Source organism: Sparus aurata, chromosome 6, assembly GCF_900880675.1.
Source record: "Sparus aurata chromosome 6, fSpaAur1.1, whole genome shotgun sequence".
Taxonomy (NCBI): Eukaryota; Metazoa; Chordata; class Actinopteri; order Spariformes; family Sparidae; genus Sparus; species Sparus aurata.
In genome coordinates this window covers 30,766,824-30,830,510 of record NC_044192.1, presented here as the reverse complement: position 1 = coordinate 30,830,510, position 63,687 = coordinate 30,766,824, and the positions used below count along the sequence as shown (strand labels likewise).

Genomic DNA, 63,687 nt, shown 5'->3' with positions numbered 1-63,687 from the left:
AAGGCTAATCCGATTACTGTCTCCGTGCACTGCGGGATGTCATTTCAGTCACGTGCAATAATGTGCGTGCCTCAGGCTCAGGGCTCTGTTTTGATGCCTGTGTGATTTGCTGGGAGGGGGGGGTTGGCTAATAATTTATTTAGCTCAAAGGCATGAAGAGAACCACAAAGTTATTTCTCAAAATGGATGCTGACAGATGAACAGGCCTTAAAGGCCATAATATAGGGGGGAGTCTGCTCTAAAATGTCTAAAAACAAACCTCTCTTTAAGGCTACAGTCTAGTAAAGGACGTTCTCCCTCCAGCTCCGGTCAGCAGTCAGCATTACAGAACATCCGACAATGGAGGACACCTCTGTGGATTGCTGCTGCAGGGCTGCAGGCGGCTTGATAAATGGCAGTTAAGACAATTGCAGCTGTAAATCCCAAAAGTTATGAAGTAATCTCTGAGCTCTCCTCCCGTCGGTAGTAGTTGCGGATAAGAGCAGAATCCGGTGCGACTCCGGGCGTTAACTCCTCCAGAAGGTCCGGCTCTGCACCCGTCTTTCTCCTTTCTCCTCCAGAGCTGGAGCTGAGCTGCAGCTTAGCTACACCATCAGACTTACTCTTTTGTTTTGTTTTGAGACCCCTAGTGGCAGAAACTGCTTATTGTGTGTTAAAGCCGGTAGTTAAAGACAGTAGAAAAAGCAGGTTATTGATCTTGTAAGAAAATGTCCAATTTAGTTCAGCAGCAAACAAAATATGTGCATGTTTCGGGGCATAAAGTTGCTTATGGGTAGTGATCACAACCATTTGGTCCACAATCTTTTATTATAACTTTAAAGTCTCCTCACAGCCTTCAAGTTATAATAAAAGATTGTGGTCGTCATGTCAAAACCATGGTTAAGGTATGGTTAGGGTAAGGCAGCTAATACACTTGGATAACTTTAGTTACAGTGCAGTACACAAAAGCTAAATACAAGCAAATAAACTCAATATTCTGCTTGAATGTCAGCACTGGCACTTAATGTTTGCATTACCTGCAGACACAACCAATATTAACTTCATTCCAAAGATACTCGGTTTATCTATGCATTGCGAGCACTTAAACCAAATGAAGATGTTCCCTTTTCAGATTGTTTCATTGGAAGAGATATTTAGTGTCTGAAGTAATGGTATAACTACAGTATGCCCACAGATAATTACCTCTCTGCCATTTCCTTTAGCTGTATGGAGCAGCTCCACAGAGCTTCTTTCAAAGCTTTGCTTTGGTTTTACAGCTCACTACCTTTTAAAGCTCAGCCTCTCTCATAAATCTAATTTGCAGGAACAGCAACAGGCAAGTTCTCAGTGAAATATCTCTAATAACGCCAGTTTAGTCTACCCGCCCGGTACCAAAGTACACACAATGTTAACATGATAGAGCGTTTAACAGTCTAAGCAAGATGTTTCTCTCTAGAACTCCTGTGGACCGAAACATCTTTCTGTCCTAGACGACGTTTTTTTTTTTTTTTTAATAACACAAAGTAAAAATAAAGGTGAGAGTGTGAACGCAGCACTTATATGAAGGTGTCTTCACACTCTCATCCTTACCTGAGGAAGATCATCTTTGGTGGAACTTTTAAAAGCCTGTGTAAAAAAAGAGATCAATGTTAAAGACATTCACTGGAACCAGTCTCAGGTTCTGCCCCTCATCCAAGTACACTGTGTGATACAGACACTGGGCTTACTTGTTATCTATACAGCTAATTATTCATTCAGTCATATTCACAACATAGAAGAACTCTCTCTCCTCAACCAGCAACTACGTTTCTGTGCATCTGAACACCAGCATGAAAAAACAGAGACAAACTAAAGCAGAACTATGATGATTTCATTTTGAAGATGCTGTCAGTTCTTTTGTGTGCTCTAGTAGTTTTTTTAAAGTTTTTTTTGACTGGCTGTCATAAAATAAAAATTACTTTACTTGACAACAAGTCACACTGTGTTGAAAGTAGAATGTTCTTTTTGATCACTGGGTTATGCAGAAAGCTGTTAGAAGTCCTGGCACAGTTAACTAAACGTCTATTCGGATTTGACTTTAAGGGTTCTAATTAGTTGTTTTAATGACTTTTTAGAGTCAAGGAATGTAGGAAGAGAGCGTAACACCAAGTATATATATATATCGTCTTATCCTAGAAAGGTTGGTGTTTCATTTTCACTTATTTTCACATCTTTGAAGAGAGAAACACACGTCTCTGAGGGCCTGTGTCAAAGATCCGTTTTCTTAAAATAGCATTCACAAGATGATTACGCACTGAGTTTTAATGGAGACGTCTTCGGCTGTTGAATCCACATGATTGTATGAAGATAAGTCTCTAAAACAGCACAGCTGAATCTCATTACAACTTTTAACAAAATGCTCTCACACTTCAGCAGCCCAGCACCCTGCGAAAAGGAAAATTTCCAACATGGATCACATCTGCTGAATTTATTAGTCATCCTCATCTGATTATGAATGTTCCCGCTACTCGTCCACTGAGATGAATATGAATGAGGGAATCAGACACAGAACATTAACCGTCTTGGTGAAGGGCTTTTGCTGGAAACCTTCTAATAAAACCTCATATTCAAAATGGACATCTTTCGAGTTCTCCATTAAGTCTTTATTACCTCAATGGACGCAGAGGTGGAGGTCATGGAGTATTCACTCCTCTGGAGAAATGTCAATTTTTTTTGTTTCAAACACAAACAAGTGTTTTTTCTGATCCGTTGGTTTAGGCAAAGAACAGCTTGCTTAGGTTTGGAGAAAGATCCGGGTTAAGGTTAATGTAAGAAATTGTTCTAGGTTAGGAAAGCATTGTGATCATGGCTTAAAGACACTGACTGTTGAAATGAGAAGCGGTAGTAGTCTCCTTACTGTATTAAAGTCATGCTTTGTTGACCCATCCCACCACCCCAACATTTTCCCTCTGCTGGCTCTGTGGTTCTATAATAACGTCACACTGATTTCCTTAACCAAAAATTGCCAGAATAAATGTTGGCAATGTACCATTCTGCAAACCACAGATATTTTGAAAACACATTTCTTTACATTGCAGCTGAACATCTCTCTGTTCCAGTTTACATTTTGACAGCGCCGTGACTAAAAAGGACACAAAAAACACTTGGTTAAGATTGGGTAAAGATCATGTTTTGGCTTACAATAGCCGCTATCGTCGCCATGAACGTGGCTGGAGGTGTCCTATGGTCTCCCTAAAAACATGTGAAAAATGATAAGACGCTACGGCCCCTCATCAAAAATATGCAGTGGTTTCGCACACACAAATGATGCAACACAGTGATGAACTGCGGTCACTGATTTGTAACTCCACTACCATCTCCTCCACCTTCAGACACGAGAGTCAGGTCCTAAACAAGTCATGTGAACGCGATATGACTTTGATATTTTGTAGAAATGTCACTGCAGTACGTAGCCTATGACCTGTACAAATCTGAACGTATTAGTGATTTGTGGGAATGTCAAGTGCCAACATTTTATCGTGGTGCCTGAGCTGTCTTTACTCTTGATAACCAAGAGACATAAATTGTATGATCACTATAGGACTAACTTCAACATAAGCATTTGCTGAAACATCTAAGCAGGGCAGTATCTGATTGTATAAAAAAAGTATAACCTGCAACAGGATTTCAGGCCAACAGACAAAACTGGACATGGGTCATCAGGCTAGCCAGTGACCAATGAGAGAGCAGGACCCATATGTGCAAACCACTGCATGTACTGGGGTTGTTCATGTCAATGACAGGGTGGTGCCAGAAGTCGTGTGCTGAGCCACATTTTTTATTTGGAAAGTGGACATGAATTATGCTGCAGGAGTGGTTTGAGGGCTGTCTTTGGACATTTTCTAAGGTTTTACCTCAATCAAACCTTATAATGGCATTTAAATCAATCCAAACCATCCACCTCCTCGGTTTTTAAGGACGCTTACATGTGCCTTATATTAAAAACTTAAATATTTAGATTAAATAAAAAAAACTTTAAAAACAAAAAATGTAAGAATGAGTAGCAAAATTAATGAACGTAGAAAAACAAAAGAGGCCTACCTTACTTACAGAGGTAGTTCGACAGTTTCAGAAATACACCTATTTACAATATGTAAAAACAGTTGGTTAGTTTAGCTTAGCATAAAGACTTAAAGGGGGCAGCTAGCCTGGTTCTGTCTAAAGGTAACACAATTGACATCCTAGCACTGCCAAAGCTCAGTAATTTACATATGATTAATAATGTATGACAGCGAGAAAAAACTTTTGAAATCTAATTTTTGAAATGAGGATTTGGATGTGTTGGGATTTAGCAAATGCTATCACCCACCCCTGCCAGCTTACAAAGAAACCCCCCCCCCCCAATCCTTGGGAACAAACTCAGTGAACCACGGAAAGCAGTGACAGAGCCAAGTGAGTGTAAAGAGTGTGTAGTGAACAACACATGCCTTTGCTGAACACGCAAAAGCGTACGGCGTGCGTGCGTGCTCTCATGCACACATGTAACACACACAGCGGCAGGTACAGTAAGACCAGGCTCTGTTTTTTCTGTGAGGCCCCAGCTGACAGCTTATCCAATTACGGCAGCAGAAACACTGGTTACGAAGGAGTCAACTCTGAAATTGCCTGGTGTGATTCAATGTGGCCCACGCGACATGTGTAAAATTGACAGTGTGATTTCTGACTGGGCTCCCAGCAGAGATTACCTCCCACAGGACGCTGCTGTTTCAGAACCCTGGGCTGCGTGCCAGACGAGGAAGGTGAATGTTGTACAGCGGTGAAGTCTGTACAGGAATCTCCAGCGAAAGCCTCTTAATAAAGAGAGGATTGAGCCATATGAAAGCTGTTATGTTCGAGATTGTAAACTGCAGAGTTCGATGCATTCATTTAACTGAGAGTGATATGCTGAAGGTAGACTGTCCATTCAAGTTGTTTGAGAGAAACTAAAAGTATCCCGCAGCATGGATCTTTGGGTCAAACAGAAAAAAATAAATGTTTGTCAATTTACAAATGAACAATCAAATGTCACTATGTACCTGTTAAAGAGTCTACAGTGTTATTGGAATGTGCATAAACATACTACTCTTATTCAATTTGCAAGTTAAAACCAATGTTTATCAGTCAGAGGGAACACCTCAAATTGACCATTCACTAAGCCTCGCCGCCCGCAGCTACCATTGCTGAGTATGCTATGCCTTCCCCTGCACATGCTGGAATGTACCATCTTCTTCCTTCTCTGACCATCTCAGTCATTTTTTGAACAGCTGGTCTTTGATTGCAGACAGAGGTAGACGAAAAGCAGACTTCTCATTCTTAATTCAGCAGCTGTAGCTAGCTAACTAAATGAGCTAACATGAGCTCCGTGATTTGCACTTACTCTTATTTTGTGTCTGTCCTAACTGTTAAATGAGAATCAGTATGAGGACTTTAATGTTTGGCAAATGTAATGTAAGAGATGCTCGAGTGTAAACTCGCCTATTATGTGTTCATCAAAAAGGACTCAAATGCAAGAAACGTCCAGAAAGGAGAGTTTTTATGACATGAAGCTGACACCATAAAAAAACATAAGGCTAGCAAACAAAACAGGAATCCAAGAAGGCAGTTAAAAAAATAAAAAAAAAAAACTAGACAAATCACTACGAACTTAATTACACTGGGGCTAATTAACAAGGCAGGAAAAAGACAAAGACAAGAAGTGTGAAACAAGCTATGACACACAATAAGAAAACCTACAAAATAAAACAGGAGAAAACTAAATTGAAGCCCAAAACCAGGACAAGAGAAGAGAAACAGGACAACTGCTCTAAAATCTCACAGCAATGAAGAGCAGCTTCAATCCAGTGGAGGGTTTACCCCGAATTTCCACTGGATACGTGTCCGCTGCATTACAGCTCCGATCCAGTTTAGCTTCCGCCAATCCCCACCGGTTGCATTTTGAGTCCGCCACGGCACAGTACGGTAGACAGTTGGCGTCAGGAGGCCGTGGAGTTCCCGCGATAATCACATGATCACTCGCGACCGCAGTTATAGGTCTGTGTTATAAAACAACACGAAATGTTCCCGACTGAAGGATTAGCAGAAGAACTTGTGTTTGTCTCTTTTTTGAGATTTGTGTGCTGGTGTCAACACAGAGTGTTTTATTTTGAAATGTAACCGGATGTTATATTGTTGTTTCTGTGCTTGACTTCCTGTCTGCTCGGTGCTAAACTCAGCTGATTTGTTGCGTTGTGCTCCAACATCCGCCAGAAATAGAAGTCCTGTGTATCTGTTCCGGAGGGTTCCGGACTGCCGGAGCTGGGACGGAGCAGATACGCAGCGCAGCGGACCTGCTGGAAATTAACACATAGACTAAAGTGAAACTTATCAGCTCTACTGGAGTGGCGGAAACGTAACGCAGCAGACACGTATCCAGTGGAAATTGGCCGTTACTGTATAAAGGCTTTTTAGTAACCTGTAACACCATAAAATCATGTGATCAGTTAATGATAGATATCCAATTATTGGCCTTGGAAGTTGCTTCTGTAGATAGCGTGATCATTTAATGATTGCAGGTAATATTGGGGCACATAAACTGAGTTTAATCACTGACAAACTCTGCGTTTTGGCTTTATCAGACAGGAGAGACGAGTGACGTGGAAGCAAGCCAACGCAAGCAACTACACTTGAGAATAAAATAAAAACTGCAACCGCTGACTTTGAATAATTGTTAGTTGTTTTTATTAAACAGACTTGGGGACCCTGTTTGGGAGGCCTGTTATTCTTAGTCACAGTTAGTGAGTTATGGTTTGATGATCCCTGTTCGGAGGCGGATTTTCACATACCTAACGTTTCTGCTCTGCATCACAATTCTGTAATAATTATGGAGTTGGGAGAAAGTTATGAGAACAGACAAATGAGAACTTAGACTGTTATGAAACGACAATCTCAACCTGGCACATAAGAACACAGCAGCGCGGCTTCTGCAAGCCTCTCTAAAATGTATGAGTCGCTGTTCCACGGGGCCTAAACTCCTGTCTTCTTTGGTAATAAATAGCGAATGTGCTTTGCTGTGAAGTTGATGTGCGGCGGGCACAACATACTTGAAAAGGCACTCTTTTTTTTTTCCGCCTTTGTCAAAGTCGCAGTTGCCGTGCAGAATATTCATCAGTTTGCCTGAAATCTGACGCCCCTTTTGATGTGCCTGAAGCTTACACTGATTCGCTGTGAAGATGCTCCTCTCGTTAGAAATTCTTTAAACTCACAGCCTCCGAAAATCGCATTAGCCGAGCACGGCGGATCCCCTGGTGATGCAACCCCACACAGTTACTGTATAAGTACACCTACTGCGCACGGGGGGGGGATGAGCTATTTATCACTGCACACCCTCAGGAAAGAAGCAAGGAAGTGTGCTCAGGAAGTTGTTTTGCTCTCGTCTCGTCTATTTACCCTCTCAAGGTCAGGAGAGTCAGACACGCATATTGATGACGGAGAGATGATAGGCCGAGCCGTGCGTTGGATCTGCCCCTGAGCAAGGAGGTAATCAATGCAGGGAGGAAAACAAATTAGCTTGACAAAATGTGTAGCAATTGAAAGGCAATCAAAGCATGAAAAAAACCCTCCCCCAAACACTTGACCCCCCCCCCCCCACACACACACACACACACACACAGCCACACCCACTTGTAAAATGATCTCCTCAGGCATGAGGGTCACTCAAAGACATACATGAGACAGAGTTGCGGGTTTTTCCTGTTTTCGTCGGACAAACATGGGAAACAAAGTCCCAATAAATGTTCCAGCTTGCCATGTCAATAATGCATGAAGCCGGGTAAATAATTGATCACACACTTCATATACTTTCAGTTCTTCTCTGTGTTGAATAATTGAGGGGGGAATTGTTATCTTCTGGGGTACCTCGGGGTTCTCGCTTCCCTGCAGCCGCTGGAGATGTTTTACATTTCCAAGTGTCGGTTACAACAAGGAGCCCAGTGTTTGGAATTACAGGGCACCTCCCAGCTGGGCCGAGTTACATCACTGCTGCAGCCACAACAGACCGGATCTGTGAACAGGAGCGGATGAAATAAGGTAAGGTGACATGAGATGTTCAAATCATATGGGAAATATGGGACCTTTAAATTTAGTTTTACTCAGCAGCTTGATGACATTGTTTTATAATTTTATGGTTTTATTATGACATGGGATGCAATGTTTAAGTAAATATAATGGTTAATTTCAGATTCTTAATTTAATTCCTGATAGAACAGGTTTGAAAGGGCTCAAAAACCACATCAGTTTCGTCATGCTGACCTGTGCAGACACTCTGTTTTAGCTCCTGTCTCTTTAAGGGGACCCCTCCTGCTCCGATTGGTCATCTCACACACGTCTGAGCCAACACTGCTCATCGTGTCTCCAGGTCGGCTCTGTCGTGTTTTCAGCTTCCTGTTAGCTTCACTTCTGCCAAGAATACAGCCGTAAATTGTGTGAATGTGTGACATGGTAGCATAATGTGATGTCACAAAGTCACAGAATGAAAGGCGCGACTACTGACGAGGCGTTTCAGGCACAGTGGGAGAGAGGAGCTTTCACTGGCATGGAATTTAGGTTTTTTAACTTTGAAAACCTTTTATACACATGGAAAGGGAAAAAAGCATGATAGAAAAATAAAGAAATGTCTCTTTAATGTAAGCATTCATATTGTATCATTAAATAAAAGAGAGGATCATTCACAAACACACTAAGAAGCACAACATAAAAGAAGGGTCCATGTAAAGGTGAATCCTCTTCTAGTACATTTTGTATCTTCCCCAGATGACAGTGATTAATTGGCTCCTCCGTCTTCATTTTCACAGTTAGTTTGTCTTCTTCGTTCTGTCATGAGCTGAGAAAAAAGAAGACTTCTCAGCTGCTGTTAAGTTCACTGCTGAAGTGTTGATAATGTTAAAGTAGCAGTGAATACTAATCACCTCTGAGGGAACACCGAAAATCTTTGCTTGCTTCAAGTTCCCGACTGTAAGCCCGTTAATTGTTAAATGTCTGTCTGATCTGTCTGAGTGTCTGTATTTGGGTTTCTTCTTCCTGTTGCCCCAAGCCTGAACCGTGGCACGTGACACTCATGTTTTAAGGTGGTCATCAATTATTCATCTGTTTCAGTCTGGATGCCTGTTGGATGTTTCTGTAGATAATCTCTTATTTGTGGACATATCTGGGAAAAAATAATAATGTGTGATGTGTTATTTTTGTGTGTATTTATTCTGTTTTACGTGTAGTCCCAATGAGAGCAGGCCCCTCAGTGATTCTTCGAGATTTGAAAAAGGTTGAATAAATGAAGGTTATATTTTCTTTCATCATAGAGTGGAAAAAGGTAAAAACATGGTGACTGGCTGCACAAATCTCTCAGTTCAATCAGGAGAGACTCATCATTTATTTGAGTGAACAAGAAGATTTATTGCCATGAGTGCGAAGAGAGTGAGAAAGTCTAAGCAGTAAGACTCCATCGCGGCGAAGAATATGTTTGGAGGATAGGAAACCCCCCGGTGGAGTCTAGACACTGGTGGTGGTGATGGAGGACGAAGGATCCTGGAGATCTAATGACGGGGGAGATGATTCTGGGGAGTAGTACCTAGCCAATAGATGAACAGCTGGAGGTGGATGGGTCAGGCAAATGCATGAAATGACAAAGGACAGCAAGAGAGGAGAGTGGTTTTACGTTTGACAGCAGAGACGTGATTGGCTGATAGAGTTCGTGGCAGAATCTGGTTGGTTCAGTGGAGAGGGAGCACGTGGAGAAAGGCCCGTGTCAGGTGAATGGAGGGCGCAGGGAGAGAGGTGGGTGAAAGTCTTCCCGACTGATATGACGCTGAGCTCTGTTTGTTCAGCGCCTGCGTTTCACGTCCATCTTATCGTCTGTCTGTTTAAAACATATTTGTATTTCAGATTAGAAGTATATAAACACTAGCCAGGAAAGTTTCATCTCTCAGACTTTGCATGCTGGGAAGTCTGCTACATGCAGATCACGTAAACTAAAATCATTAATAGAATGTATAGGCACAACAGTTTTGCTCGTGGTATGAACACCAACTCCCCTAGTGCTCCAGTCATGAGTCAACAAACAGGACTGCTAGCTGCTCTTCTAACTTAGCTAACCAGCTAGCGACTGCTACAGTTAGCAGCAATCAGCAGTCACTCTGGTGATACATTGCCCTTTATTTGTTTGGAGTATAAATTCCACATGACCTTTCTTTTTGCTTTCTTTTCTTTCTCTACATATTGCACCTTTAATACGTTGCTTAAACTCCACGGAGTACATTCATTCAACTGATCGTTACAAGTCAAAATACTTAAGTTAAGAAGACTTGTCTTTAAGTAGTCTGGTAAAAGTAAAAAAAAAAGAAAAGGAGAATCTTTAAATGAATAAAACTTGCTTATGTGCAGTGAATGAGAAAAGATTAGCTAGATCCATCCGGCTTTTTATATTGTACTCAGTTCTGGGATGAATCACGATGATGCCTAGCTCGTAATCTGAATGGCTGTTATGTAGCTTGACAGGTAGGGGATGTATTGTGGTTATGGTTAAATACTGAAAATAACAGCATCAATCAGTGGCATCAGTTGGGACATAAGCTCAGCAAATATCTTAAACAAGCAAAATTGCACTCACTTCCATTACATTTGAGTGGCAGCAGGTGTTTCAGCAGAGAACATGTCAAAACCCAGAGCTGTCTGTGTGGGGAGGAAGCTTCACTTGGCGCGAGTTGCAAAGTGTGTCAACAGCAGTTGTTGTTTTGAGACTTGTCAACCAGAGTTTTCCATTTCTCACTGCTTTCACCTGGAAACTCAATTTAAAAATAGTTCCAACTCCGAATTAGAAAACCTGCAGTACTGCCCTGCGCGGCTGTTAAATACAGACGATTTGCTTCTTTGTAAGTCGTCTGGTTTGACGGACAGCGGCATTGACCGTAGATGACAAAGCTGTGACAAAGAGTGACCACAGGGTTAACCACAAGTTGATTTGACAGTTAGTTGTTTGTTTTTTGTGCATGTGCCGAACGAGCATCCCCAGATGAATAAAGCATTTGGAGCGTGTGTTCCTGTGTCAGTGTGAGTGTTCCTCTGTGGGAAGGCGACGGTGTGTTGCAGCGCTGGATTTTGAGATTAACAGGAGCTTCGGGGGAATGTTGCCAGGCGGCTGACAGGTTCTCACACACATATTTTTACAGTTCATTTCTGTTCTGCCTAAAGTTTTAATTAAAGGATGCTGCCTGTGAAATATTGCTCACGGTGGCGATATGGCTGCTATCTTACACTGCCATCAACCTTTATTGCACAGGTGTTACAAGTCTGCCTGTTGCCTCTGTCAGCCACTAAAAACAGTGAAGAGCTTTATGGAGCCATATTTGTCTACGATGTGATGCATTTAAAGCTGCCTGGCTCAAGTCCAAGTGTTTGACACTAAAAGCTCTTTATTCTGAGTCACATTCCTATTTAAAGAGAGACGTGAGTTTGTGTGTGTGAGTGTGTGTGCGTGTGTGTGCTTGGTGAAATGTCATCCTGATGATTCAGCAAGTGACAGTGTACGTATAATTTGTTGGCTCACCAATCACAAAGTAACACCTTAAGGTTCACAAAAATGCAAAGTCAATTTAATCACACTGGAGACTTGCCAGGCACGGAGAGTGATTCGTTCTGTTGTTCTGTGGTTTATGGTACAATAAAATACTTCTACAGGGATGGAATCCATTTTCATGGCTGTCCTAATCACACAGTTTATGATCGCCTGCTGTTGGCCACTTAGTCTGTGGAGTAGATACTGTAAATCTGAATGCTTTTTTTCATTAAAAAAACAAATGAAAACATCTGTTTTTTAAAAGGATTTACAGCGAGGATAAAGCTTATTAAATGTACTGTTATCATTTGTTTTTCTAAGCCAACTGAAACTACTCGAGTCTGTGCTAAAAGAAATTAAGAAACCTATTTAATGTTTTATGTTGACCAACTTGTTTTGATAAAACCAATAAATGTGAAAATACAACAAAATAGGCTAAGTAGGCTAGGCTAAGTAGGCTACTATAAAATGTATTTTTGTATACTATTACTATTTATACCAATATACTATTTTAATAACAAAGTCTTAAGTTAGCTTCCTTGCTAATGTCTTCTTTTCTACAAAGACACTTTGACACTTTGACACAACTAGCTGCCAAACTAATACCCACTGAAAATAAGTACACTATTAATGTCAGTTTGGGGTCTACATAGCTAATCAGCTAGCTAGCTGTCACACAAAAGCAGCTTAAAATGTACCTCCAATGTCAACAAAGGTTAGTTTAGATGCTAAATATTAAGTAACACAATACCTCTGCTACCTTATCTTAGCTTGTAAGTTCCTCCCACAAAATCCATTGAGCATTATTTTGCCTCACTGGTACTCTGCCAGGGCTAAACCTGCTGTCAATAAGACTCAGACACGTGAACAAGGATTGTTAATTAGGGCTCTTCTGTGTATATTTACCCTCATTACAAAAACCATAAAAACACTTGAATTGGATATTCTTTCAAGCTTGGTGGAAAATAGTCATTCTCGCCATCTGACCTCTGCTTTGGTGGGCTCAATGGGTTACTGGCTTTTGATTTGTATTAGATATCTGTTCATAATTAGAATTCAATAAATCAATTCAAATAGGCATATTCCAACGTTAACAAACATTCAGGATTATGGAGCATGTGACCCAGAATCTCGTGAATTGCAATATATTGAATTTCAATTTGCAAATTGTGCTCCACAAACCTGACATTTCTTGTTCTACTGCATTATGACTGTTTCTGCACATGAACCTGAAAATGGGAACACAGCTGTAGTGAAGCTCCTTTTCTCTCCAACAAAACTCACCGAAGAAGGAGGCTTATTGTATAAACTGTATCAATGAGCAAGGATCCATGCAGAGCTGAAATCAAACACACCAAACAAATGGCGATCTTTGTGTACTCTGTGATGTGTGTGCAGGTTGTCAATAATGACAGGCGGCTCTTGAAGTGCGCATACGGACTGCAGTGTTTGAAGTCACTGGATTGTTGGGTGGAATCTGTTAGTGCAGTGGATATCATTCAGTTCCCTTTTCGCAAATCTTTATCCTTCCTTTCTCCTGCAGTTTGACTGATATGAAAAAGGCCTTTTCAGTAAGTGCTGATTGCTCTGTTGGCTGTACTCTGCAAGACTCACATGAATTGTGTTAGTCATTTAGGATCCATACAACCGCAGAGTTTTCTTCTTTTTGATGTTAATGGCTTTTAAAATTGCCTGAGTGTACTCTAAAGAGATCTTTAATCTTTTCCAGGAATAAGGCCGTGTGGTCTGCTTGACAAACTATGCACCATTAGCAGCCACCATGAGGGAGCTTTTAGGACACATGCTGCTTCTGTCCCTCTGCGCTCATCAGCATCTTCCACTTACAGCAACAAGTTGCCATCATCTTGCCGCGAAGCTGAGCCAGAAACTAAGAGCCAGAATTTGTCTTCATTCGAGAAGGAAAATCAAAACAGAGGCTACCAGAGTGCACAGACAGCGTCTCCGTGCTCGTCTGTCTATTACCCATTTCCAGTAGGTGTCACCATGAGCAGATGATAGCTTGAATGATACATTTTAAGCTGCTACAGCTCTGCTGACTCCGGTTGAGTAAAGCCATTACGTGTTCTCTGGCTCTCGATATGTGCCGTTATGTTCAAGCTCACTCGCTGCCTTTTCTTGCTTCTGTTATGCATATATTAGCAGGTGACTACACAGACTTAATGGTAAATCGACAAAGCATCAGGACCTGTAAAATGACATACAGCTTAATTTACCTCACTGTGAGCTCATTTATCGAACAATGTTGAGTAATTAGCGTTAAGGCAGAGTAGATAGTGTTTGGTGATTTTTTAAAATAAGCTTACTGTACTAAACAGATTTCATTCAGTGTGAATTGAAAGCAATGAAAACACTGTGTGAGCCAGATATTTAAAATATATTACCTAATGAATACCAAAAGCACATAAAGCTTAATTAAGTGTGAAGCCACAGTGTAATTTGAGCTATGGTAGTAAATTTTCGACCTTTGGGAATCTTCCATTTATAGACACCTGTGTTCATGTGGGGACTGATGGGTGATTAAATACCACACAACCTCCCACACGGATATCAATTTTAACTCTATCCACAACTTACTGCACAAAATATCAATGCCGAGGACCCTCCTACACAGAGCAGAACATCTTGTTAGTGCGGAGGAGGGAGGTGCAGCATGCCCGGGTAGATGATGAGAACTTCAGTCCAACTCAGGACCAGGTATGACATTATTCATTGTGAGGGTAGGACGCTTTAAAAGTGTGGGTTGGAGAGTAGTTAGCTAACTGTCGTATACCAGAAATCCAGGCCTCAATGATTAGCTAATGTTAGCGTGTTTGTGAGTGTATGTGTGTAGAATTTCAGCGATTTCGGCTTTCTCTCAATAGGTTATGTAAATGGATTTGATAATTGGATAACTGGAGACCTTATTGATCCTACCCACACTGCTCTGCCTCTGTACTTGGCTAGTACTCATTGACTCCCCCTATTCGGCCTCTGGTCAGTTTACCCTGACATTCTTACCTGAACCCCCAACCAATCTCACTCTTCATGCCTAAACCCAAGGCGACCTATCAGAGGCAGGGTATGGTGGGTATTTTTAATTTTTTTTTTAAGATTTTTTGGAGGCATAGACACCTTTGTTTGATAGTGGATAGATCAGAAAGGGGAGAGATTGGGGGGGTTGACATGCAGTACAGGTCCTCCGGCCAGATTCAAACCGGGGTCCACTGCGTTCGTGGCATGCGCTCTCACAACTCAACTACCTCCGCGCCTTGATGGGTATTTTGCAAAAAGCAGAGCTGAGAGCTCAATGTCTGAGATTCAGTGGATGGCCATAGCTGTGCAACATGGAAGACGTTAACATCTAGTATTTTGTTACTCAACCCTGTGCTGTATAATGATAAATAAATGACCTTGTTCCTGAAAGATCAACATAACCATTCTGAATTGAGGAGGTGTTACCTTGGCATTTGTCTTGTAAAGGCTACTTAGCAAATGCATCCCTGGTCGTTCTGTTGGCCCTGTACTTAGGTCTGAACTAAAATGACAATTGAATGGATTGCCAAAAAACTTGGTACAGATATACCCGATCCCCAGAGGATAAATCCTGATGACTTTGTTGAGCTATACACTTTTCTCAGGTGCGACTATGAGGTTGACATTTCTGGTTCTGACTGAAATGTCTCAACAGCTATTTGTTTGTTTGACTTGTAATTAACTTTTCATCTGGCGCTACCAAGTCAAATGTTTTCATCCATGACTTTGGTTTACTACCAAATAACTCCAAAAGCAATAACATTCCCATCTACCATAGCTGTATTTTGTACTGTACTGGTAATAAGCAAGTGTTGGCATGCTAACTTAATTACAGTAAGATAGTGATGGATAGTGTAAGATAGTATCGTTTTGGTGCACAAGTAGTTAAAAAAAAAGTGCACTTTTGAATCAGCTGTGTTTCCTGTGAGTCAAGGGTTATATACAAGAAAATCCAATTTGTGTAATTGTGTGGCGAAAAGGGTGAAAAAAAGTATTTTTCATGTCAATGTGGCAGCTATTTTCCAGCCTGCTCCATCTTAACAACTTTAAACCAGTCAGCTAGCACACATTACTGTATGTTAAAAATGGCAGCACCAGTACAAAAATAGACATGTTCCTATACATTTCAAAACCTTAGACAAACGCGAGTCAAGTCGCCTTTTGATTATCTATTTGCGTCTTTTCAGTTCGGCACTGTCATCTATTTTGGGGATGAAGTTGATTTTGCCTTTCTGTTCTCCTCCAGCTTATGTCGGTCCCATCTCTGTTGCTCTCCTTTTATGAGAACTTTCAAAGCCGTCAGTGGGACACAAAGTGGAAGACATCATTTGAATTTCAAAGGCACTGACAGAACACATTGCCTGTATCAGCGGAGTAAAGGTCCTCTTGACAAGAAAGTGCCTTCAGAATTAATCATCCATGCTGAGAGTCCTCCTGGATGCTGCTTCCTCTGCCTGCAAGGCGAAAAGCCAAGGAGGTGGCTGGAGAGAGCAGGAAGTCAGAGCCAGACATGATAAAGGAGCTGAAACCCTCCCACCCTGTTAGCTGCCCTTTTTTTTTTTTTTTTTTTTGACAAGAACCAAATGTGTTTTTATGGGACACACAGCATGAGGTCATCTTGTTCTCAATTGTGCTCTTCACCCACATCAGTGTATTTCTTGTGCTTTGCAAAAAAAAAGCCAGATCTCAAACTGTGTCATTTTCAGTGCACCCCGGGGAGATGTAAAATGACCCATGAAAACACAAAGCTGGAGCTTCTCCCGAGCCTCCAGAGGTCTCGCTCTGGAGACATACGGCACCAGCGAACAGCGCACAGCTTCCAGCCGTCATTGCTATGAGCTAATTAGCCATCACTAATGTGAATTGGCTTCCATTTTTGCTCACTTTGATTTACAGTGCCTGTCCCCATTACATCACCATGGTGACAAAGCAGACTTTATGGACTGTTGTGAGCTCTGCCACTGAATGAGCCATAAAAAAAGCATATGCAGTCGTTAAATATGACAAGGGCCTGTTGGAGGAGAGCCCCACATAGACTGTTGGGGTTAGATGTTGTCTTCACCCGCCAGATCTACAGCTGCCAGTTTAGGCTTTGCTCCACAAGATGTGCAAACGGGTAAATGTTTTGTTTCAGGAGGCTTCAAACTTTATGATCATGCGGCTAAGCACTCTGGACAACAATGATTTTATTCCAGTGTGTCCTCTGGTAGTGACACAAAACAAGATGAATGCAGAGTTGATTCAAAGGTAAATGAACACTGTTCTCAATTTTTGGCAGTCGTGGAGAAAAAAGGGGTCTGGGTTTGATGTGTCATCTGACCGTGTCTAAAGGCAAATGTGTTTATGGCCACTTGGAATTGCCACACTCAAATGCAGAACTAAAAAGCCTGCCGTCAGATTCTCCTCCTGCCTGCATCCCACTGCCTTTCTGATTTCTCTCCAAGAATTTTTTTCAGTCTTTTGTGTCTAGTAGCTTCCACAAAATGAATCTTACAAATGGTCATAAGGGCGCACACTTTCAGGCAGTCATGATGTCGAGCTGGGAGGTAGACGCAATAATTGATGGGATTAGTTTAGTGAAGAATGAAGACAGCCTGAGAGAGAACTCAAATTCTGTGTTGCCAAATGCAATAATAATTACCCTATTTTTGCAATAATGTTGCCCTTTGTACAATGTAGAATACATTCCATTTACCACTTAATGCCCAGCAATGTAATTTAGTCATTATGTACTAACTACATACAGTAGTAATGCATAACATAAACTGTACCTGGATCTGCCTTTATCTGCTATAATCTCCTCTGAGAGCCACTGTAATCACCACTCACAATATCATATAAAGTGTTACTGTGTTAATAAGGTATATAGAACGAGAAACATAGAACACATATATAGAGTTTTTTCGGTACATGTTAGTGCTGTCATGATATCAGATTGGATGGCATAAATACAATGCCAACTGAAACAGCTACACTTGCATGGAGCACACTCCCCACTGTGACATCTACTCTGACTGCATTTGAGCAGTATCAGTTACGTAAACACAGAGTCCACCTCTCCTGACCTGCTCGTTTCTGTCGACTGCAACAGCTTGACCTGGGACGCTGTTGTAGAGACTGTCTCTGTAAAGACGTGGGCTCAACAGCCTTTACACTACATGTACAAGAAGATGCTGCCAGGATGGAGAGAGTTAAGAGTGCTCCACTGATTTAGCATTGCAATACTCATGGACATTTTTAAAATCCAGCTCACTCTGGGTCCACAAAAGGCTCTCTATGTTTTTTCGACCAAGCAGCTGTACTCCATAAGACCTATAAACAGACTCTGATGTCCCCTATAAAAATCATTGGCTTGTAGTTGGAGACCATGGCTGTCAACCATGGTGAACTTGTGGACGTATTGTGAAGTGTGACACCCGCCTCTGGCACTGATTCAGATACGGTGCCAACTCATTTTCGGCTCTGTCACAACCTGAAGCTGGAATCTGTCACGGGACCCACTGGGAGCCGGCTGAGAAGGCGTGGGCTGGGACCCACTGGAAGCCAGTGGGGAAGGGTGCGTCCGTCTGGGCGACAATGGAGAGTTGCTGGTGGCCTGAGAGCTGACGGTGAGTCGCTGGTGGCTGGCGGCCTGAGAGCCGACAGAGAGTCGCTGGCGGCTGGTCGGGGGCCCCGACAGAGGAACAGGAACCGGTGGCTGGAAGGACATGACACAGACAGAAGCAGAAGCAGGAACAGAAGTAATGAACGGACAAAGACAAGAGGGAAAGCAGAGACTAAGTACACAGACACTAACGATGAGACGAGGAACAGGTGAGGAGAGAGTGGAGGGAGGAGGCCAGGTGAGGTAACGAGGGGGGGGCGCACAGAGGAGAAGACACTGACAGAGAGAGACAAACTGCAACAGGGAATGCACAGGAGACGCTGAAAGGACAAGAGACACAAGAGGGCATGGAAATTCAAAACATAAGACATGAATCTAGACCTATGACAGAATGTAAGAAAGTTTGTCCTGAAATGTTATAATTGTTAGTTGTTATAAATGTTATGGTTTCTTAATGATTCATTGTTTTTTTAATAATTGGCACCACAAGGTCCTGACTATCATATTGTCACTGCAATGTCGTACTTATAGTGAGAAAAACTGTCAGACGAAGCCCCACAATTCATCAGAAATATGCTGGGGAAGAGGTTTCAAACTGTTGGACAGCTGAAACAAAGTGACGTCCTTTGTCATCCTGATATGAACCTGGAAACACGTATATGTCTTGCACCCTAGACAGAACCCCTCTACCACCCACTAACATCTAGCTTTTGTCTTTCATGTGAACGCGTACAATCGGCATTCACTCCCCCCGTAAAACGACTCTGCAGTAGTCACAGGTGATTTTTGCCCCTGCTCTGGTTGACTTGTGATGGAAACACAACAAACGTGATGCTACGTGATGTAGTGAAGACATTGATTGGCGTTGTAGCCAATAGCGTTGTGCAGAACCAGGTATCCCAGTGGACACAGCGGATAAGGTGATCAAAAGGCTGGGACCTAACGCAGCATCCAAGGCTGAATGCTGCCAATGTGAGGTAGGGAATACAGTACTAATTTGGTTTTCTTTTCTTGTTTTCTTTGGTTGGCTAGGCTCCTAGCAACCTGTGGCCTAACATCAGTCAGCTTATAGGGCCGCTAACGTTAGCTGCATGACTAGACAAGCAAGTCGGAACTGTCAGACAGCAGTAAACCACCTTGGAAGTGGTTTCCCTCTCAAACTGGCTGCAGTTGGTCTCAGGGTTTTTGTTCACTAAAGTAATCAAGTGAATAAATCATAAATATATTTTCTACACCAATTAGTGAGACTATGAGAAACTGAAAGAAAAGATATTAAAAAAGTAACCATCAATATTGGCTTTCGTCCTCGTCCGCTGCCTGATCGGTATCGCTCATGTGAAAGATGAAGACAAAGATGTCTCACTCCTTAGCAGCTTCCATCATCAGCTCCAAAAAAAAAAAACGATGTGTCTATTTGATAAAATGCTTTTAACTTTGAATGTCTTGTGAAAATATTACAATGAGGTCCGATGTGATCTGCTGCTTTTTACTGTTCCCTGTTTGACAAACAAGACCCAAAATCTCACCTAATGACAATTAGATAGGCATCCATCGCCTCAACTTTAGCAGGTTTACCCACATTATAAAAACCCCTTCATATAAACAATAAAAGTAAAAAGTGGTATTTGATACACTGATTTGAGTTGAAATGACAACTTCTTTGGTCTGCTACAGATTGTTCAGTCGTATAATTAGCGTTTAACTGTCCCCTCCAATCCAATTAGTTTGTTACAGTTTAGTCTGATGAAATTGTGAATTTGATAACCGTCCCCCTTCGCTGCTGTGATGTTTGTCACATTTTAATAAAAAGAAGATCCCGTGCAACAAAAAGCGTCTCCGAGCCTAATGAGCGGCACACAGAGGGAGCTATTTACAGTTCATTTCTCTGTTGTGTGCTTTTATAACCAGTGTGTAACAGCCTCGAAATTAATTTACAGCGCCGCGTCGTGAGGCACGCTCTCTCCCATCTTCAATCCTCATTACCTCTGAAGTATGTTACACAAAACTCTTCCCTGCCCGCGTCGAGGTGTTCTAAATGTCAAATAGGTACTCATCCCGACAAGTGGAAAGCATGCAGACTTATTGAACCGCGGTCTATTAATATCCAAGACCATATTCTGTCTGTTTGTTTACCTTGTGGATATCTCCCCAAATTGTTTCGTTTGTACTGACTTCTGTTCTTTCACTTGAAGCAAAAGTTGCTTGAGACACTCACTTTGTATCCCTCTCATCATTCTCTCTTTCTACCTCTGGGAGGGGAGGGGGGGTTCCTGTCAGGGGAATCAATCTGCAGGACTAGGGGTGGGGAGGAATGACACAGCACCCATCGCTCACCCACACAACCCCGCTCTGCTCCTGACGGTAAGCTCTGCTATGATGGGAGGAGTGCGTGACAAGACGGGGAAGCGGAGTGATGGGGTCCCTCCATCACAGCCAAGGCCCTGTCAGCACGTCTCAACCACTTTTTCCCCCCCTGGCTTTGACTTTGCGACTTTTCCGCCCGCCCACCCCAGAGGGAAAAACACAGCTTGTTGCCAACACGGACTTCTCTCTTTCTCCATCTGCAGACATCCATCCCTCGAAGTTAATGAGAAAGCAGTTATTGGTGTGATCATTTAGCACTGATAAAACCAGGCCGCCTGCTGAGATCTCGCGGTGGGGGGTGGGTTGGGATGAACAGCTGCTGATAATCCAGACAACAGGTATTAAGCAGTGCGTACCTCCACACTGCAGCGCTCATCGTCTGATCCTAAATCTCATTTACTGTTTAACTTCAATGAACATCACATTCTCTGCAGGCTGTGACTCGTCTCACTCGCGCAGCACCGTTTTTTTGGCGAGAGCAGATAATCATTTTAGAAGCACCATCATTTTATCTCTCAACATCCCCACTCTCGTGACTTTGAAAGCAGTATTTCAAGAATGACAAAACTGCGGACGTGAGGGGACTCCCCATTCCACGCACAAACCTCGAAAGTTTTCACACCCCACCTGTCAGTGAAGGAAGAGACCTTCAATAGCTGCATAATTTCAGAAATTGGGAGCCAAGGTGGATTAAAAATGACGATGAATATTCTATTTCATGTGAAGCAACCTGATGTTGGTTTGGTGCAAGTAATCAGAGAGCAGTCTTTGCTTCTGAGTGCTCCTCTGTTTATGGGCAGCGGTCCATGAGCCCCAGCTGAATACTAAATGCTTATCAGAGATGGTGGCAGGCCAGAGGCCAGGAAGCAGCACAAGTAGCAGCTGTGTTGTGTTCTATCAGGCCACAAAGATCCACAGAGCCACTGACTGAGACCCCAAAAATCCAGCGCTATCACCGTTAGAGCACTGTGTGTCCCCTTGTATCGCCCATTTCTCTTCATTATATCCAACCACAGACAGCAGAGACTGGAGCCACAGTCTTTGCTGATTGGCCACCACCGCTTACTGACCTGATAAAGAGACACCTCTACAATCAAAAGACACATCAGAAGAGCCGACTGGAGCGTGCCAGGCATAAAAATAGAGCTGAAATGAAATGAAATTATGCCAGAGTGTGACATGAAAATATCCAGACAGTATTCATTTCATCAATAAAAAACTATGCTGGAAAATAACTGGTGACAACATTGTTTCACGTGAATAGTTTGACCAAAAATAAATGATTAAAAAAAGCATTTGGAGATGAAATCTGACGTTAAGAAATATCAGTATTTTATGTTCTTCTGAATATTTCTCATTAGTAAAACAGTACCAGTATCCTCCACAATGCAACAGCTGGAATAAACCAAACAAATTCCTAGGCTAGCATGACGAAACCAGAACAGTGAGCTAAACATTACAACATCATGTTGACAGAACGCTAACATTCCTCATGGCTAACATTGACTTGATTGAGAAACTCCATACTCATAATTTTTTACTTTTTTTGTGCAGTACACATTATAACATAGATTCTTGGTGGCATACGCCAAAACAGGGGATTTTTTGTTCCTCTCACACAGCTTTTACAAAGACCGGCAAAGAGACATCATCAATTTAGCCCAGAAAACCTCCTTTAAACTCATTTTAATGTCATTGTCTTGTAATAGGGTAGGTAAATGATATCTCTGTCATAGCCACTCCACCTCATGTCGCTTGTTTCTGCATTTCTGTTTCAGTAAATTTAGTTAGCAGGAAGTATCACAGCACGTAACTGCAGCTCCAACTATCTGTAATATTGGTGAAACTAGAACATATTTCATGAAGAAAAAGTTGGCTGACTTTCCCTTGACTGTCTGTGATTTACAGCATCCTGAAAGCAACCTTTAGCTGCTGCGTTCTGTAGTGACAAGTTAGCTTTGTTTGCTAGCTGACTCTGGAGCACTGCCGTGGAGTACACCACGACACTTTGACAACAGCTTATCTGGACTGCAGAGAGGACAAGGTTTTCAGTTCCAGGGTTAATAGGCAACTAAACAGCAGCCATCATCAGACATGACAGTAGGTGAAGAGACCGAGGTGGATGTTTTTTGTGGAAGCTGTAAAAAATAAAGGAAAAGACACTGAAAAGTAAATCTCAGACTTGCTTTTAGCCATTAGCGACAGCTTCACTAATTAAAAGGCAGAATGACAGATGGACTGTTGGCTGTAGAATTGTAAATAATAATTGCTGGCATTCTAAGTTATATTCCTTTGCGTTGTTGCACTTGGCCGTGTAAGTTGTTGACTCGCTAGTTCCTAATCGTAATTCATATCTCCGGTTCACGTTAGCTTAGCATGCCGTGTGTGCAGTGCTTGTGAAAAACTTTGGCTGCCACACAGCAGAAATGCTTGAGCATACATGTTTACTTCAAGACATATTGTTTTACAAGACATTATACTGTTATGAAATGCAGTATAACTGAGTTTTGTTTGTAGTTAGCACGTGCCGTTACATTACATACAGCACATTCGTACAGAAACCTTGGAATTGGATATAAAGACAGCTGTGTTGCACTCTGAAACGGTGGGGGGGCGCCAAATCACACAAAACACGAACCTCTACATTATAATAAAACAGTTTTTACAAATAGTCAAAACTAAGATGTGACTTAATCTGTCCGTGGAAAGACAAAAACAAAATCAGAAACAGGTTCGATATTGACATTGTATTCAGAGAAATCAAGAGACATACATAAAAACTTTACTGTAGATTAAATGTAAATGTATGATCTATTTCCTTATGATGAACGGCAGCATCTTCATACAGCAAATACATTCATAATGCAGTTTCTGATTAGCATTGCGGAATCCATTCAGTCTTTGATTTCCTATCAGTAGAAGAAATGCAACCAATTCATATGCAAATGCGCACCTCTTTGATACAAAAATTGAAACAGGCCGGCGCAGTCTTACATGTAGTATGCATATTTATTAATTTATGCTGTTTGGGTTGTGAACAGATACACACTGGTAGCCTTTTATTGTAGATAATGCAACATCAGCATTTCATTAGTTGCTAGGAGGAAAGTGCATTTATGGTGGAAGAGAAAGGGAAGATTCCCTGGTTGTGCGGTGGATTTACGTCTCCAGGGACATAAGAGGCCCCAGGTCTAAAGCTGATGAAACCGGGCTTTAACACCGATAGCCTTGTTTCGCGTAGGTACGGTGTGTGTTAAGCTATTTCAGGAGCCCATAAAAGGAAGTGTAAGAATCATCGCTGAGACTTTTTTTTTTGTATGAAATTGAGTCAGTTACCAGATGAGGCTTTCTATGCTTGCTTCAGCAGAATAAAGAATTTTTTACACACACTCGAGTCGCACCGCCAGTGGCGTGCTCTCCACCCAAATAGAGTCATACCGAAGGAAATCTCGAGTATGACAGGTGAAGGACACCAAGCAGCATAAACAGCGATGTTCACTTGGAGAGATGTGAATCCGGTGGGTGGATTCACTGTGCAAAGCTCCCTCGTTCAGCTTCCTTGAAAGAGAAAATATGAAGGACATCTGCTCAGGTCTGCGCCTGGCTAATTAGAGGGTATTTTTTGCTCTCATCATTTGTTTCCTGTCTACATGCTATATCTCTCCGAGGCCACCTCCGCTGATGGATGCTATTTGCAATTTCTACGCCCATTATTTTTGCGATTGTGGCGGCATGTGAGCCAGAGATATTCAACACCTGTGACTGTGTGAGAGAAGGAGGTGTGGATGCTGGAACTGCAGGGGCTTGTCAGTCGGCTCGGCTCCTGCTGGGAATGAAAATGAAACGGATTAAAAAATAACCTAAAGGGGTGAGGGAGTTAGCGCTGTTGTCGCAAACCACATAAATAGCCAACTGTTCTAATCCTCAGTTCACTCGATTCCACAGTTCCTTACAAACTACAAAACAACAGTTCTTCCCATAGGGGGAAAAAAACTGACTTTGCATCTGAAAAGTAGGACAGTCAACAGATGAGCAGCAGTTACAGCGTGTCCTTCCCCCAGGTAGGGAGGAGCTGACAGTGATAGTATTGATTGTCATTGAGCTTACCTAGCTTCTCACAGTGATGGAGCGATTGCTTTCCTTGGCGCTTATGCAGGTCTCCAGTCCACACGGTGTCCTTGGACACTCTTTCTATTCTGTTTTGCCCATGTGGATGACATCGTGACCTAGATACAGTCAGACGAGTGAAACAAATTACTGCTCACAAAACTGATGGTACAGCGGGTCTGTTCCCATACTGTAAATCCACACCACAGACATTAAGGTCCACTCTGGAGTCACGAAAGGCTTTATACTTTTTTTTTTCCTGTTTCAGATCTTGCCCTTTGGCACAGAGATCTCACTGTTTCCAATAGAAAACTCCAGTTGCAAATATTCTTACTTGTCATTTGCATTTCTGAACTGAAATATTTCTTACTTTATGCCTGCTTTCCACTGTTTTGGTTAACCACCTAGCAGTAATAAGGGCTATGTGGTGGCTCCTGTGACAAAAAGATCCCAGATGAACTTTCTGTGGACTATGAGAGGCCTCTTGTGAGGCCCCCCCGCCCCCCCCCCAAGTATTTGTCTGTCGATGGTTGTGTCACAATCAGGGGCTTTTGCCTCTGATGGACGAAAATGGATCAGAAGGCATGAGGGCCATGCTGGATGACGCTCACTCAACATGTGACATCAAACTAGATGCTGACATTTTTCCTGTGGCATTAGATGCAGGATTGGAGTCAAATTCAGTATCACATGACTGCAACAGGACAGCAAATAAAGTCAACTGTACCATGTGGGACAAAAACATGATGCATTTTGGGAAGCCTTTTGTCAAGAAAATGCAGCTTTTGAGGATCCAGTTCCTTCTATTGAGACACATTTTATATGTTATAAACTTGCCATCAGCATGCTGGGATGGGCTCCAACACCCTGTGACCCTAAGTTCTGAAAATGGATGGGATAGTTGAGAGCTTCAGTGTTGTGCTTTGCAGAAGACCCCCTAACCCTAACCCTAACCCTAACCCAGAATTGGAAGGTAGCTCCAGAAATATAGGGGGCAGCATATTACTAGAGTAACTGACAAGTGCTGCTCTTTGCTGGTTATCCTCGGCTGTAGCTAGCTGCTAATTAGCCGATGATTAGTGAACACGGCTGATCACTGAACCGGACACAGCATCTGAGGACAGTTTGACAGCAGGAGGATACAGTTCGGAGGTTATACAGCAGCTCTGGCGGAGGCGGCAACAGCTGGTAAAAAACAATGGGTGGAGACAGAATATCTTTACAACTTCATCTGTGAATTTAAGATCATTCCGACCAAACCAGAGGCGATTGTGGAAACAAAACCAAGGTAGTAGTGGTAGTGTTTCAGTAGTGGTATTCAATTTCTTGACATTTTGTGATGCCAACTGAATGTACGGGGCATATCAAACTATATTAATTCTTTTTTTTTTTTTTTTAATGTTTGCCTTAAAATCCTGGTCATATTTAAAAAAAATAGTTGAATCCTTCTTGATTCAAAGTGTACAGAATCTCCCTTTATTCCTGCCAAATCTACATTTCCATGACTTTGTGGTACTCAATATTAAATGTACTGCAGAGGCTCAAGCCTTTGGTCTTGTCGTCTGCTGTATATAACTGCATTACAGTAGTTGTTTAAAGACTGCTGTTGTAATAGTTTCATTTTATTGGTCTTTTAATTAGATTTTTGACAGGCAGCACCTTTAAAATTACTCAATTATGCCAGTAAGTGGAAAATATCAATATACCCCTTTTGATTTTCTGATTTACGCCGTAATATCTTCATTATGGAGAGACACCTGAGACAGCAGTGAGCGATGAGCTGAGCGAGCCAGGCTCCTGTGGGGTGTGTGGTGACGACGGCGGCACGATGAGTCTGAGGCACCTCTGACTGAGCTGAGTGAGACCGACACACACACACACACACACACGGAGAGAGACATTCAGACCTCCTGCAGCACACAGACAGTGATCCTATTTGTCACAGAATTGTGTGGGGGCTTCAATTAATAAGGCTTGTGCTGGTAGAAAATTGAATTAGATGATTAGGGTAAACAATGTGGCGGTAATTCCAGGAAATAAAATGGAGTTTGAGATCCGAGTATATAGATCGCAAGCTACATTCATCGAGGAAATGTGCATTGCTGTTAACAGCTTTGTGCCAAAACACTTGTCCTGACTCGGTACTGTGAGCTGAGGGAGCTAATAGTTAAAGCACTCTGATGGCCTGATCTTTCGTCCATCAGGTGTTTAAACCGCAGGACTATCCTTTCTTTCCTCGTGCTGTGCTCGGTGTCATTCCCCGGCTTGTGTTTGCCGTCTCTTTGTTCTGCTTGCCTCAGCAGCGAGAGTTTTCAAGGGGACACTCTCCAGCTCTCTCCACAGAGAACTTGTCCCCCCCCCCTCTCTGGCTGTGAGGCAAACTTCTTGTTTCTGCTGTGCAGCACAATGGCACCATGCCCCCGTTTTTCCAGCCAGCTTCGCTCCGCCAAAGGATGCACGTACGCGCACGGTCTGAGCAGAAATACTCCCTCCTTCCACATGGGAATCCCTCGGTTACAGTGACTAATGTGTTGCCGGTGCGTGCGCTGGGAATATGGACAAATATGGTGCAGTCAAAAAAGTGATATACTGCAGCAGTTAAATAAAGTTAACTGTAAGAATCAGAAGGGGAGCTTATATCCCATATGATTCTCTCTGAGCTAAGATATAGGTCTTCATTAATCACAACAGATCTCAGGAGCGCTATATAAAGAGTATGTACAATAATCCTCCTGGACGTGAGTCTTATTGTGTTTTTATTGAACTTTAGCTAAGAGCTATAACCCCAGACGGGTCTGAATGAGCAGAGGTCTGCTGTAGTTAGCGATTAACAGTTAAACCAGTACTTTTCAAGCTGAAACTTGAGCTGGTCAATAGAAAGTATTTAGAGATTTGAAGCATTTGAAGCTAGGTTTTTACACAACAATTACATGTAACCAAAAGTTCACGGACATGTGTCCTTGGCCTTCGGTCCGGTCCGTTAACACAGCAGTCTGTCTGTGAGAGAAGTCATCGTGAGCTGTGCTGTGATTTCCATTTCCCAGAACATGATTAGTTGAAGCCGTCACTCGCAATGCAAAAAGCTCCGACAAATGATTCACTTCCTGTGTGGAAGTACTCATGACGCTGTTCAAAGGGCTTCGGTAAAGAGATTTCGCCGTTTGTATTTTTTTTTTATTTTTTGGAAACATTTCGAAGCTACAGCTGCCGCCATCTATGATGTGTACAGTTCCCATGGTTACAGGTGTTCTCATGTCGCCAGGTTTGTGGAAAAGGTAGTTCAGCTGTACACAGAATCTCTCTCTCTCTCACACACACACACACGCACACACACACACTGTTCACGTCACTGCTCTGAAGTAATCAATTATCACTCACCTGTTACATCCCCATCCACAGCACTTACACTGGTCCATCAACGTCTGCATGGTTTCGTAGATCCCCAGTTCTCTTCCTGTCAAATGGGTTGTTAACATACAGCAGTACGTCTTATCACAGTTTTGCCAAGATTTGTGTTTCTCGACTGACTTGTTTTGATACAAATCATACATTTCTTCATTACAGAAATGACGCACGGTCACTGTGCCTCCATCTTTTTTGTGCAAAGGTCACCTCCATTGGCATTCTGAGGCAGAGGAGCCTTTGAAGACTTGAAATTAAACTCCCATCACCGCGAGAGAAATCTGTTTCCTCAGAGGAGACCAAACAAGGCAGAGTCACATCTGTGAAAAGTTCATTTAAATTATGGATTGCGCTCATTTCTGTTGCATTTTTCACTCTGATTGTTTTCAGCTTCCCTGGAACACTGTAAAGGTTAATTGTATAATTAAGTGGCTGTTATTGCCTTTGCTTTTGTCGACATGTCAGCAGGAAGCCCAAATTATGGCAAAGGGTTGCAGCATTGTTCTATTGGAAGTGAATTTAAATAAAGACTGTACCGATGTATCATATGAATATATGACAGAATCGGTTGTTATTTTCAGAAGAACATTGTAATCCTTAACAATTGTGATCTCTTCTCAACGTATCTCCTTGAGAACAGATCCTTCTGGTTATTTTTACCCTCCTTCCCTCTCTGAGAGCTGGGCTCCTTCCCAAGGCATCTGCCTGAGATACAGAGGTGTCTTTGTCATATTTTCTCATGTCTCCTCCCCTCCATCCATCATTTACCAACATGAACTGCATGCGACCAGGCAGGTGTTGGAGAGCAGAGTGGCATTCCTCCACAGTCCCAATCACAGCTCGGAATACTGGAGTCACGAGGATCGGCCACTTTTCCCAGCCCTGAGGGATAATGCCCTAACACCACGGCTCAGACGGGTCCCATTCTCTTCCATTGAGTCCAAGGTCACAGCTCCATAGCAAGGGTCAAGGTGATAGGCTGGCAGCCGCCCGCCTCATGCATATGGATGACAGACGCTCCATCTGTTCCACTGCAGAATGCAAATGCCCAAGCCTCTTTCTCCGTCTCTTTTTCTGCCTCAAAGGGCGACCCTGCCAGACCTTACATGGCATCAGTTCCACTTGTTGGTCGCAGACTGACGATTTATGCAAAAACCATAATAGAAATGCAAGTCATTGCTGCACTCAGTCCCCAGCCCAACCCCCAACCCCACCACAGCTGACTCTCCGAATTTCCTGCCTGATAACATTTAATGTCACATCTGAAAACTGAAGTCAGACTACATCATTAGTATGCTCTCGTTGCTCTAGTTTAGTCACGTACTGCTATCGCATATTGGTGTGCAGCCAAAGTATGACTCTGTCGTGGCAGAAAGAAATCTTTAGCATGACATATTCTGAATGCCTGCAACTTTAAGTGACGATCTTCACCCACATCATTTTAGAAAATGAGTCTTTTAATTTAAGCAGAGTCGATGAATACAAATGTCCTTTTCCAGCTCTGCCCCACACTCAGAGTTAACACATTCACACTTGGAAGCGGCCCAGTACAACCACAATCGGATTTGTTTGCCACTGAGCAGAGGTTAAGTGCCTTGCTCGTTGGCACTTCAGCGAGTCCCCCCTGTATTTAGCAGCAAAAGACTACGGCTGCTCTGAAGTACCATCCTGCGAATCGCACGACTGTTCTCGCTGCGGAAGAGCTTAACAAAACATTCCCTTGAGAAATGAACGCAGCCCTGCTGTTGCCGCTGTTATTCTGTGTAAAACACTGCGACCTAATGAGGAGAATTTTAGTGAGCCAGTAACGGCGTCATGTCTGGTGCTGTCAGCTTGTTTTTTTTTATCTAACACCAGAAAGAAACACTTCCACAGCTGCATGTTTGAGCTGCTGCTTTGCCCTGTGTACAATGTCTAGCTTTTTTTGCACGTAGGGATGGCAGTGCCGGTGAGCAGGCGGGTGAGTTCCTGACTGAAACACATCAACGATTGAATGGACTGCCTTGAAATTTCATACAGGCATTCATGTCCCGCAGAGGATGAATCCTACTGACTTTGCTGATCCCCGGACTTTGCATCTGGCACCACCGTCAGCTAAAGATGAAAGATGAAATGTTTCGGAACAATTAGGTGCAAAACTAATGACATTTCTATCATCCGGTATTTTGTGTTGGCACTTGCGAAGGTCATATTGATAACAATTTAATGTAGAAAAATAACGTTTTTTAAATAATACATCTGCAGAGCTGGTAGAAAGGTGCATAGTTGAAGTGGCTCTTTTCCTTAAAAAAACATTATTATAATTGTGACTTAATAATTTTACAATGTTTGTTGGGTCCAAAAGGATTGTTTTGTTTATCTCTGTGTAAGAATACTGTTAGCAGCGTTGGCCACAACAAACTGGACACACTCGAGGGGCAGATGGTTCGAACAACAGCGGTGTTGTGACGTGAATGCAATGGAAGAGGGAGCTGCAATACCACATTCAGTGGCTGAATATTATTAACAACCTTTAACTAAGATGGTGACCTTTGTCAACAGACTGCATCTGTCAAGCATCAGCATTTTAGCATTTTCATTGTGATCATGTTTCTACAAACAGTAGATATGTTGCAACTGTACATTTACATAAAAAGATTTGTGGCTTAATGGTTCCGTCATCACAAACACAGCAAGAAGATGTCATGTTACAAATCTTCATTGGTATTTTCGTGCTTACGAATATTGAAAATTGTCTTGAACAGTGGTCTCTGGCTTGGCAATCATCCAGCCTAGCTGTAGCTTAGATACCTGTAATGTGAACGTGGTGTGAGACATATTGTAGAAAGGTTGACATGATACATATGACACCCACAAGTTGTTACGTGTCCGTGGTTTGCAGCGATGTAAAATGCCAACAGCAGACCATGGCAAACAGACTACATTGACCCTACACCAAAACCATTGATAAATGTGGTATTTTTGTCTATGTTTATAGGTGTGTTTGGAATAGGGCAACAGCAAACCACGCCGAGAGCCGAGACTCGAGATCAAGAGGAGCCATTCTAAATTAAAAACACTAGTAATCAATTTTTAACTGCGCCATTCTCAAGAAATAATTACTAATTTGATTGTTAATTGATGGGCTGTGGATGCCCTTTGAGGATTAATCAACACATAATTATACAGTGAATCAGTTATGAATTCTTCGTCATGTGCAATTGTTCTGTGTAATCACACCAGTTCTGGCAGATCAGCATTAATATTCTGCAGCAGTATGGCACGGCCTGCTTCTTCATTCAGTAAATAAACACATGGGCAACAAACATTATGTGCGTGGACAAAAAAGAGCAATACTGACAGATGGTGTCTTTTTGAGAGCGGTGAGACTTTAGTGTTAATCAAGAGCAGTTTAATGGCCTTTTGGCATGAGGGAGCCAATCACGCCGGCCATGGTGAGATGTCATGCTGTTAGCCAGGCTGCTACTTGGTCCGTGGTCTCTGTGTTTGATCCCCATGCGGTCGGCATTTAAGCTCCTTCTGTCTGAAGTGCCAGAAATGGGGGGGGGGGGGTGCCGAACATTTACACAATCCTCTTTTGCAAATGTGTTTAAAGGGGCTGCATTGTGCTCCGCCCGTCGAGGGGCCAGCAGGTGTAATCACCACTTTTGTGTAGCATTAAGAGCTTGCTTAATGGTGGCAGGCATCTGCTATTTATCTAAAACAATATGCAGCCTTGGACTTCTTTTAACAGCTCCCTGGTAGCGCAAATGGCTGAGGAGACCGTTTTGTTTTCTTGTTTCGGTGGGAGGAGGTAGGGAGGAGTAAAGACACTCAGTCACAAGTATGGATTCTTTTTGGTGGTATTTTAGCCGAACGATTCCGTCTTGTGTTTTCCTAAAGACCTTTCCTCAAAGCAGCAACTCCTGAAAAGACCGTGTCTAAACGCTCAGTGCTCACTAGAGGAGAAAATAATGATAGAGACGACGTGTTGACTTTGTAGCACTAAATAAAAGTTGTCCGTGGTCAGGTGATGATAATAGGCTGAGGCTCAGGACAGTGAGATCCGGGGCCCAGAGAAGGACAAAAAACCCCAGGAGAGAGGGTAAATGAAGGCAGAGGAGCACATAACTTTCCCTTTAGTTATGTGCAGCTCTGCGTGGCCTTGACGAAATCTGAGTGTTGAGACTTTGACCTACTGAGACACAGTTGGAAAGTTTTCAAACTTACCCTGTTACAGTTACAGTTTTGACTTTAAGGTGTGGGTATAATAATACATTATTTTAGTCTCAACATTTAGCATTTATAGGCGGTATATAAACACCGTAATACATTTCTTGGAAATGGATGCTTCAAATGAGAAGATATGTTATAAATGATATATGAGTGGGTGGTGGGGTAATTAAGGTGCTACCACTGTGTGAGTATGTATGCTGTGCAAGGAAATTAATCAACCAGCTCCGAAGTCTGTAAATCTGAGTATCTGTATTACTATTACTAGCCAGTAGTTGTGTGTCAGTATTTCCAAAGCAGGCTGTGCAAGATTAGATAATGCAAGTGTCATGATTCAGGATCTAAGAAACAAAAAGGCAATACAGTTTTAACAAATTACTACATGCTGACAAGACATGACATCTATGTTACACAAGACTATATGCACAACACATGTAGCACTTAAGACAAGCATTACAACGCTATATTAGTGAAAGATAAACAAATCTCTGATCTAAAACCAACAGTCTACTAATTCAAGAATGAGAAATATGAAACCTATCCATATCTTTTTTTTCTCACGTTATGCTCCGAAAAACGAAAAAAAAATCTAATTTGTTAGCAGACAGTTACCTCTGTACACATTTAGTGTGTAACACCAGCATTCATTTGCAGTCCTGTTTACAGTAGTGAGTCATTTTATTTACTTGAGTGGATCCTGTATGTCTCAAATTGCAAACACTGCAGCTGCAGATTATCATGCACGTCGAAGTAGATCAGGCTTGGAATCAGCACCAAAAACACAAAACCAGGAGGACAGGGCCACACGACATGTTTCAAACAAAGCGATATTTACAACCTCAGCCTCAGCAGACGTACAAAAAAAAAAAAAAAAGCACTGATCAGATTATATGGATTAAGGACGTGTTTGCACGACATTTGGCTGCAAAAGAGGATTTCAGCCCTGCAAATTCAGATTTAAATAACCATAACTGCATTTTGATGTCAACTGACCTTTTCTTGATGGCTGTTTTTTTTCCTTGTATTTCTTTTTTTTTTTTTTTTTTACTTGGAATCAGCAAATATTCTGCAGAAATCTCCAACTTTTCTGAGCAGTAGCTCCACAATATGCCTAGCATCAAAGTCTAAACAAGAAGTTTGAGATTCAAAGAGTAAAATCCACTTTTACACCCAGGACAAAGAATACACGAGAAACAGCCAAAAAACAGAGTGCTCTGAGCGAGAACGCTTCTCGAGGTGGGAACGTTTTTCAGCAGCTCTGTCCGAGGTGCTGAAATCATCTCCGTGCTCTCGGCCTCCTGGAATGAGATTATGAATCTTAGAAGAGACTCCCACCAGAGCATCCTGAGAAAATGGACCATCCATTCACACGTTGGTCCCCTCTTCTAACTCTACCCTGCAGGTGCTCAGTGATCACAGGAGGATATCCACTGCCGTATGTATCAGGAGACAGGGCACTGAAGCGGAGAAGGCGAGAGCAGATTATCAGTTAGCTTTTGATCTGTCTTTGGCGCTTCATGTGGGAATATATGAATTTCATTGCCGGCGTTTTTTTTTTGTTTTTTTTCTCCACACCTCTTTATTCGCCCTCCATAAATCCATCCATCTGAGCGAACAGCTGACCTCTCTCGAGCTTGACAGGTCTCTCGCTCTGCGGCGGTAGAGCGTCCCATGGAGAGCTCGTGTTTGGTTACTAGGCAGATGTTATTAATATTTAAAGACAGAGTTCTCGTGCGTGTTGCGGAGCAAATTCGCTTCTTCAGTGGTGCAAAAGGCTGCGCACTCTCCCGGGATAAGATGGGCGATTCCATCGGATGCAGGATTGTTCCCCTGCCACTGTCACACACAGCTGACAGAGTACAGAGAAACCCTCTTACTGTGCGTTTGCTTATTCATATTCCAAAGCCCTCAATCCTCAAGATACAGTAAGATACTCTTGTTTTTGGGAGGGATTTTTTTTTAGCGGTGTTTTATTTTTTTCATTCATTTTGCTACTGAGAATTAGTACCTACAGGTCGGGTGTGCTCATATGCATGTCTCATTGCCCGGGATGTGTGACATAAGCCGATGAGGAAAGTGACTGAGTAATGAAACACCTTTCAAATCTGTTACATGGAGAGGGGGCTGCTGCATGGGAGGGGAGGGAGGTGGAAAACAACAAGACAAAAAAAGAACAAGTGAGAAAGTGATCAGGCTGTCGGAAAAAATATGACGCTACAAAAATCTGCCCGGCAACCGCAGTCGGTGTGCTGGCTGACTGCGAGCCCGGTTCCTCCCTCTGACCTTTTTCACCCTCAACCTGTGCTGTCACAATCCGAGTCGGCGGCTAAAAGAGAGTGGCTGTTAGCGCCAGCATCTGGATGGAAGCGGGCTGTACTATGTATCACAGTGGGAGTCATACCAGTGTTTGTTTGGACATGGGGGAGGGAAGACGATGGTGTACTGTGGGTGCTCGTTTCCTGAACATGCCCATGCACGCACATCCCGAGTGTTGATTATTGACCGCAGGGATATGCAACACAAGCAGATAAATAGATCAGTGAATGACCTTCAGTGTGCCAGGGAGGGAAAACAAAGACACACACACACTCACGTAATCTAGACTTTTACTAAGAAAAGGTTGAAAGTCGACTGTTACTAGACTACTGGGGGATTATTGGCACCATATTAAAAGGGGAAATTCATGTGGATCTCTGCCTGACAAATGGACTCCTTATGGTTTTTTATTGAGTTGAGTTTCAGAGTGTTTGGTGAGCAATGCTCTAATTTAATCCATTTTTCTTGGACTCAATCTGAATGTTGATATGGTTTACTGATAATAAAACTCTCAGAATGGTATATCCAGTGTGTTGCGTTATTCCATCCGAGATAGCATAATAGTTGTGGCCCAGATCTGGCCCACGCAAGATGCGTTCATCCGGCCCACCGCATGGGTTGATGGCACTTGGTCCACTCCTGATCTAAACCACCAAACAGGTTCACTGTTGGCTGACATGTGGCCATGTTATAGCCTGCTTGTGGCTCAGATCTTTTCAAACAGGAGCAGACTGCTGAATTGCTACCATTCAACACAGTGTGCTGGCCAGGTGAGTGTGTCTGGTCCATTCTTGTTATTTGGAATTATATGCGTTAGAATCATTATATCAGTATGATTTTTATTCTATGGAACTACAGTCACTGACCAGGATGTCATTATGTGAATATACTTTCCAAATCATTTCAGACCGACTGCAGATGTTGTTGCCAGTTTATGCACAAATTGCAACTGCAGAGAACATCAAGTCTCCCTTTAACGTATTATTATGCCATTACCCTATCGTGATTACCCATTGACAGATGCGCACATACAATGCTTTTCAAAATGTTCACATTCACTGTGCAAAATAGGAAAACCACTTAATCAAGGGTTTGCGTCGCATAATTACATGTTACATAATTAAGGCATCATCTTACCAGCCTGTCATGTCAGCCAGAATTGTTCATTTCAGGCTGATATTTAATTTTTTAAGTCTTTATCTGCTGATACAGATGGCGTGTGGATGCTTTTGTGCCTCTCAAGTCAATAACTAAGGAAATCCAGAGTGATATGGCGAGAACATGCAGTACTGAGCCAACAAAGCAACAGAGTTTTAGAGTTTTGGTGATGTCATGATCAAGAATAATGTTTCTATTCCTTTTTAATGGATGGTTTCTCAACCTCTATTACAGCTTGTGATGGATTATTAAGAGCAGACAGAGGTAAAACTCAACAGCAGCGTGTCTGTGATGTGCACCAGAACAGCCTCAGGTAACAGATTAAAGGACAAATTGGTCCTTTAGTGGCTCTGCCTCCCGCACTGTGTCTCACTCGCTCGTCCGTCCTCTGAAAATTAAATCAGATCTCACCAGTCAGTGAGGTGCACTGTAACCTCTGCGTTGGTGCATTATGAAGAAGAAATCCATGCTAAGCAGAAAAGCAGACACTTGAATAAGCCCAGGGAGGAAAGTTTGCCTCACCGGAGGAAGCAGCAACGTGAGCTCTGAGGCTAACTGGAGATAAACAGAACAGAGAGGGGAGAGGGAGCAGATGAAGAGATCAGCATCTTCACTCAGATGTTTCATAAAAGAAATCAGCCTCAGGAACTTGGCGGGTGAGAAGGTTTGGCACTCCCAGCCTGCAGGGCCAAACGCAAGCACTAAACCGTCTGCTAAAAATACAAAATATTTCACACCATTTTTTACATTCTCAAGGGGGCACAAATTTGGCCGCCGTGTGCCTCCTCGTCTTCCCAGCGCTGCCCCACGGTGAGTCACGCTAAATGAGAGTAGGGAGTGTGGTTTCGCTGAGGCTCCAACCAGCGAGCGCCTCCGTCTGCTTCTGCCTCCTCCAGGCTGCATCACTTGGCTCGTGCTCGGCTGACTGTCAGCAGTCCTGACAGCCTGACCTCCCGGAGGCTTGCCGGCCAAATGCCACGTCACATCGGGCTCGGCTTCGCCCCCGTCTGGCCCTCAATCATTTTCACACCCGCACCCACCTCTAACACCACCCTGCCCCCCACCCCCCTTCCACTTGACACCACCTGAAAAAGAGAAGCATTTGTTTGTTTCTCTATATTTATGGCCGCTCTGCTCCGGCACAGTGTAGACTATCTAGGTGCTGGAGAGTCTGCAAATGGAAATGCTAATATTAAACAATATAGTGGCATTATTTTACACACTGCCTCCACTGGAAGATCCCCTATATTTGTCACCACCTTGAAACAAGAACTTCAACAGCTGCATACACAGGCTAATTTCACTGATGTTTCAGAGCAAAGCTATCGTTTGCACCGAGCAGTCATGAGAGCAAAAACCTTTTTTTGATAAATACTGCTGAGAGATTAAAGATTGATCGAAAATGACACGCCAGCCCAGTCACCAGTGTAAAACGTTGTCGTTGGGCGTTTCCGCAAACCACGAATACGTTAAATTTCTGTTTTTTGTATGTATTGTCTCAACATTTCTACAAATACATATCATATTATGCTCTGACCAGATATATTTCTCTTTGTAGAAGGATGTTGGGATGGTTGTGGTGTGACACAGCAGCTGCCTAGAAAGAGAGAGTTTCAGACTATCCTGTTAACAAGCACCAGGCTTTCACATTCAATTCTGACTGTAAACTACCTTAATTATGCTATTGCAATGCCTGAAGGGTATTTATTCTGAATATTACAGTAAGATGCTGTGAATTTGATTTGATTCTGAAGCAACTGCAAAAACAAAAATTGTACAACAAAATACTGTGATTTAGGGTACAGCCTCATACGGTAATTGAGCAATTAAATGTTGCAGTTTTACAACCAGGTACATAATGCTAACATGACAAAAGGCTAACAACAGGCTAACAGGCCTACGAAAGGTCCGACAGAGTTCACATGCTAAAAGACTAACATGCTGCCAACAGATTAACAGGCTCACAGCAGGTTTACAGGCCTATGAGTGGTCTAACAAGGTGTGGACATGTTAACAGGCTAACATGCTAACAACAGGATAACAACAGGCTTATAGGTCTACAGGTGGGCTAAGGCACACATGCTAACAGGCTGACAGGCTAACAAACAATATGGCTGGATTAACATAAAAACACAGTACATCGCTGTAAAATTCTATACATTTATGGTAAATGTGTATAATTACAATGCTTTTTAAAGTTTTCTAATGTCATTTTACATAAACTACTGTATTTTCACCATACAACTGTCTCTGGGTTACTGTAGAAATGTAATCTATTGCTGTGATTTTTCATCTATAAAATACTTGCAGCATACTACTTTGAATTTACTGCAATTATTAGCCAGTAATTTACTTTAAAATTACCGCAATCATTGTTACAGTGCATTTTCAAGGAGACATCAAGACATTTTTCAGCCATGTCTTTGTGCTTTAACCTCACCAGACCTCGGTACAGAGTATTCTATTCTAACAACTGAAACATGAAACATGAATAACATATCGTGGTTTGCAGAAACTTAGAACGCCCGCATTTATTCTGACAAGCACAAAAAGTGTTCTTTCTTTAAGCTGGTCATGTCATCTGAAGCTGAGCATGCACAGTGTCTCATCCTGTGAGGAGATGACAAGGCCTGATAAACCAAAGTGTTTACTGCACAAGTTAACAGAGGCGATCAATAGCAGCACTCGATACACTCATGCTTCAGCCATTACGTGTTGAGGGTTTCGCCACCTGGGGTGATGTGCTGGAGGGGAGGTCTTCATAGGAAACGTGTCACTGTGAGCTAACAAGGAAAAAAGGCTTTGTACTTATATTACATAATCCTAGGATAGAAAGGGAGAACACGGACATGATGTGGTGAGGAAACACCATGAAGGCCTGCGAATGACCGGTGATAATAGGAGAGATGTGTGTTAAACTGTTGGTTGAACACCAGAATTACATCCTCGTACAAAAGCCAGAACAAGACTGGCTCTAAACACACAAAATATACAGCAAAAATTTCAAACACGATTGGATTGAAGTTGCTGATTTATTCGCCCCCCCAAAAAACTTTTGGTCGTTGTTGTTGTTGTTGCTTGTCTGCTCTTAAGAAAGGAACTGAGAGCACAAAAAAAGAGAACAGCATACTGGCAGACTGAGAGCGCTAATGGCAAGACTATACATCATGAATAAATCCAGGGAAATTTGGGATAAGATAAGATAAGTGTAAAGATGTTGCAAAACCTCAGAGAGGGTAGATTGAAGGAAGAATATAAGCATGATTTATTGATGAAAAAGCTGTGTTAGTCATACATTTGAGCCCTGCTGTGAATTCCAACAAGAGTTTTTTTTTTCTCTTTGTGGAGGCAAGCATGTGATGGTGATGGTGCAAGCACAGCCATGTGTTTGGGCCTCTTTTCCACACACTCTGGTACTCCTGAGATGTTAGACTGCTCCTCTTATCCCAGGCAAAAAATCTCTCAAGAGCAGCAGCTCAAACAACTGGAAGCACTGAGTGAGAAGCAAGAGAGTAAAATAAACACTGTGGGCAGGGAGGGCAGAACACACGTTACGGAGGCTAAATTCTATAAAACCTGGAAAACCTTGCGTGGTCACGTCGCCCCTTAAACTATATTGGCCGTATTTTTGGTGGTAAAGGAACTTGTCGCCCTCCGGTCGGGCTTATTGATGAGTCATTAACGTTTTTTGGCCAACAATTGAGCTCTGTGGCACAAAGGAATACACTGATCATTGGCTACAGTATTTTAATATTGGGATCAATTCATTCTTGGAACTGGATTGTGGAATTCTGGAGTACAGCAGCCAAATTTTTCTGTGCTCGGTCTATAATCAGGGGTGCGATGGATGAATTTCAGTATTAATCTGCTGTTTGTGAGTCCATAAACAAGTGCGAGAGTTATGATAAATGCTGTATTAAAGGATAAATTCACCCAAAAATGACAATTCAGTCAATTATCAAGTTGTCTACTCATCCTCAGGTCAGGTTGTAGTCAACAGAACATTTCTGGGGCATTTCTGGATCAGGGTTGAAGCATTCTGTCGGGCATAGTCCAAGATGTTATTTACACCCATTTTTCTAAGCTAAAGCGGCTAGCACACAGGATGTAAGCAATGTTTTTTTAAGCCCATCTACTTCAGTTGTTGCAACAGTGTTTTGCTGTGAAGTTCCAGAAATGTTTAGTGGACTTTAAAACTTCATCCAATATCCGTCATCATCGCGGCGACTAGATAATGACTGAATTTTACTTTTGAGCGGACTGTTCCTTTAACCATTCTCAGGCGTTGACATGTAAGATTATGTTCCACATGTGGAGGACAAGGCTTCAGTGACTTCCCTCTCACTCTCACAGGTGATACAGCCACAGGTGAGCCTCTGTGTGTGCTGTCCATGGTGCTGAACTAGCCGGCGTCTGATCCATCACTAGACGTGTTTACAAGTATGCCATTCTTAATTACTGAGGATAAATGTGCTGGTGCGAGGTGAAGAATGTGCCATGCACAGAATTTAAAGCGTGCTGTTAGAGCACAGGTGGTTATTATCCCTAGCTGTGTCACCTCTGTCTGAATAGTCCTCAAAATCCTCTCCATGTGACCCCCTGTACAGTAGCTGCTTTGAGTAGTGCAATACATAACACAGAAAACCACCTCCTCCTCTGCACAACAGCCTGTTGTACGAAGAAACCGTCCTGAGACATGCAGACAATCTGACATTTCCCTCTGCCTTCACTGAAAGAATCGGTGTGCGTTGGTCCTGCTGCACACAGCCAGTATCCACATCCTCATTCCTCTGACAGGGCCGGAGCGGGCCATCTGTCTTCAGCCAGAGAAGAGGTGTACAGATAAGAGCTTTTTTCCTGCCCACAAACCGTTCTCTTCACCTCACCGAGGGTGGCTTTGAAGGTAGACGCTCGTGCTCCTGGCGGACGACTTCAACTGTTTGAAAATCAACCCAGCAAAGCCCCGTGCCGTTAGATGTTGTCTACCTGCATGGCATGATAATGAGCTTTTGGCTCATATGTCGCATAAGCAAGCGAAAATAAAGATAAAAGAGCATATTTGGCCGTGGATTAGTTCTTTTCAGAGATTTCAAATCTGCAAAATGTGTGAAATTAGTGCCTTGAATAACTGGGGTCGGGTCTGCCCTGCCTCCTGCTCCAGGGTTTGAAGAACATTCAGCTCTATCATGTGAAGGAGTGCATTAAGACGGTGGTGCTTCAAAGTGAAGGACACTCCTGGAGCAAATTGATTCTAGAGGACAGTTCTTGCAGCTTTCTACAGCCCAACAGCGCTCCACTGAGAAAAAAAAAAAGCAGCCTCCCACTGAGAGAGATGTGATTTCTACGATAAAAAGACAAATGTTACGATGATGGTCAGGCCGCACGCTCTTTAAAAACGGGAGGTTCAATAGATGTGAGGGATGAATTAGATTTTGAGGCTCTGGCCTGAAGAGCAATTATTCATTCTGGGGCTCTACTTCACCCCCTTCACATCTCATTTTTGCTCTGCTGCGGTTGCCATGCACTTTGGGACGTGGCAACGGGCCTGAGCAGGAGCAGCCGCGCCACGCTCGGCTGCCGCATGTATACGACAAACACAGGGTTCATAATCTGCTTGTCTCACCGCAACTGTGAGCAAATGGATTCCCCTCAAATCGTTCTAATGCTTTACAGATGTCATCGCGCGGGGTCGCACACATGCTAATGGAGCCAGGATGCTTTTTTTTTAAGCCTGAGCTCCACTTTAATGTGATCCTGTGCTCAGCTGAATTTATATCTAAAGGTCACTGCATGATATTACTTACTCTGATGGCCCCGGCGCATTCATCCTGTGTGTGTTCTTGTGTGTGATCGTGCTGTCAGCTCATTACTTCTCATGCAAAATGAATGGTTTGAGCGTGGCATTAATCAGGGACGTCACCTGTAGCTTTAATGAGGAAATAGTAGCCAGTGTGGTGATGTCTGGTGATATTTGTCCTTTGGTTTGGACTGCAAATTGGGAAAATTACAATGGTGCATTACCTAATACCCCTTATTGAATTATTCATGAGCAACTATTTTGTCAGCCACTAAAACCTGAAGCCACATGGCGTGTGTAGCGTGTATGCTACTATATGTAGAATATACTGTCAAGCTCAAGCACCCACTTCAGACGGGGTGCATGCTAATGCTTTAAGCTGAGCAGCTACAGTGCAGATTTCAGCTTAAAAAAGGACGCAAGTATTGTCTGTTCAAAGCAGTTTGGCTTCTTTGGGCTCACCAAGACGTGGGTCACATCGTACAAGCTGCATGGGGCCATTGTATGGGTTTTTCAGTTGTTTACTTTACATTATAAAAGAAGTCCATTCTACTTCAGTTGTTAAGGAGAATGCTGCCACACTGTTTTGAAGCTCCAGAAATGTTTTTTAGACTCCATAACTTCGCACAACTTTCCACTGGTTTGAGGATGAGTAGATAATGGCTGAATTTTCATTTTGGTTCAACTTATCCTTTAAGTCTTGTGGGGAGAGTTTTTCCAGTTTGAGATGAGCTTGTGTCTCCTCTAACCAAGATATAATCTTTAAGTCCTGCATGATCAGGACAGATATACAGGTCAATTGCTTGGGATCAATAACTTTGCATAAGAAAAATCGAAAATCCTCCCATAATCCCCAGAGTCATAGATCACACCTGCCTGCATGGTCTCAAACACTCTTGCTCAGGCCAAATAAGGAGGTGCCACAAGGCTCAGTGTTGGATCCTTTACTATTTGCACTCTACATAAATAATATGGTCAACTGTTCTGAGCAATACATTTGCCTCAGAGCCCTACAGTGAGTTCAAACAAGGGTTACTTGGCGCAGGCACATTGCAGTCTGGCCATGTGTTCAGGCCTGTGAGAATGTGCTTGATCGCAGACCATGATGTTATAATGGCTCTCGTTCTCCCAGGTACAAACAGCTCCAGAGGAGCGGATCAAACCAGTGGAAGCTCTGAGTGAAAAGAGAGTGAAAAAGTAATACATCTGTAGGGTCGATCTCCAGAATACAGGCGTAAGGAGGCTTTGTATTTCCCACTGGACCTCGTTGTGGGCACGCAAACTACATCTTAAATCTGCACACTCAAGTTCGAAACTCATACTTCTGTTTTAGAATTTAAAAAATAATATTGTCTTCTGTGATTTTTTGAAGCGAAAAAAGACTTGAAGACCTGCATGAAATCCACTCAATCTCTTCTGATGGCTTCGAAAACAACCTCCCATCAGGATAAATAACGGTGTGCCACAACGTACACTGGACGGTTACCGTGGCCAAAACAATTTACAATAACAATATGACCATGACAATTTGGAAAATAAAAATTTTAACTTGTTCTGTTTATTGTCTGTTTTCTCTTTTTTTTTTCTCTCCAACCAATAACATTCATTGAGCATAGGGAGGTGGAGAGAGAGTCTATGAACCAGTAAATGTCTGTCATTTGGACATGATTTTGCACAGCAGCGGGGAATCAATGAGTAGCAGCCACACGGTATAGATCCATGCCACACACTATGTAGCGAACAGTTAACAGCTTTCTCTCCTTGGTCCATTGTGTGGCGGTTGGCAGCCAGGGATAAGGCGCATTAATGTCACCCACTATAACAAAGTGCGGACAGAAAGAAACAGAAATGATAGAAGCGACACCCCTAGTTGGATTGTGTACTATTTACTACACAAACAAAAGTATCACTCCAACGCAGACTTTTAATATCCATTTTCATGCAGATGACACAGCCATGTGTGCCTTTGGCTCCTCTTCAACTACTTTGAGATTTCAATCTGCCTTTGTCCTCTTCAGACATCTCTGCATAATTTTAATCTTGCGCTGAATACCGACAAGACTTTGTTCTCAAGAAAACAAAGACGTTCTGGTCCACGTCCACCTGCCGTCCGCACACTTAATGGTATTAAAAATCAAAATTGTTCCATTTTTTATTTACATGGGGATTTTGGCTAGACGGCAGTCTGACTTTTAAACGGCATGTGGAGCTGCTGGCACAAAACCTAAAGGCTTGTAATAGTCCATCTGATGCATACTGAAGTGCTGAGAGACCCAACTATCTAAGTTGCTTGTGTCGTTTTACCTTTTATGTCCTAAGTATTGGAATATCTGCTTATTCCATACTGTCTGACAATATCACACACGTGCAGGTAATAAATGTAACAGCTCAATCAACATACTATGGGTGAAAGCATCCACACCGACTGTAGGTCAGCGAGGAGATGAAGAGGGAGAGGAATTCCCCAGACTCCCTTCAAAAATCTCTCAACCTTGTGCGCTGTTGAGTTTGTAGATACCTAACAAACTTTGCATAACACCTTCTATGATCAGATATTATTATTTGATCCTTCTTGTAAATTCGGCAAATGTTATACATGAATATACTCATCACATAGTGGAGGGGAGCTTGTGTGACACGGATCTGCCTGTTTGTCACGGTTAGCAGAGACTCCAGTCTGCAGTGTAGTTCATACTCTGAGCAGATTAACCAGGGAACTGTCATTTGAGGCTTTATATCATGTGGACAATCAATTCAAGGTTTTTTTTATCATGTCTTTTAGGGGTTGCTGCAGCCCCCTCATCACCCCTCCGTCCCCATCCATGGCTATTAGACCTACATAGGTTTTTCCTCTCTCCAGTGCCACATGCTTAGGCTATTTAAACTATCTGTAAAAGAAAAGAAAACAAAAAGGAATATTCCAGGGATCACGGAGGTCCTTTAAGTTAGTAACACATCATCATCCTGAAGGTCTGTGTTTAGTGAGGGAGACACAGAGGGGAGGTTGTTTTTTTTTTCTTTTTTTCCAGCCGTAATGCCATGTACCACCCCCCATCTCCCCACCCACACATCCCCCCGTCGCCCCATGCCCCGCCGCCCTCTCCTGTCTTTGTTCTCATCACAACAAGCCCGGAGCAGATGGTGCTCTGCTTTGCTTGGCCGGCAGTGACGGACAGGCGCTCTCAGCCAATAGCCTGCTGGGGAATCAGCTGACTGGTCTGGACAGCGCCAGGTGTTTTTATCATTTTTCCTCTCCATCCGTAGGAGGAGCAGGGAGGCAGGCAGGCAGGCAGGCGGCGGCAGCGACACAGCGGAGGAATATCGGGGCGACAAAGCGGTCGTTGGTGGGTTGCGGGCAGCAGGTTGGAGATCTCTCTGCAGACAGCACCATGCGTCTCCCCGAGGCGCCCTGGGACTGAGCGGATACACGAGCGACACATCGCTGTAAACAGCCGCCAGCCGAACCCCCTAGGACAGGATACCCCCTCTCCTTTGGCACAATCACATTGATCTCATTTATTCTTGCGTATTGACGCTTATATCTGGATAAAGGAGCTGCGCGCTTGGGAACATCGGACTGGAATGCCAACAAGGTGAGAACCCCGCAGAAAAAAGGAAAAGGCTGGGTTTGTGCTGGGAGTTTTCTTTTAAAGCTGCATTTATGGTTTGAGGGAGGGGAAAAAAAAATAATGTTTGAAGTGATGTGATGTAGGAGCCATCAGTCAGACGCTCTGGTAGAAGATCAATGTTCTGACTCAGAGTATGTTTCCATTCATCACACATGTGTCTGCAAGGGGCGACGCAACGAGTTAGGATGTATTTGAGATGCAGACACACTCAAGGGCATGATCCTTTTTTTTTTCTATTTATTTATTTGTTTTGGGTTTTTTTTTTTTTTTTTATGTTTGTTTTTTAGAATAAATGCAGTGTGGCTGGAGCCCCTCACTTTGGGGGGCCGGGGATCAGTCTTGAATCCACACGAGAAACACCTCACCTCGCAGCACGTTCAATGTCTCAGCCCTCTCTAATGCGTCGAATGATGTTCCACAGAAAACAAACTTTGATCTCGTTGCGGTACTTGCGGTGCCAGCAGGAGCTGCGTGCCGCCGCGTGCGCGACGTTCGTTGTGGAAAAATGTGATTTGCATATTAATGTTAAAGTATGTCGGCAGATGTCTCGATTCCTCCCTTTCTAAGCAAAAAAAAAAAAAAAAAGTGCTCTTCTTCAGGGGGAAGAAGACAAGGCCGTCTGTCTGTCAGGGATGCTGTGGTGAGAATGGGGTTGCAGTGGCAGGGGGTCCATTGTGGCTCTCGAACGCTTCTGCTTCTGTCGCTGCAGCTGTTGCGCTTTTGTGATGGAGACCGCCGCTGACTTGCATCACTCAACTTCGGGCACACGCTGCAGAAAAAAAAAAAAAAAAAAAAAAAAAAGGTTGAGACGATAAAGGGATTTAGTGTTTTTAATGGAAGTGCTGGGAGTCCTCTTTTTTCCTCTGAGGACCTGTGGGCCAGATAAAAGTGAGGGTTGTACTTTGTAGTGCAATGAGTCGGACAGCTTATTCAGTTAAAACAGCTTAGTCCTCATTGTGTCTAGTTGTTTCTTACATAATGTAATGGGTATAAAGCCATTGTTTTTAGGTTTTCCTGTTTTCCTGAGGCTAGGAAAATCATCCTCCAAGGCTACACACACACACACACACACACACTACATACTGCAGGTACACAAACAACTAAAATGTCTGTTTTCTTCTTGAACGGGCACTGTGTAGTTTTGGAGATGGAATTCAAACTCTTTTTTATTTATATTAATGAAGTAATAATACAAACTTTTTGAATAAAAAATATATATATATATATATATTTTTTTTCATCTGTCTATAAGCAAGATCCTCTCAGAGGACAACAAGTGTTTGGAGCTGGAGAGGTGGCAGGGTCCGCCAACTATAAACAAAGCAGAACAGTGTGAAATTGTGTTCGCCTTTGAGGTCAGTTCATTTCTCCAGTTTGTTCAGTCATCAAAACGCAGAGAAATTAAGATCTTTCCCCTCTGATTTTCTTCCCCAAAACTACGTACTGCACCTTTAACTTCATCATGGGGATAGTGGGAGACAATGGGGGGTGTGTGTGTGTGTGTGTCTTACAGGCAGGCAGGTGTCTGTGTGCGTGGGTGGGGTTGTTAGGGAGACAGCAGGACTCATGGGAGGGGGTAAAGGGCTTCACCTCCCCCCAACACCACCACCACCACCACCACACCCATCAACACCAACATTTAGGTCCCTAGGGTATAAGGCAGGGTGAGGAGGGGTGATTGAGCTCGAGCCTCGACCATTATTCCTATAAGAAGGGCTGAGGCATTAACCCTTTGTCCTCAGTGGGCTACAGGTCTCACAGAAGGCAGACTCAGTGGCAGGCGAGCTCACCCTGCCCTCTGTGATCTCCTGAGACATCACTGTGTGAAATGTTTCATGGTGTGGCAGCGTGCTGATGTGTCAGAGACGCACCTGTGCTGCCCTCTGGCTCCAAAGGACAGGAGTGTGAGCGGTGGCGGTAACAGGAGCCTTCCGGTGGACAGCCCTCCGTGCTCCAAGTCAGCTTCCTGCATCACACTTGATTTGCAGATAACTCATTATATGGCTGGTTTTGAACGTGACATGTCAACCAGGCCGACTGGCAAACTTTATTAAGGTAGGATGGAATTTATGGAGGTCGGGGTTTAGTTCCTTGTAATGGCGCCGTCAGACTTCGCCTGCTCAGATTTACTGGCATGGTGTTACAGGAGGACTTCCTTCCTTCCGTGGCTGGAGTTGTAAACATAAGCTGTGGGAACTGGCGTGGCTGTCGAGCCGACGACAGCTTCTGAAAAGTTGTACATTTCACACTCTTCTCACTGCTGTGTCCTATTTAAAGTCATGTGAACAGAGAGAATTTGACAAATTGCTATGGACCATGGGTAGTGAAAATCCAGAGGGACACCGGGCCATATAGAATGACATACCTGATAACCCATTAGCTTCCAGCAGACAACAGCTAAGCTAACATTAGCTTTTAACCAATTCCTAGCTAACGTCACCGCTTGATAGTGTTTCGCCACATAGAGGGAAAGGCGTACATTAACTCCATGATACCAGCGCACAGTGTGGACCCCTTTATTTAACCCTAGAAACATAGTGTCCCAATAAGTCCAAAATAAGAGGTTAACCCTGAATATGTTCTGCATGTTAAAGTGAGGTCTTGCGTATAACTAATTCATTAGTAGTTTGACACTTTTTGACTTAAGTCAAACTACAAGTAACATAATTATGAGCAAGAACTCACTTTAAAGGCAAGGCAAGTTTATTTGTATAGCACAATTCAGACACAAGGCAACTCAAAGTGCTTTAAAGGAGCATACAAATTACATTAAAAGACAGTAAAAAAAAAATTGCATTCAAAAACAAGTAAGAATACATTAAGAAACAACCATTAAAACAAGTGGGCTAAGATAGAAAAGGTTTAAAAGAGACAAGACTGTAGAAAAAAATGTCACAATGCAGTTCGAAGACTTGAAACCGCTTCAGTTAAAAGCAGTGGCAAACGGAAATGTTTTTGATTTTGATTTAAAAGAGGTGAGAGATGGAGCAGACCTGCAATTTTCAGGGAGTTTGTTCCAGATATGTGGCGCATAGTAACTGAATGCTGCTTCTCCATGTTTAGTTCTGACTCTGGGGACTGAAAGCAGACCGGTACCTGACGATCTCAGAGGCCCGAAACCATTCAGTGCTTTATAAACCAACAGCAGGATTTTAAAATCCATTCTCTGATCAATAGGAAGCCAGTGTAAAGATCTAAGAACCGGAGTGATGTGATCTACTTTTTTGGTTCTTGTTAGGACTCGAGCAGCAGCATTCTGAATCAGCTGTGGCTGTCTGATGGAGTTTTTAGAGAGTCCTGTAAAGACACCATTACAGTAGTCGAGTCTGCTAAAGATAAATACGTGAACAAGTTTCTCCAAATCCTGCCGAGGAGCTAAGTCAGAATTCCTAAGACGTACATTTTGTGGTTGTGTGTTCGCCCTTTAAAAGATTATTTAAAAGAAAAAAAAATAGTCTTTTAACAGCAGCTCCTGTTTAGTTTACATTGAGTGTGCCCTTCTTACGGCAGTACCTTGCTGGCACTTGTTCTGGCAAGACCTTCGGTAAGCCACAAATCAAATCACTCATCAGCCTGCAGAGAGGAGGCGGATTTGCACGCAAGTGTCCATTGAGGTCCTCCCGGTTGAAGGTGAAGGAGTTTGAGAGGAGCAGCAATCAGGCTGCTCTAAAATCAATACGATGAGTGTTGCTGATGACGAAGTGGCCCAGGGAAGACCTGACGTTAACCACCCGTTGTGAGACCAGCCAATGTGCACGCTGCCACGCTCGCACTCACTCATATTGACGCAGATGAACGAAATCCAGCAGCATGTTTAAAGGGGCATTACGTCCTTTTGGGGAAGGGAATTCCAGCTCATAATTTCAATATTTAGAATATACTCTTTCACGCAACTGGATTAACAAGCAGTTCTCAGAGGAAAACAAGTGTTTGAGGGTAGAAAGGTGGCAAGGTCCGCCAAAAACATAAACGGAGTACAGTATGAAATGTGTATACAGTCATGCAACGAAGAGAGTTTGTTTAGTTCGTTTAGGCAGAAACAAACCAATCAATTAAGATGTTTCTCTTCTGATTTCAAATTTCTCCCTCATGACTACATAGTGCACCTTTAAATGTGTGGTTCTTTATGTTGGTTACTTACAATAATTGCCCTACATGTGTTTTATCCTTGTGTCAGGGAAAACTATCCACACTGCACAGAAATGCAGCATTGTTTCCTCTGTTTTGCTCGGGGGGGGGGGGGGGGGAATTACATGAACAATTAAACCTGCTTGTGTGCATTGTTCAAAAAACACGGGCCCCGTACTTCTGCTAATTTGAAACTCCGGCGAGAAAGTGGAGTGTGTTATGTAAAAAAGGGGGGGGGGGATGGAGAGAACATAAGAGGCAACCCACATCGGGCTTCTTTGAAGGGAAAAAGTCCTGATTCCCTCATCATCGGAGGAAAAAATATGTAGTTTACTTTCAGGGAGGTGCGAGTGTTTCTGGAGTCTGATTGGATATGTGTGTTTTCCCGTGGGGCTGTGTGATGTTTTTTTTTTTTGTTATTTTTTCCAACAAGTTATTCGGCTGTAACGCTGGAGACAGAGTCGGGGAGGATAAGTAAGGAGACGCCGTTGAGTTTTCGCTTCATATATTCCTGTCTTCATTTAGCCTTCTTGTCACAGTGGCAGTCTGTTCTCTATCCCCTCTTGTTGTCACTCAGGTTCTGTCATCTAATTCCGGATTGTTTTTGTCACCTCAATTTGGTTCGCTTTGTGACAAGATGTGTTCATAGGCTCCCCGGGGGTTGTTTATCTCACCTGCTCCACCTGTAATTTGTTCCCCCCCCCCCCCCCCCCCCCCCCCCATTGCTGCTTTATCTGTTTTTGTCTTGTGTGTGCGGATGAATAAACTGAAGCTCAGAGGCGAACCTGGACCAGCAGGGTTACGTGCGCGTCTCCCCACGGAAGCCCTAACCAGTTTGAATCACATTTTTTATTTCCTCGCGTCAATCTCAATTCTTGTCGCGTTCGAGGAAGGATTTCCTTGACGATGAGCTGTCCTCAACCCGACACGGACAGGCCTCTGAGAACTGAGCCGTGGATTTAAAAGTGATTGGTTCAGGGGGAGACTCTAGTTTTTGGAGATTTATTAGTTTAGAAAAGGCTTTCACGTCTTCCATCACTCACACATCAGCCAAGATTACTTACTTTCTTTGGCTCATGGGGTTGGAGGGGGAAAAAAAACACTGATATATTGAAGTAAATGACTATGTCCTGTCACCAGTGTTTATCAGATTTCTGCAAAAAACAAAAAAAATCAAATCAAATAAATCAGATTACAGGTGGAGGAGGTGTAGTTGCTGTCATTATCGTACACCGGTCGCAATTCCAGTTCGTCACAAAAGGTGAAACGGCTGTTGCTGCAGCACCTTCAGAGGTGTTTGGATATTTTTAGGCAATGTCACATCTCTGAAACTGGGTGTAAACGCCGTGCATCAGGATGCCAATTAACGGGTTGGATTTCGGTATCGCTTTAAGTGACAGTCTGTCGAACGGAAATGACAGGGATCTGCTTTCATGGCATGCAGTCAAACTGAGCATTTGCATGGCTGTCAGATGCGTTCATGTTCACTTTAGCCGTGAAAAGTTTTCCAGCTATGCAGGTGGCCCCATCATTAGGGTCCACTGTATTTAGGAGCAATACCAGACAAAGTAACCAAAATGACCGGTCACAATGCTGTTTGAGCACTGTAACTGTAAGAAAATGGATATAAATCTAAATCTAAAATTCCAGATCTCTGCAGTATGAGGAACTTAAGTGAGGAAAAGCACGGTCTCGTTCATGCATCATGTATGTAGTCGCTGCACCCACTTAACACTCAGTGCCGTTCTACAGTAGTGATGGAGTGAGGGAGCTGATTCAGTCTCCCACTGCTGTATCATCAAAAGTGGGATTCTGGGATAATTCAATAATCTTCCTTATTTAGTATCCATGCTGTCTAGTTTTAGTAGACTCCATTTGGTTACTTTCCACTGTGGACACACTATATACTCAAAACTTGCTTATAAGTATTTTGTTGTTTAGATTACAGCACGTGTGTTGGGTTTTTCTTTTTTTTCACACTGTGACAGGGTTATTTATAATATGTGGGTCTTTTTGTAAGTCTGTCAATGTGACAGATTTGATTTAAATTTTTAACCTTGTGGTTTGATTCATATAATAATATCAGCAACCCTCATTTTCTATAAATATGGACATTTAAAGCATTGAAGGCTGAAGCTGGAAGAGCTTCAAGACTATAATGCAGAAGTTGCATATGAAGGAAAAATACTCAAATTAACAATATGAATTAATTGTGCAAATGCAAAGGAAACCACCAGAGCCTTGCATAAAGGAAATAGTCTCAGTAGTCGTCAGTATTTAGGCCCGTATGGCATGCAGCTGTTCTGCACAGTTACATGGAAGTTAAAATGCTCATTCACTTGATTTCCTCAGACACTTTCTTTTTAGATGAACCAAGATCTGAAGTCTGCTCATTACATTAGCAGTAATAAGTTCATCTGCCATCTCTCCGAGGGCCACTGTGACTTACCATGCGACCACCTTTAGACAACCAGAGCTCCATTTATTTTGCCCCATTACCTTCGCACTGTAAATTAGCATCGGTGCACTAGCCGAATGATGCACTAACTGATGATGATCACCATCGGCCTCTTGCAAAGGAATTAACTCAGTATTAGAGAGAGGGATTTTTTTAAATGACTAAGTTTGCAAATAACATTTTCAGCATCATTTGATATATTTGAGACATTTTAGTTGAAGTATGAAAATGATTATCTGTATGAGTATCCATCAATATTAAGTTAGGGTAGGTCCAGGATGAAGGTAGGGGCGAGGGACTGAAGACAGGGTCGCATGTTGCTTAAAGGAGGTCAACCACCTTGTGTAAAAGGTGAAACATTTCCATATTTCTGTGAGTTTACTGTTCAACAGCTGAGTTCTGTGTCTCTGCGTAATAAAAGCCTACAGTAAACAGCCGGTGTAATAAAGTCATTTGAGGTGATCCCACAGCCAACACCAGCTTTGTTTAATGGAGCTGTAGGCGACAGAGTTTATGGCTGAAGCTGTTGTTATTTATTTGCAGTATCCTATCCACAGGTTCAAAGGTGGCCATAGTTTAAACCTCTGGGTTTTTCCATTTCCTGCCTTCCTGCCTTCCTGCCTTTGGTGTTGTGTTGTGTTGTGTTGTTGAGTGTTCTTCCACCTGCTGTGTGTTGGGACTCTGATCACAATGGACCTGTGAAGCCTGTGTCAGGATGTCCCAGACAGCTTTTAGCTGCTGTCGACAAAAACAACAACCAACAGGATGTTGACACTGATTTTATTTAGACTTTTAAGTGCTCATAGTTACATCAGAACAGTATTTTTTTTTTTTTTTCAGCTAACACACTTTTTACTTTTTGTTTATTGTGTGTCTAGTATTAAATGGGATCAGAAACTTCTTAATCTTACTCTGCATGAAGGGGAGCACAGACAAAGCTGTCAGCATTTACCGAATGGGGAGAATCTAAGATTAACCCCGTTTGTGCTAAATAGATGAGAGAGCAGACAATTATGTTAAACTACATCTTGCTTACAATCTTTTTGCATAGTGTACTTTTAAATGCTTAAAAAAAATGTAAGTAACCTCATCACCACACGCATAAAAAATAATATAAAAACCATATGTAGTCTTGTTTTTGATATTCTACTTTGTGCTTTTGTTGCAGACGTACAATATGGTGACATGAAACCAATAATGTAAGCTTGATATTGATCGTTTTAAACAAAACAATAATTTCGCCATTGTTTATAGATTACATTCTGTCAGGAAGTCACTTCTGTCTGTTGTTAGACTTAAGTCAGCTACAAAAGTGTTAAATCATCAATGAGAATTCAGTCAATTTATCAACAAAGCAACCAACACATTCTTTGAAAAAGAGATGTTATTATGAACGGTGACTCGATTTTTAAATGATGAACTTAAACTTAATGTGAGGTAAAATTGAATCATTTAAAATCTTGTATTTGGACAGAATATTTACTCACTGACAAAATCACAAACAGGCTCTTAAAGAATTATTTTCATAAAGAGATTACAGATGATTTAACACTCGTCCTCTCTGCTGCCCTGATATGTTGCTTTTAAATAAAGTGCTAAATGACCTCCTTCTCTCCTCTGGGTTTGAAGCCAGTGCACTGCCTCTAGCTAATCTCCACTTCAGTATCTCCATCCGCTAATCCTGACGGGCGCAGCAATCGTTACAATATACGGTGCTTCAGCTTAAAGACAACATAGTGTACTATCCATGCTTCACCGACGCTCCGCCCTGCCCCATAGGGAATCCCCAGTATAGGAGGAGCGGAGAGGTGTTCCTGTCTCCCTGGTGCTGTTGCCAGGCAGTTTGCATTCAGATGAATTAGTCAGCTCTCTTGTTTGAAAGCCTCTTAAGCGCTGTCTTCTTAAGCCGGTGTTGACCATAAAGCTGTGTGGTGGAGAAGGCAGTGGTATTTGGTGCTGCCGTATGGCTTCGCACTGGGTGGAGTGCCTCTTTTGGTAAATAGATCCAATGAGTGACTGGATCGCTTCAGTGTTGTTGTAGGATACTGCTAGTGCACAGGCTTGTTATAGAAGTGCTGGCAAGCTAATCCTGTTTGTCTGTATGCAGTATTTGCATGTGAACAAAATAACTGAGTGAGTGGGACACGTATCTGATGTAAATGAGATAAAGGTATTCATAAAGCGGTGTCATCATTGTCCAGGCTAAGTGTCTAAAGGCTTGCTTTTGAGGTTGTTAGGTGTTTGGGCACACTGTCCAATGTCATCATGCTAAAATGCTTTGAATGCTAGGTGTTAGCCTAGCATTTAAAGCTTTTTTAAAGTTAGCAGGTATGTTCACAGTGTTCACCATTAGGGATGCAAATTTCAATTTTCAGGTTAATTGTTAATGATAAAGGAAATATGTTGGATGTTGTTCTATTGAAATACAGTTTTAAACACTGACATGATCAGTGTTCAATGCAAAATCCTACATTAGCTATATTAGGAGTTAAAAGAACAGATTAAATGAACATCAAGTTACTTAAATGATCAACCAAATGACACAAAATAGTGATGTTGTTTTATTACAGAGCTCTCATATGATTCAACAATTGGCCAAACTCATATTGAGGTTACTAAATGGCTAAAACATGTTTAATTTAAAACAAAACATTTTTTTTACATCTTTAGTTTAGCATAATAAAATAATAAAATTTAGCTAATTAGCACTAGCCGTAAAGTACAGCTGAGGCTCATGGCAATTTTGTTAGTTATGCATGTACTTGACAAAGTAAAAAAATTGCTGCAAATGGCTAAATTGAAAGGTCACCAACGCTATTACATTTCACCCTGGGGGGGTATAAATGTCTGTTGCAAATTGAATGCAATCCATCCAAAGCTTGTTGAGACAATCGATCAAAAACTCGAATCTGGCACCGAAATAAAAGTCAGGAGGCTTCATCCTCTGGGAATCATGATTATCTGTGAAATATCAATGTACATAATAAAAGCTGCACAGTGACTGATAACCACAAATGTATTAAAATGGACAATTCTTCAATCCCAGTCAGATTTTAATCAGAACACAGTATTTAAAAATGCTCATCACACCTATATACTAAAGGGCACTATTGAAGACAGGTGTGGTTATTAATTGAACACACCCAGGGGGATATATATATATACAGTTTTAAGTGTGATTCAACAATTGCACAACAATCCAAGTATAGAAAAAAAAAGAAAGAAAGAAATACCCAAGGAAATCCCAAATATCTAAGGTATTTTAAAAATACTTGGAAGTTACAGTGCATGGACAGAAACATTGAAATAGCCATAAATGTCTGAAGAAAACATCCTGGCAATCCATACGAGTGTAAAATATTTTAGACTGGATCATAGTGGTGGACTGACTTTGCCATCACTAGATACAAATCATATGACTGTATTCCCATCTATTCATACCTTAGGAGGGATTTCGAATGTAGCACTGGCACTGAGAAAAAGGTGTCTATTGTTTGCCAGAACCAATGCTTTATCTTCCAAGAGTAAGTGTTACTGCCATATGGGCAAGCAGATGCCCAGTGTATCTCTCTGGAGCTCGCATTCACTGAACCAAGTGACTGGGCTAGATCAGAGTCTGCAGTCGTCTCCCAACCCTCTCCTGAAATCCCAGTTTATAGTCATAAGTCGAGATAAGGAATGCTGCCTGAAGTTTTGACAATGTTCTGTCTGTTCCCAATCATCCTTGAAAAACTACTCGGCCTGCAAAAAACTTTTTTTTTCATATTTGCCCTAAATTCTGAATGTAGAAGATGTTGCATTAAAAATTAAGATGTGCATCCTTTTTTTGCTTTCTTTGAGGCAAGGCACATACTAATATCTCATAGTGTTTAATGATGTTCGGAGAAGCTAATGATGGAGTCCTTATGGGCCTGTTGGATAGATGAAAGCCCTCAATGGAATCTGATCTGTTTCCAAGTGGTTTCGGAGCAGTGTTTTGTGCATGCATTGTAATGAGCTGAACTTGCATTTTCTCAAAACTGTCGATGCTGCACATAACTCGAAGTCTCGCAAGGATGGTGGAGAAGCATTTGTTGTTTTAGTTGATCTGCTGTCTTTGGTAATTGCTGCATTTACAAGAAACATGAAAGATTATGTGTTAAATCCGTAATTATTACATATAACACGAATGAGAGCCTGCAGTCATGCTGGCTGCTCTGTGAGGCTGTACTGACGCAGTAGTGTTTATCAGCTTAATGCAAAGATGCTCACACTGCTCGCGAGTAAAACAGTAACATGATGACATTTAGCAGGTGTAACGGTTACCATGTTCAATGAACACAATGTCATTCATTTTGTGGGGATTAAGTCATAAAACGGTAACAGACAATAGACAAAGCAAAAAATTGATGGTGGTACATACAATAAATTAACCAAGGGGGTTTTGTTTTCAGTCCTGTTTTTCCATCTCTCTGCTGAATAATGGCTCTATTTCATGAAACTGGCTGGAGGGTTATAAAACAGGATCAAGAACCCAAGATCGAGCCAGTTGCAGGAAATGATATTGACTGTGAAGTTAACACTTGCAGATTTACACATCATAGAAGAGTACATCATTGGCCTTGACAGAGGTCTATGTTCTCCGGGTGTTCTGCTAGTTATAGCTATGTATTATATATATTCTGCTTTATAATCATGGAGTGGATGTTTTTTTTTATCTCTGTATAATGACGCACTTTTTCTCTTTCTCTCCAGGTATTTCTGGAGATCCAAGATCTTCACGTAAAGTTCTACCCTCTGCTTCAACTCCTGACCTGTTGACTGGAAAGAAAAACAGAATTGGCAGAAAGTCTGGTTGATGACTGAAACGCACTCTCTCCCAAAGTCATCTGCCCCTCCTCCTATCCCTTGCCAACATGGCTAGATGGAGGTTAGACTGCTTTCTTACAGGCCAGGTGTTTGCTGGCCTGATTGTGGTATCAATTGGACTGTCCTTCGTCCAAAGCGATGAGTGCCCCCAGCTGTGTGTATGCGAGATTCGACCCTGGTTTACTCCCCAGTCAACTTACAGAGAAGCCATCACTGTGGACTGCAATGACCTTCGCTTAACACGCATCCCGGGGAACCTCTCCAGTGACACTCAGGTTCTCCTCCTTCAGAGCAACTACATTGCCCGGACCAGTGAGGAGCTCGAGCAGCTCTTTAACCTGACTGAGCTGGACTTGTCCCAGAACAACTTCAGTAACATTCGTGATGTTGGCCTTATCAATATGTCCCAGCTCACCACGCTTCATCTGGAGGAGAACCAGATCACAGAAATGCCAGATTACTGTCTGCAGGACCTCAGCAACCTGCAGGAGCTCTACATCAACCACAATCAGATCAACTCCATCTCCGCCAATGCCTTCTCTGGGCTCCACAATCTGCTCAGGCTTCACCTCAACTCCAACAAGCTGAAGACCATCAACAGCCAGTGGTTTGAATCCACACCCAATTTAGAGATCCTCATGATTGGGGAGAATCCCGTTGTTGGAATTATGGACTTCAATTTCAAGCCACTGGGCAACCTTAGAAGCCTGGTTTTGGCAGGGATGGATTTGACAGACATCCCTGGAAATGCCTTTGTGGGACTTGACAATCTTGAGAGCCTCTCTTTCTATGATAATAAGCTGGTCCGGGTTCCTCAGAGAGCCCTTCAGAAACTACCTAACCTCAAGTTCCTGGACTTGAACAAGAACCCAGTGCACAAGATTCAGGAAGGAGATTTCAAGAACATGCTGAGACTAAAGGAGCTGGGTATAAACAACATGGGAGAACTGGTTTCTATTGATCGGTACGCTCTGGACAACCTTCCTGAGCTCACAAAGCTGGAGGCTACAAACAACCCCAAATTCTCCTACATCAACCGTCAGGCTTTTCGTGATGTCCCAGCCTTGGAGAGTCTAATGCTGAACAACAATGCCCTGAATGCCCTGTATCAGTCTACTGTGGATTCTCTCCCCAACCTACGTGAGATCAGCATCCACAGCAATCCTCTGCGCTGTGACTGCGTTATCCAGTGGATGAGCTCCAACAAAACCACTGTCCGTTTCATGGAACCTCTGGCCATGCTTTGTGGCATGCCAAGTGAAGTAAGGGGTATGCATGTGCGGGAGGTTCTGCAGAACAATTTAGCAAACCAGTGTCTGCCTATGATTTCCCATGATACATTCCCAAGCCACCTCAACCTTGACATTGGCATGACGGTGGACTTGGACTGCAGAGCTATGTCCCAGCCTGAGCCTGAAATCTACTGGGTGACACCGATGGGGAACAAGGTGATGATGGACACCCTATCTGACAAGTACAGCCTCACCAACGAAGGTACACTGAGGATTTCTCGCATCCAAGTAGAAGACTCTGGAAGGTACACCTGTGTGGCTCAAAATGCAGAGGGAGCTGACACAAGAGTTACTGCTATACGGGTGAACGGCACTCTGTTAGACAGCACTCAGCTTATGAAGATCTACGTCAAACAAACCGAATCTCACTCTATCCTTGTCTCTTGGAAAATAAACTCAAACGTAATGACCTCCAACCTCAAGTGGTCATCTGCCACCATGAAAATAGACAATCCCCATATTACTTACACTGCCAGGGTACCTGTGGATGTCCACGAGTACAACCTTACACATTTACAACCAGCAACCGAGTACGAGGTGTGCCTCACCGTCTCTAACATCCACCAACAAACGCAAAGGTCATGCGTGAATGTGACGACGAAGCAAGCAACCTTCACTGTGGAAATATCTGACCAAGGGACCAACACTGCTCTGGCAGCGGTCATGGGAACAATGTTTGCAATCATCAGCCTGGCCTCTCTGGGGGTGTATATTGCCAAGAGGTGGAAGAGGAAAAATTATCACCACTCCCTGAAAAAGTATATGCAGAAAACCTCATCAATACCGCTGAATGAGTTGTACCCTCCTCTTATCAACTTGTGGGAGGCGGACAGTGAGAAGGAGAAAGAGGGCTCATCCGAGACCAAACCCAGTCAGGTGGACACCACACGCAGCTATTACATGTGGTGAGAGCTACTTTCCAGTGGGAGATACAAAGACATGTTTCTTTCAGGAGCACAAATATACATACTTGCTTCTTTGTGTAAAAGTGAACTGAGTCATTTTTTCATTTCATGTTTTTTCTTTGTTTTCTTCGGATCTCTCAGACTTGCTCTTTAAAGCGAATGACAAACCGGGATTTTCAGATCTTTAGTTTAGCATATTGCCTTTTTACCTCTCGCCCATTTTGACACACAATATGGCAGCTTTGTTTAGCTTCCTGGACTTAGTAGTCACTGTGCTTTATTTTTAGTACTTGTTTTGATGAACACAGCATGAGCATTGTCAATGGATTCAGCATACGCAAGCCAACGGAAGAGCCGACATCCAACCTGTTTTTGACATGTTTCTCCGGCAGAACTGTTATTGACTGCCATCTTTCTTTCTCTTGTAAAACAGTTTCACTGTTGACTGTTGTGCACTGAAATATATATACTAATTTGTCTATCAACTCAAATATAAGCTGACAAAGTACGTTTAGACTTGATATACCGTCTATTGAATAATGTTAGCGATTCCTCTGTAATGTTGTATCAGCTATGAGTTAATTTACTTTTTGTACATTAAATAACAGTATGTTTAATTTAGACTTTCAGTTTGCAGAGCAGCTACTGTAAACCAGCAATAGAAATATGAATGTTATGAACTAGGTAAATAGATGTAAGGCTTTTTTAATTTCTCAAATATTTCTTTTCTTATTTTGCTAGAATATGTCTACAATCACTGGTTTTGTTGTGGTTTACACACACAAACATGTTGTTTATTGAGGAGCAAGTTAAATAAAATCTTCTTTCCTCATATTTTTTAAACCATGATTTCAACACCAAGTGTCATTTTTATAAATAGCACATATAGCTAATTGTGTAGAGTGTATATTTAATAAGAAACAGACATGTACTCAGTGAAAGTGAAGGTTTAAAATATTTAACTGTGGGAAAAATCATCTCATTAATGTCTTATGCTAGGATTTTATTAATTCCACTGTGATGAGTGTTGCTGTAGTTGTTAGGTTGCCTGTGTTGGTGAGAAGATGCAGACTGCAGTGTGTTTCCCTCTGCAAAGCAATTATCAGGGAATAATTTAAATTCTAGTCCCGGTGCAATATAATTACTGCACAAAATGCCTTGGAGAACGTACAGTAACTTCAAAAACAAAGAAATTAGTTGCTCAAATCCAAGACAGTGTATATACTGCCTGCATTTTTTGTTCAATGTCTGTTTTTATTGTTCCAGACATACCTCTGCGTCTCCAAAGCTTTAGAAAAGAAGTAACACAGGGAGTGTAATGCAGCTGAGACGATCGAAGGCGATGGTGATTATGGATAATAGACAGTTGCAAGTACAGACTGCAGCATTATTTGGCACCAAGCCGCTTTTCTATAATCTGCCAAATGTTTCATATGCTCAGCTTTTACTACTCTATGTGGTGTGGAATTTATTTCGAATTATTCACCATTGTGTCATGTTGAACTTTCATTTTATATAACACTGAAGGTAGATTTTCTTTATCTCTTTCTGTAAAAAGGACATAAAACAACCATCTGCTTTTCTCCGCAAAAACCAGTGAGACAGTTATGTCGAGTTTATGCAACCCATCAATGTCTCTGGAAGGTCCATAACTCCACCACAATGCAAATCCCAATCTCAGAGTCTAGAAAAGTGGATCTCTAGTGGGAGCCCAGAAGCTCGTCTCCTTTCCGATGTTGACTGACAGCTCTGGGCTTTGTGGGGCAATCAAACCATCTCCGTTTAGCTGCTCCTGACAACATGCTCGCTCTTGCGCAGGCTCTCTCCTGTGAAGAAACTGGTCCATAAACGGAAACTGAATGATTAGCAGTTTAACGCAGTTGGAATCAAATTCCTTTGAACATTTTTTTTTTAATTAGAAATGTAATTAATTATGCTGTTAGATTTTAAGCACCAATTATTTGTTGGTGAAATATGTTAGATAAAACCTTTTTCACCTTCATGACAGAACTAAACTCTTTGTCACAAACACATTTCAAAACCAGTACATTTATTCAAGGACTGTCCTTAAGTCCAGTTTTGAGGTAGTTGTCCCTTACTTATAATATTATCGTAGTATTTCCATTTTCTGCTACTTTATATTTTAACACTTACGCAAACCCTTCATTAATTAATAGTAATTTTTAAATAATTTATATACAATTATATTGACGGCCATTAAGTTTTAGGAAAATAGAAACCTTTACAACTGCTTAACAAAAGGTTTAGAAAGCGGTTCATTGCTCACCAATAACCAAATTTTAATTAACTAAAAAGTATCCATTTATTAATGACAGATATCAATAAGTTTTACCTTTTATACTTTATACTATACTACATGGAAATATATTCCATATACTCTACTACATTTACTTGATAACTGTAGTTATGAAGTAATTAGCCTGGCCCATAATCTTTCAACTGGTAGTATACAGCATATACATATAAATATACAGTATGTATTAATTTACTTAAACCTGTACTTTACATGATTAAACATTTTTTTGCCGGATAAATGTTTTTTATACGTAAGTACATTTAATATTAGATACTTTTGAGCCTTTTACACAAGTAACATTCAAAGGGGTGACTCTCACTTTTACCATAGTGTAGTATTATGACATGCTATATGTACTTCCACTCAAGAATGACTTTTTGGTACCACACTGGTTTCTGGAATCTGTCATTTGTTGACATATCATAAACACTGATAAAAAAATATCTGCTTAAAGCTGCATTATTGTGTGCTATAAACATTTTCTTAGTTTTTATAAATACTTGTGAATTGCTTTTAAAGGCAAATGAGGGGGATAAAAAAGTGTCCCTCTTATATATTATATATCCCGTTAGAACCCTTTTTGATACTACAACTTTGCTTCATGTATAAAGATGTCAGTGGATGTGGCAGGAACGCTGTCAGTGAATGTCTTGGGCACCTTTATGGAGACCTGTGTCCTGTGCTGAGAATGATGAACAGAAGAGGGCAAAGCAGCAGCAGTCTGGCATTTGTTAAACCTGCACATTGAAGCTGCCACTTTGAAAAATCTGCTGCCGTCCTTTTATCTGCACAGAGCGGACGAGCCTTTATACCGTCGCAGTGGGTAGCCTAGTAACAGACCGGAAATCAGCTCATTGGGACGGCTATCAATGAAAGCTTTTCAAAGCGTGTGCTGGAGCCTGCACCATGTCCCATCCAAGTGGCCTGTTTCCATGACAACCCCTCCCTCCATCCACCTGCGGGTGCTGGCAGCCAAGTGAGAGAAGTCCCCAGAGCCTGAAATACCACTGACAAGGTCAACACCCTGCAGGTGGGAAACCACTAAAACATCATGTATGCTTTCAAAGGTGTGGAGCTAGAAAAGCTCCATCTCTGCACAGAAGGTGAGGCAGAGCGTTCCTCAGCCGGGCGTCATGCGTCTTCTCCCTCTGTCATGTTTGAGGTCAAATATGAAAGTGCAGCTGAAGACAGGATGAATACTGTCTGAGAAACAATGTCATTGTGTACATATTTAAACAGCTCTTGTTCCACGCAGGGCCGCTTTTTCATCTGCACTGAACCAACAGCATGCATCTAGTCTTACTTTTTTTTGTTTTTTTTAATCATCTAAACTGACATAAATGGAACAAACTTAAAAATAATCCAGACAGAGGTCAGCTCTCAAGCTTACAAACACTGACAAAGTTTCACTCTAGTGAGTATCTAAGCTGGTGGTATGTTGACGAGGTGTAAACGCACGTGTCGCGACCTGTCTGTTTCTGTCCACATCTGTGGTGAGCGCCCAGTGACTCACAGCCTACAAGGACGTTTTGTCTCAATTTTCAGCAGATTTCCAACACACTCAGTGCGGTCGTTGCGAGATATTAATCAAAATGTAATCTCTGTCCGGCGAGAATGCAGGATTCAAGGCTGAGTCGGAAACCTAAAGCCCACCGTCCACTTAGAGCGTGAAAGATTGAACACCTGCTTTTCAGAGCCAAGGACAAAGCACAGAGACGGTCAAGGAGTTTCTTCCCAACAAAACCCCACGGGTGACTTGCATACACTGCTAGCGCTGCTGGCAAAACAGCTCCTCTGCTCCTGTTGCTGATACAGTTGGAAATTTCTTATGCTTTTTATTGACCCGACACCCCCCCTGGCTCCATACAGCTCGTCTTGCATAATCCAAGTCTCCAGAAGCTGCGAGTTCCCATATTTATTCGGAAAAGACATTATTCTGTTTTTTAAAGCTGAAATATTCACTGTAGTTGCTCAGTGAAAAAGAGTTAGTACGCACCCCTTCTGAAGTGGGTGCATGAGCTCGAGGGTATACGAATCATCTTTTCAAATAAAATTGGGATCTTCCACAGACTAGGATTACGACGGACGACCTCAATGGAGCCATTTTGTGTCCCGTGTTTTCAGTTGTCAAATAAGTCCCCACCTGTTTCAGTTGTTTAGGAAAATGCTCCAAGGCCCTTTTGCTGTAAGGCTCCATCCATGGGAGTGAGAAGAACAATCAGTACAATCACTGTGTCACATTCTAGGATGAACGGTTCCTTAAATGTTCAGCTGATTTATGTAAACATGTAAATCTGTTTGAAACAGGTCTTAACGCAGGTCTTATGCTCACAGTTCCCAGGCGAAACGCAATCGTAATCCTGGTAACGGCTGTCAGCTGGGACTGAACTTAATATTGTCTGGCAGGCGAGAAAAGAGTCTAAACTGCACTAATTCCAAAATATGTGATCATTACAAAGCCTCTTTCAGGGAAATCAGTGTTTGGAGATTGACAGACAAGCATTTATATGTTTTTTTTCCTCATAAAAAAGCAATTAGT

The 63,687-nt window shown here is 42.4% G+C and overlaps 1 protein-coding gene across 1 annotated transcript; it reads left to right on the top strand.

Moving 5' to 3' along the window:
* The first annotated feature begins 44,681 nt into the window (after positions 1–44,681).
* lrrn1 (leucine rich repeat neuronal 1) lies at positions 44,682–59,680 on the top strand. Its single transcript, XM_030420979.1, has 2 exons — positions 44,682–45,164; positions 56,521–59,680. The coding sequence occupies exon 2, from the start codon at positions 56,682–56,684 to the stop codon at positions 58,833–58,835; it is 2,154 nt and encodes a 717-aa protein (XP_030276839.1). The 5' UTR covers positions 44,682–45,164; positions 56,521–56,681; the 3' UTR covers positions 58,836–59,680.
* The last annotated feature ends 4,007 nt before the right edge of the window (positions 59,681–63,687 follow it).

Excerpts from the sequence above, each read along its gene's own strand:
- lrrn1 (XM_030420979.1), top strand. The coding sequence starts at position 56,682 with ATGGCTAGATGGAGGTTAGACTGCTTTCTTACAGGCCAGGTGTTTGCT.